This window comes from Callospermophilus lateralis, chromosome 11 (assembly GCF_048772815.1).
Source record: "Callospermophilus lateralis isolate mCalLat2 chromosome 11, mCalLat2.hap1, whole genome shotgun sequence".
Lineage (NCBI taxonomy): Eukaryota > Metazoa > Chordata > Mammalia > Rodentia > Sciuridae > Callospermophilus > Callospermophilus lateralis.
The window spans coordinates 50,448,836-50,520,924 of record NC_135315.1 but is presented as its reverse complement, the minus strand read 5'-3'; the positions used below and the strand labels follow the sequence as shown (position 1 = coordinate 50,520,924).

Genomic DNA, 72,089 nt, shown 5'->3' with positions numbered 1-72,089 from the left:
TATAGTGGAATGCATTACAATTTATAATTGGCTATTATTAGAAAAAACTATTCTCTCAACATATTTATTCTATATCTTGTCTTTTCTTAGTTCTAATAAACTTTGAGTCTCTTGAACTTTCTGGGTCTATAATTATCCTCTCAAATAATGATTATTTTGGTATTTCTCTAAACTTAAACAATCATTTTCCTTTTCTTTTGGACTTACTAGCCTCTCCCAAAGTCTATGGAATAATAGTGATGAATGTGGTGATCATTCTCTGAGTTTTGATTTTAAGTATAAATGGTTTTGGTTAACAAAACATTTTATATTCATTCATTTATTCATATATTATCATATTAAGGAAGATTTTTAAAAAAAATATTTATTTATTTTTTAGTTTTAGGTGGACACAATATCTTTATTTTACATTTATGGGGTGCTGAGGATTGAACCCAGTGCCCCACACATGCTAGGCGAGAGCTCTACCACTAAGCCACAACCCCAGCCCAAGGAAGATTTGCTTTAGTTCTATTTTAGTTAGCACATTTGGAATGAATTTCAGTCTCTCTGGTGACAGAATCATATATTCTGTTTTTTCCTATTACTTTGATAAGTTATTTGGCAGAATTCTGATATTAACCCTATGCAGGCCTCCAAACCTCTACTGGCCAATCTTACTCATGAAAACTGACATAAAATATACAAAGGCAAAAAAAAAAATGGAATTTACAATGTATAAAATGACTCAGTTAGATATATCTCTAGAAATGCAACTTGGTTTGAGATTAACATTTCATGTAGATGCAATGCAATTCCAGTCAATGTCATTTGTGAAACTTGACAAGCTAATTTTAATATATGTATATGTTTAAGAAAAGCCAAAGCACCTCTAAAGAAGAATTGGATAAATATGTTTTATTGAATAGTGGGTTGTATTAGGTATAACACCACTGTGACCTCAAAAGCTCAAGTGTTAAGACTTGGTCCTCAGTGCAGCAAAGTCCAGAGGTGGGGTTTTTGGAAAGTGATTGAATCATGAGGACTCTAACCTCATCAGTGAATTAATCCATTTGATGAATTATTAGTTTGAATGGATTACTGGGATGAGGTGGAAATGATGGGTGGGTGGGGCGTGGTTGGAGTAAGACAGTCACTTGGGGTGTATTCTTGAGGTTTGTATCTTGTCCCTGGCCTCTTCCCCCTCCCCTTCTTGGCAGCCATGAGCTGAACAACTTTCCTCTTCCACATGCTTCTGCCATGATATTCTGTCTCACCTCAGCCCCCAAACAAAGGAGCCAGCCAACCATGGACTGAAACCTACGAAACCATGAGCTGAAATAAATATTTCCTTCTCTTATTTGTTCTTGTCAGACATTTGGGTCACAGTGATAAAAAAGTGACTAACAAAATGGGGAAGGATGGGTTTTTCAATAAACAGTACTTGGATAACTGAGTATCTACATGAAAATAAAATCGATCTTTATATCATAGCTGAAAAATCAGCCCTCCAAATTATATAATATGTGGGTAAGGTAAATTTCTAGGGCCAAAAGAAAACGACAGGAGCAAGGGGTGGATTTCTCTAAAAACTTCAATTCTAACTTTAAAGGTATTTCCTATAGGGTACCTGGAATTGAGGACAGTGCCTCATTCAAGTGAAATACTTAGGTAAAGAACTCAGTAATAGAAGTACAAAAAACCATCTCAACTGAGACCCAAGAAAACAAACAAGCAAACAAACAAAAAACCAAAACAAAACTCAGGGACAAATTGTTAATCACAATGGTGGCATAAGATCTTAAAGAAAGAACAGATTTGGGCTCAGATAGCCATACTGTTCTCTGCACAGCTTGGCTCCAGGTATTCATAGGGGATGTCTAGTTGCTCATTCTGGGCCACAGATGCCCTTTCCACACTGTCCAAATTTGTTTGAAATTGCATTAGCACAGCCTTGGCTCAGGATTTGAGAAATATTCCTCTTCGTGATGCCCTAGGGCCACCTGAAACAAAAAGAAATAATGAATTTTTCTCCTAGTTCCAAGACACAGGGATGCAGAATGCAGCCCTTACTTTGATGTTTCTCCTCTAGTTTAAAATATCCCCAGGTGCAGAGGTCCCCACTCACCATGTTTGGCTGCCATCAACTCAGGAGCCATGTACTGGTCATTTGAAGATGGGTCTGCCAGATATCAGGTAGTGACCTCATCACTGTGGCCATTTTCACAACTTTCTTTGTTATGGATGGGGGCATCTGCATTGAGCATGGGGTATTGGAACCCAAGTGAGCCAGTTGAACTGGGGGTGGGGGGGAGACTCTGAATGCATCACAACTCTGATTTTAGGACACTAACTTTTTCCTAATTCTCCTTCAAGCATTCCCTGGCCAAGATACCTGCCCTCAGGGATCTTGGCTTCAGTTGTTCATACCTGGCCCTGGTTGATGGCTGAATGTTGGGCAAAGCATATGAAGGTACACATGGTAAGGAAATGACAAAGCTGATCTGGAGACTGGAAGGAGACAGGAAAACCTAGGAAAAGAAAGACTGATATTTATAAGTTGTCAGCCTCAGAGGTAAGAGGAAACTAAATGTTGATGTCTTAGGATATTGATCCCTTAGAATCACTGAATATTCATTTGGTTATGAAAAATGTATAGAACTACTATGTACCAGGCATTCTCTAGGCTTTGGGGATATGTTTATACACAAAATAGACAAAAATTTCTTCTTTTACTTTAGATTTTAGTAGGAAAGAGAGATAATAAACAGAATAATTACACATAATGTGTTAAGCAGGAAAAGGCAATATGAACAGTCAGGGAGAGGTAGATAATAATTTTAAGGGATCATGGGAAGTAATGCTAAACTCTGTGCAGCCCTGGGTATCAGTCCTGGCTCTGTTGCTGACTGATGGCATCACCTTGCACCAGTTACTTTACTTCTTCGAGCCTCAATATTTTTCTCTGAAAATGGGGATGATAGTTGCCTTAAAAAATGAGGTGACCTATGTAAAGTCCCTTAGTATATGTCATTATGGTACAATTTGGAGGGTGAGGAGGTGTAATAGGCTGTGTGGTAAATAGGTCAAATATCCTCGTTTAAAAAAGTATTTTAAAATCAAAGGATAAAGCAAACAGAGGGAAAATAGTAAACAACTTTAATAGGCATTTCCCAAGGAGACTATCCAAATGGGTATTAAACGAAAGAAAAGGTACTCAGTTCAACTAATCATTGGGGATACACTCATATCACACTCATGTGATAACATTACATATCTATCAAAGTGGAAAAGTAAAAAGAAAGATATTTTTCATGTATTTGAGAGGACATGACTATAACTTACACCCTGCTGGAAGGCGTGGAAATTGGTACAACCATTTTGGAACTTTCAGTAACTGCTAAGACTGAAGATGCACATACCCTATGATCCATTATTTTCACCTCTAGGATCTTTTGGAGCATGTGGAGACTAGAGACCAAACTGAGAAGTATTACAGAAATTTTGGTCCTGGAAAGGCTGATGGGGTGGTGTGGGTTTGGGGGGAGAAGGCACAGTTTTAGATCCTTCAAGGTAAGATTCTATTCCATGGTAAGGGTATTGACTATTCATCTGTGTAACTGGTATTGATTATTTATCTGTGTATCTGGTTAAAATAACTCCAAAAATTCTAATAGATGTCCCACAGAAGTAGAGAAGGGAATTCAAGGGATTGCTCTTAGGTATGAAGAGTCCAGTCTGGTCGATGGGTATTAGAAAAATGTGAATATGGGAAGAGGTCAAGAAAGGCTATTTGTTCTTCAGAGCCTAAAATATGGGATGAGGGTACTGAAGATAGTAGCCAGATCCCAGAGAGGAGGGTGGTTTGTCAGCCTCAAGGATCAGGGCACTAACTTCAGGTTTGAGCCAGAGTATATGTAGTACTGGGATTGCATCTAGAAATGACCTTGCACTCTGGAGAGTGTGCAGAATGCCTAGACCTTCTGTGCATGTTGGATGGTAGGCAGGAAAAGAGAGGAGCAGTCAGGATGGGTCATCATAGGCTTTGGTGGGAAACTTTTTCCATCTATATTTTCAGGCAGGAAAATAGGGAACCATGAGACAGACATGAGCTCCAGCACAGAATGGACAGAATCCCTCACTGGCTGTCATTGTGGCCTCATTGTGCCCCAGATCATGGCAGGTTACGGGCATCTGTGACTGGGGTGGGGTTAGGAGTAGGGTTGATGGCCAGGGTCTCTGAGGAAGACAATTCTTGAGATCTAGAATTGTCCTGAGTCTTAGCGGGTTGTAGATTTAGATGCTTTCATGTGTAGAGGGAGGGTTAGTGTACTGTCCCAGAGGAGCAGAGCTGGGAAGAGACAGGCATTATTGAGGATCTCCTGTCTATGGAATGGGACTTACCATTGTCTAGGGCCTGGCACAGCCCCACCTCAGTGATCTCCCAACACTAGGCCTGAAGTTCAGGGTCCCCTGCTCATGACATTATCCCTCTGGTGGAAGGAGTGGACAATCCTTTCTGCCCAGAGAAAGGAGCTGAGCTCTCTGATGGTAGGAAGCTCCAGCCTCACCTCTATACCTCTAATCTGGCATCTGCCCGGCTGATTCTCACTAGTACCTGGGTCAGATTCTACCAGACTGGCTCCTTGGAACATTCCCCAGAATTTTGACATGCTGACACAAAGGAAGGAGATGTAGGTCAATAGTTCCAGGAATTCCCTATACATGGTTGCTAGCCACTCTTCTTAACATAGTTCCTGCTTCCATCAGATCCATGGTTTACCCACTCACAGCTTTCCCAGCCTAGGCTCCCTTCTCTACCCCAGCCTCTTCCTTTTCACCCACCCAGTATCTCCTCACTTTTCTTCATCTCTCCCCTCGATGGAGATATTTGATCCTCCCCTCTGGATCTTGTTTTCATTTTGTATTTGCCCCATGCTGACCTCAATCCAGAACTCTTCCCTTCCTCTCCCACACCCACATTTCTCAGCTATACCTAAAGCTGAACTCCCATCTTTACCCCAACCTGGATTTTTCTCCTGACTTAATTATCTCTGACATTTTTTTCCTAGCTCATAATTTTGAATCATTTTGACCTCTTCTGCTATATCTAAAATGTCATATAGATTTTTGAAACCTTTTTTTAAAGAAAGCACAGTCTTATTTTGCCATTTTTTTCTGCAGAGCAGTATATAGTGGATTCACTGTTTATAAGATCATTGTATTTTTACATTAGTACGATAGCACCCAGTCTGTAAGCTCCGAGGGGTTGCAACAGCTTAGAACTCTGATCTTCCTCTTCAGTCTTGAACCCAGGCATGCTGCAGCTACCATTTCCTCCCAACCAATGTCTGTGTTTCCCCTTCCATTCTGTAACTACCACACTCACACAAATTCTTTATCTTCCTTTGTCTTGGGCACTTTCTCCTTGCCCTTCCCTTTGGTCTTCTACTTAAAGAATCCTCAGTTGGGGTGGAATATTCATCAGTACTGCAGTCTCAGTCTCTTTCTCTAATTCTGGAAATTATTCCCTGGTTTTGTACTTTCTTATGTATACCACCTGCCTTTCTATATAAATGGTATATATTCCTAAAGCAGAAGCAACATTTTTGTTTAACAAATTGTTTCTACTCTAATCTAGATCCATTGCTAGAGAATTTCAGAGGGCTGACTTAGAATACATACTGAATAAGTTGACCTACTAGGACAGATAGCATCTTTCTGTATTACTTTTTAAAACTGCATGTGATGACCCACATGGTTACTCTATTTTTTTTAATCTTTTGAGAAACCAATATAGTGTTTTCTTTAGCAGCTATACCATTTTATGTCCCCACCAGCACTGCATCAGGGTTCCAATTTCTCCACATTCTCACCAATACTTGTTATTTCTCTCTCTCCCTTCCTTCCTTCCTTCCTTTCCAGGGATTGAACTCAGGGGCACTTGATTCCACCATGAGCCACATCCCCAGTCCTAGTTTATATTTTATTTAGAGACATGGTCTCACTGAGTTGCTTAGTGCCTTGCTTTTTGTTGAGGCTGGCTTTGAACTTGCAATCCTCCTGTCTCAGTCTCCAGAGCTGCTGGGATTATAGGTGTGTGCCATTGTGGCGGCTCTGTTTTTTTTTTTTTTTTTAAATAATGTGAGGTGATATCTCATGCCCCAGTGGATGCCTGAAGGTGTGGATAATACTGAGCCTTATAAACACTATGTTTTTTCCTCTAACACACACCTATGAAAAAATTTTAATTTATAAGTTAGACACAGTAAGGGATTATCAACAATTATAAAACAGAACAATTATAAAAATGCTGTAATAAAAGTTTTGTGAATGTAATATCTTTTTCTTTATGTATTCTACTGTATTCATGCTTCTTTTTCTTGTGATGATGTGAGATTATACAATGCCTATGTGATGATATTAAGTTAGATGAATGACAGGTATTATGACATAGGCCTAAACTACTGTTCAAGGGTTACTTGAACAAATACAAGTATCTTGTGATACTGTGACAGTTAATCTGAAAATTGAGACAGCTAGTAATGGACTAATAAGTGGATAGTATATATTGTATGGATATACTGAACAAAGAGATGATTCACAGGTGAGAGGGAGCAGGACAGTTTAAGATTTTGTCATGATCCTCATAACGTGACTTAAATCTTATGGATTACTTCTTTAATTTCCCATTTAATATTCTTATACTATATGTGGCCATGATAACTGAAACTGCAGATAAGACTACCGTGTTGTGCTGTTGTTGGGCAGAATGTTCTGTATTAATAAGGTCAAATTGAGTGTTGTTCAACTTTTCTTTATTTCTACTGATTTCCTATCCTATTATTCTATCAGTTTTTTGAGAAAAGAACATTAAACCTATAACAATTGTGGATTTATCTATTTCTTTCCATCAGTTTTTAAATGTATTTTGGAACTCTTGTTTGAGGCATATATATTTAGGATTGTTTATCTTCCTGATTGATTTGTTCCACATTATGAAACGCCCCTCTTTACAACTAGTAATATTCTTTGTTCTTTGATACTAATAGAGCAACTACACATTCTGTTCTTTGGTGGTTGTCATATATTTTCCCAACTTTTAAAACACATTTTTATCTTTATATTCAGCATGGGCTTCTTGTAGACAGCATAGAGTTGGGTCTTATTTTTGAAAATTGATAAACTTCGTCTTTTTATTGAGGTAACAATTCACAAAATATAATTTAATAATTTTAAAGTATAGAATTCAGTATAGTCAGAATCTTGTGTAATTATCATGTTTATCTAATTCCTTAACATTTTCATCACCCTGAAAGGACATTAAGTAGTCAGGACACATTTTCTCTTTCTCTAAAACACTTGAGACCACTAATTTGCTTTCTATAGATTTAATTATTTTGGACATTACATATAAATAGAATAATACAATGTGCGACTTTTTGTCTGGATTTTTTTCATTTTACTTGAAGTTTTCAAGGTACATACATATTTAGTTTGTACCAATATTCACACTTTTTATTTCTTGCAATTTACTTGTTGATGATACTAGGTTGTTTACCCATTACTCTGTATTTTGTTGGTTATATCCATGTCACGTTTTTAACAAGAAATTTGTGTTTTATATTTCCTGTAAATTACTAACTGTATCTATAGACCTGATGAGAATCACAGGTGATTTTTTTTTTTTTTTTTTTGCCAACTGACTTTATAGGCGGTGCTAAACATTTCCATCAGGGCTAAAGTCTGGAAATTCTTCATTTTATGAATTTAGTTATCATAAATAATCATCTTTTACATTTATTATTTTTGGGAGGCTTTGCAAGATGCTGAGTATTTTAAGCTGAATTTATATCTCCTCCAATCAATGCATTGAAGATCAAACCTTGGTACTTTGTAATAGGAATATATATTTGGAGATAGGAAATTTAAGGAGATGAAGTCTGGATAGTGGGCCCTAATACAATACTTATGAGAAGAGAAAATTAGGACTCAGGAAAGGACATCAGGAGCACATGTGCACAGAGGGAAGACCATGTGAGGAGGCAGTAAGAGGGTAGCCATCTGCAAGCCAAGGACAGAGGCCTCACCAGAAACCAACCCTATTAGGATCTTTATTTTGGTCGTACACTCTCCAGAACTGTGGGAAAATAAATCTCTGTTCTTTAAGTCACCCAGTTTATAATATTTTGTTACAGCAGTCCTAGCAAACTAACACAAAAGTATTCTGATTTCATCACTCCTACTTTGCTTATTAGCTAGATTATATCTAGGAAGTGTAATCTTATATTTAAAATGCTGGATTGGAAACTGGAAAGGCCATTGATTTGGTTTTGATTTAAAGTTATTCACATCCTTAATTTATCACTGAGTCAGAAATAGAAGGATTAAAAAGGGGTACAAAAACCCCAGGCATATGTATTTGGCACAAAGTGAAGTATTGTGGTTTGATGAGTCCTTTTTCTTGTGGAGTCTTGCTGAATGTTCAGTGCTTAATGTCCTCATGTAGAATGAATAATCCATCAGCAGAGAAGCCTGGAATAATCATCTTTTTTTTTTTTTTTTTTTGCTTTGAGGGCTTTAGAGTGGTAGAATAGAATAGAAAATTCTCTTAATACTTGGGAATTTTCATTATTATCATGTAAATAAATTTTTGCTGTGCCCTGAGTATATACTTCTCTGTTCTATTTATTTCTTTACCACTAGTCCCAGAACAGGCTTGGACTTGTGATGCCACACCTTGACAAGGGACTTAGACATTAATTTATATTCAATAGAAAATTATAAGATTAGCCCACCTTCATTTTACATTAATTACTCTTTGAAATCCTTACCCTGAAATACAGTCGTGTTCTTACACAAAAGTTGGGTGGGGAATAATTCAGCTTATGTGTTCACCTTCCTCTTTTGTTTTCTACCCCCAAAACCTACCTCAAGAGATGTCATCATCTTCAATAGATTAGTGTGTCTCCTTACTTAGTGAAGTAAGAATTCTTTCTGTTTGAAGAAACATTTATACGCTGTTTTGGTGATTTCTTCCACAAAAAATTGAGGTTACACTACAATGTTTTTTTCTTGGAACTTGTTTTGAATAATACATAATACAATTAACAATATATAATGGGAATTAACTATATGATGAGAATATTGAGATCAGGTAGAGACATAATTATTCTTTTCCTTAACTTTAAATTTTTTCCTAAAAGTTTGTTGTTTATGTTGTTACAGTCACAACTCTGATGAGTGCATTAATGAGTACTTTTATATTTTTATGCAGAGTATTTTATGTATGGCATAGGTTTCCAGCAATGAAATATCTGAGTAAAATGGCATATATGCTTTTTTATTAATAGATATTATAATGGACTGATGAGCTTATAAGTAGGGTAAAATTTCAGATCCTTCCACCTATCCAGTTTTTTTATATGTTCACTCATCATATCAGCGAAAAGAAAAAAAAGAATAACTCCTTGTGAAGATACCGGAAAAAAATGTTCTGATACAGTGTTATAGCCTTTTTTCTGAGGAAATTATAAGAAGAGGAGATTAGGACACAGACACAGACAGAAAATAAAGACATGAATGCACAGGAAGAAGACCTTCATCAGATGAAGACCTTCTGATGAAGACACTGATCTTTTTTTTTTCTTCCTCAGAAAAAAAAACCAAGCCTGCTGACATCTTGCTCTTGGAGTTTAGGTACCAGAACTATGAAGAAATACATTTCTGTTGTTTAAGCCACCCAATCTACAGTATTTTTGTTATCCTAGTTATAGCAAACTATGTGCTATCTCATAGTTTCTGTGTTCACTCCACCCTTCTTTGTAGACCCTGATGCTAACTTGAACTCTGCTTCATAGGGACCAGGTACCACGATCCTAGAGCTGACCCAGAGAACAGGGCCCTCTTTGTTTATTCCTAGTCACAATCATCATGTTTTTAAACTCCACATTCTTATTTCACTTGCTATTGGAAGCTCACATTTTTTTCTCATTTTATTTTACAGGAAATCCAACTCTTTCAAACCATCCATTATTTTAGTAGCATAAAGTAAAGGCTCTGATAAATGTCCATTACAAAGATTGATTCTTTGCCATAACCTCTTCTCCAGCACTAGGAGGGGAAAGAAAGTAGAGGTTTATTTTTCCAGTGGTAGAATTCAAGCGCCCACCCCCCAACTCCCCTACCATTTTCAATGAATAAGTGGCTATCTTCAGTTTTCTGGTGGAAATTAAAAAAATCTTATTTAAAACTTAAAAAAAATCCTGTGAGGTATTATTATTATTATTATTTGTGAGGTAGCATTATTATTCTCCCTTTTGAATAAAACATTAAAGTTTAAGTAGGTGAAGGAAGATCCCCGAAGTTCACCCAACATGTATTTAGATGATCTCAGAAAGTGTCATAAACATCCACCATGTTCATAATATCCTTTTCACCCAGTCTTTGTTTAAACTATGAGTGTTGGTTTCTGCCCTACACTTCTCTACTGAAACTTCTAAAACTTTCTTATGACTTGTTGATTCTTAAATTTCTAGGTGATTTTAGTTGTCAAGTTCTTACTATTTTGACTTTTGTGTCTTTAACCTGGGATACCAAGAGATGTACCTGTTCAGATTCATTGACATCAGATATTCTCTTTAGTTTTTATTTAAGGCCCTGGTGTCCAGTGGGCAGAGACAGTTCTTTTCCACAAATTCACATCTGTTTCTCTATTCTTTCCAATCCTGGAATTCCTTATATTCTATGGTAGGATTAAACCAATTCCTAGAATAGTCAAATATACTATCCATATAAGCTTTAATCACAAAATAAAGGTCTGATGTTGGTATATTCTCCAAAGCCTGAGCTTATATCTTATTACATATTTTTAAATGAAACAATAACAGTAGAGTCCCCTTAATGTGATAAATATTAAACCCAGTTTACAATTCTAAAACTTGAATGTTTTCTGTACAGAAGTAATTATGACACTGATGTAGTTGTAATTACAACAAATCATATTGCATAGAACTTTGTTTCAGGGTTACCATAAATAAACTTTATTTTTGCTTTCTTGTTTTTCCTTAACTTTTAAAATTTGTCGGTTCTTTATAATTATAGATGATAGTAGAATCCATTTTGATGTAATTATATAAGCATGGAATATATTTTATTCTAGTTATGATCCTATTCTTGTGGATGTACACAATGGTGGGATTCACTGTTGTATTTTCATATACGTATATAGGAAAATTATGTCATATTCATTCCACAGTCTTTCTTTTTCCTATTCATTGTCCCTTCCTTCCATTCCCCATTATCTAATCTACTGAACTTCTATTCTTTCCCTCACCACTCCCCCACCCCTTATTGTGGGTTAGTTTCTACATATCAGAGAAAACATTCGACATTTGGCTTTTTGGGACCAGCTTATTTCACTTAGCACAATAGACTCCAGATCCATCCATTTTCTGGCAGATGTCATAAAATCATTCTTCTTTATGGCTGAATATATATATATATATATATATATATATATATATATCACATTTTCTTTATCCATTCATCTTGGTTTTTTTTAATAAAATGACATTCCTTTAGGTATTAGATCACTCTTATTTTCTATATCTCTTGTAACATCATTTGTTTCATCAATTCTAAGTCCACTCTCAGGAGGGATTTAAAGGTGTATTTTTTTTAAAGAGAGAGAGAATGAATCTTTTTTGTAAATGGACACAACACAATGCCTTTATTTTTATGTGGTGCTGAGAATCGAACCTGGGTCCCGCCCGTGCTAGGCGAGTGCTCTACTGCTGAGCCACAATCCCAGCCCTAAAGGCACATCTTTATATGAAAATCTATCTGAGGTCTTAAGAATATTTTTTATAACATCTCCCATTTGAATTATACTTTGTTGTATATACATTTTAAAAAATTGCCATATTAGCTGATCTAAATAATCTTGGGAAAATGGATTTTATAAAATAAAAGTCTAGAGAAGTATACATAAATGACTATATTTGAGTTAATTAGGTTTTTCCCATGGGGTTATAGGTTAACAGTTTGAAGTCATCACATATATATACAGGGATCAAACAATTAAATAAATGGAGGCGAGATGGCAGGAGCCATGCTTCTTACTTTTGGAGTAGGGGTTACATGTAAGCAAGAGGATGAGAACTGAATGATCCTGCAGTAATAAATTTTAATTAGAAATAATCAGTATGAACTCATACCACAGTATAGATACATAGAGAAATATATGTATATATACAAATGTCTATTTTATTGCTCTATCAGCTGAGAGGACTAGAATGAGTAGCATGCTGGTAGCAATGAGCTCACCCAGTGTCCAGATCTTGTTTTCTAAAACCAGTATTTGATAAAAGGAACTTGAGTTCTTTGGAGAAATAAATGAATCTTGGACTAGGGCAGAAAATGAATAAGATTATCTTCTAGTGCCAGAAATTAAGGAAGTTCCCCCAAATACCTTTAATGATAGGCTATGTCAAAGAGATGCAGGATCCAATCACAAAAACTTACCATGCCCAATGATGGAACAATTTGAGCAACAAAAATAAGTAAAGCCCCATTGGACTATAACCCAAACTATAAAGCAAATACCTTCAAGTCCAAACTAACTTAAATAAATGATTGAATAAATAAGTGGCAAGAGTAGATAATTTCCCACACAGAAAAATTCCAAATAATACATGCATAATTTTACCTTCAAGTAGATGGATAATTCCCACTTATTATATGTGAGCTACAAAAAGTGTTCCTTTCAAAGATTACCATAGGGAAAGGGTGGGAGAAAGTAATTTTAGAGAGGGGAAATCTGATAACCCTCTCTTGGCCAGTGTTAACAGTATCTGACATCAAGATTAGTAAGTCATGTTTAAAGTAAGTGTCCCTGATATGATATGATAAGAATAGCTTTTTACACCTATAACCTCCCCAAAACCCATAATCCCTGACTAATCAGGGAAACACTCAACAGGGCTGGGGTTGTGGCTCAGTGGTAGAGCGCTTGCCTAGCATGTGTGAGGCACTGGGTTCAAAGCCTCAGCCCTGCATATAAATAAATGAATAAAATAAAGGTTCATCAACATCTAAACATATATTAAAAAAGAAAAACACTCAACAAATTCCAATCATTAAATGTTCTATAAAATACTTAACAAACACTCCTCAAATTGTCAATCATCAAAACCTAGCCAGGGGAGGAGCATATGCCTGTATTCCCAGCGGCTCAAGAGGTTGAGACAGGAGGATCACAAATTCAAGTCTAGCCTCTCCAACTTGGCAAGGCCCTAACTTAGTGAGAACCTGTCTCAAAAAGTAAAAAAAAAAAAAAAAAAAAAAAAAAAAAAAAAAGAGTTGTGCTCCATTTTTGTATAATATGTCAAAATGCATTCTACTATTACGTATAACTAATTAGAACAAATTAAAAAAAAAAAAGAAAATAAAAGACCTGGGATGTAGCTCAGTGGTTAAGTGCCCCTGGGTTCAATCCCTGGTAACAAAAACAAATAGACAACAACGGGGAAAAAAACCATAGAAAGTCTGAGAAATCTTCACAGACAATAGAAGCCTAAGAATTCATAAAGACTAAATGTCTTTAAATATCACGGATAGGATCCTGGCAGTCAAAAAGAAATTAGATAACAGACAACAAAATCCTGAATAAAGAATAGACTTTAGTAATGATGTATCCACATATGTTGAATAATTTTAACAAATGTACCATACGAATATAAAATGTTCACAGTAGGATAAACTGGGTGTGGGTATATACTGGTTATGGGAATGCTCTCAGATATCTTAGTAATTCTGTATATAGTGTTCGATGTAGGTGCCAGACTTCACATTTCTTTATCAACTCATCTCTCAAGAAAGAGGTTTGTGTAGCACTGGGCAACTCAACAGCGATCTGCAATTTTGCTTCTAACTCTGGGACATGAGGATAATTAAGCTTGCCCAGATAATGTAGGGGAGAGACAAGATGAGAACAAATACCTTTCCTCTGTGAATCATAATATTCTAAAACAAATTTATTTTAAAAATGTACTCCACTACATTATAGTATTCAATGTAGGTGCCAAAAATTGGAAAACTCTAAATCTTCTCTATTTCTAGATCTTCGGCTCTACCTCTTTGGAAGCCTTTAGAATGTTCTCTTTGTGTATGATATTTTAAAATTTGCTTTAATATTTTCAGGTGTGGGTGATTCTATCTCTTTTTTGTCACTGGATAAGCCCTTTGGGTGGGATGTCTTCACCCTTATCTCATGCCTTCTTGAAGAGTTGTTCATTGCAAAACTCCACCAAGTGGATGGGTTCTTCAGTTCAATCCATCCTATTATATTCATCTAGTGCATTCTTTGGGTCAAATGTTTTATATTTTTCATGTAAAATGTTGTACGATCATTTCTTATGTTTGTTCATGATACTCTTTCCTTATCTTCTTAAGTAATTTATGATGCTCATTTTAAACTGTAATAATTCTGCTTCAGCAGAAAGTGTTGTTTGTTTTGTGTCTTTCTTTTACAGTATATCCTCAGATGTTTACTTTAACTTTTGAGCTTATGTTATTCCAAGTAGATTAGCTATGTTGCCTAGAAATACATATCAAGGAAGGGTTAAGACCAAGGGCTGATTTTCAGTTTCCCCAAGTTTAAGAAATGGAAAGATAAACAGTAATACAGGAAACCTCAGACACCACTTTAGCTAACGCATCACTACATAATTTCCCTTATAGAAATTTTACCATTAAACCCTTAGGAAGAAGAACATAGTGAAAAGGCAACTTCTCCAGTGTGTTATTCAACACCCTTGGTGTTTCAGTGGCATAGGGATAGAAATATTTCAGGAATCTTGTCAACTTTCACGTTTCTTTTTTAAAAAAATATTTATTTTTTAGTTGCAGTTGGACACAATACCTTTATTTTTATGTGGTACTGGGGATTGAACCCAGGGATTTACACGTGCCAGGTGAGCGCTCTACTGCTGAGCCACAACCCCTGCCCAAACTTCACATTTCTTTATCAACTCAAAAGCACTGGGCAACTCAATAGCAATCTGTAATTTTGCTTCTTATTCTGGGACATGAGGATAATTAAGCTTGCCCAGATAATGTAGGGGAGAGACAAGATGAGAACAAATACCTTTCCTCTGGCCCCTTCTTCCATTGCAGTCTCCTACTACTTCTCCATTCCCAGCCTTAACCACCTACCTCCCACTTCACATGAATTAAAGCTAAATTAAATATCGTAGAATTTCCCCTAGGTTTTGTTGTTTATTGTTATTTAAAAATTTTTTGTTCAGTCCTGAAATCCATGTTTTTTGTCTGTCTTCTGCAACCAAATTTAGTTTATAATCAAGACATTTTGGTATCTTATTTAAGAAAAACATCCTCATATAAACTATGAAACTATTTTCCTAATAATTCAAATTTTTGTTTTAAATATTAATGGCTTAATTCATCGCTTGTATATAAGATGTGGTTAGGATCCAAGAAATTTTCCATGTTGATATCATTTATTGATCTTTTCCTCCTTTCTCTCTTAATATTAATGTCACTTCTGTAATGTGTCAAAATTCCATACATATGTGGATTTGTGTCTTGGTTTTCTACTCTATTCTGGTGTTCAAGTTTTCTAATTCAGTGCTAATATCACTCTGTCTTCATCACTTGATCGTTAAATTGCTTGTAAATATTTTATGTTGATGGATTCTATTATTATTGGTACCATTCTGATTTTAATTTCTAAATTTTAATGATATTTATAGAAATAAGTGAGATTTCTTTTGATATTAAATCCTGCATCTTTCTGAATTCACTTATTTTTTCTAGGACTATTATTTTAGATTCTTTAGGATTGTCTACATTGGTGATTGTTTCAGAATTGAATAAAGTTTTTTAAATTTCAAGTTTATGTATCTCGTTTCTTTTTGTTTTCTTATTTCATTAGTTTTTTTTAAGAGAGAGAGACATAGATATTTAATACTTATTTTTTAGTTTTTCAGTGGACACAACACCTTTATTTTATTTTTATGTGGTGCTGAGGATCGAACCCAGTGCCGCACGCATGCTAGGCAAGCGCTCTATTGCTTGAGCCACATCCCCAGCCCCTCATTAGTTCTTTTTAGTTATACATGGTAGCATAATCCATTTGACATAATTGTACAAGCATGGAGTATATATTGTTCAAATTCAGACCCCAGTACCTCTCCTTCCCTTTCCTTCTCCCCACTCCCTGCTCCCTTCCCTCTACTGATCTTTCTGCCATTTACCTGTCTTTATTTTTAAAATTAATTTCTTGTGGATATACACGATGATGAGATTCACTGTGACATATTCGTATATGGAATTTCAAAATAATGTTGGATACAAGTGGTAAAAGTTGACATATTTTGTCTTGTTGCCAATATCAGAAGGAAAGCATTTAATTTTTTACACTATGATGTTAGCTGTGGGTTTTATAAATGCGCTTTATCATTATAAGTTTCCCTCTGTTCATTCCTCGTGCCACCACTCTCATTTTGTTAAGTGTTTCCTAGTTGCTTTGTGGATCATTTATTCCTTTCTTCCTTTCTGGCAGCTTTACTTTGTTATTTGGTAATTTTCATAATGTATGTTTGATTCCTCTCTCTTTATGTTTTTTTATGTACCATAGGACTTTTCTTTCTGGTTACCACAAGGCTTCTATAATATTGTAGTTATAACAGGCTATTTGAAGCTGATAACTTTACATATTGAAACTCTACACTTTGATTCCTCTTCCCACATTTTGTGCTTCTGATAATTTACATCTTTTAACTTTGTGTATCTCATAACAAGTAATGATAGCTATAGTTATTTTTTAATCAGTTTTTCCTTTAAACTTCATACTAGAGATAATAATGGTTTATATATCTCTAATAAAATATAAGAGTATTCTGAATTTAACTGTGCTTATTTTTACCAGCCAGTTTTATATTTTCATGTTTCTAATTAACATCCTTTTCTTTAAGCTTACAGATCTCCCTTTAGCAAATCTTGTAAGGCAGGTCTAGTGGTGACAAACTCCTCTAGCTTGTTTATCAAAGTCCCTATCTCTTCTCTATCTTTTCTTGTGTGTGTGTGGTGGCAGGAGTCGGGCGCATTGAACCCAGGGCTTCATGTATGCTAGGCAAGCACTCTACCACTGAGCTACATCCCCAGTGTGTGTGTGTGTGTGTGTGAACGCACATACACAGTTTTGCTGCATCAGGCATTCTTCATTGGAATTGCACACCCCTGTCTTCTTAGAACATTGAATATATCATCTCACTCTCTTTTGTCTGATAGCTTTATGGAAGTTCCTTTCTATGTAAGGATCTTTTTTTTTCTGCTTTAAAGAAAATCTTTAAATTGACTTCTGACAATTTGATTATAAAATGTATTGGCATATTCTTAGTTGAATTGAACCCAATTAGAGATCATTGAGTTTCCTGTACCAATATATTTATATCTTTCCTCAGATCTGGGGAATTTTCAACCATTATTTTCTTGAGTGATATTCATTTCTCTCTCTCTTCTCCATTTAAAGTTTTATAGTGTAAATGTTACCTCTCTTGATGTCATTCAATAGATCCAAACCCATCATTCCTTTTCTTTCTTTTTTTCTTTTCTGATTGTATATTTTTAAACAACCTACTGTCCAGTTAACATATCTTTCTTCTACTTGGTCAATTCTGTCATCAATGATCTGTGTTACATTTTTCATTTTATCCACTGATTACACAAATACAGAATTTCTGTTCCCCGCACCCCACCCTGACCTCATCAGACTCATCCAACTTTTCCCCTAGTCAAGACCAATTTAGAAAGAAATCAGGATTAAAAAAAAATCAAATGGTATAATTTACTTTTCTCTTGTCAAGGGAGAGTCCTGGAAAGCATGTGTTGGAATCATGGAAGCTTAGCTTAGACTCAGGAAATTCTGTTTGTAAATCTTATCTGCTGTTTATTAACTTTATGCTTGTGAATAACATAATTAATGCCCTACCCTTAATTTACTTCTCTTGAAATCAAGTTAGTACAGAGCATTATATAAGCATTAAATTAACATTATACTGTTAATTTGATTTCTTTACTACTCTGAGAAATAGAAAGTCTGGTAGTCCATTTTCAAAACACAATGTTTAGCTTTAAATGTAAAATTGTTGGGTGTGTAAAAAGAAAACACCCAAAGGAGAAATAGAACAATGGTTACTAGAAGTTTATACCTGAGTGTGACAAATGCACAGCTCCTCAACAAATAGGAGGTGAGAAAGAAAGGGCCCAGCTTGACCATCAGAAATAAACTAAATACTATACTTACCCCAAGAAGTCTTTCCCCACCACAAAAGGACAGAGGGAGGTGGGGTAAAATGTACAACTATAGGTACATTTCTTTAAATAATCTTGTAGGAGACCGTTAACCTAGATAACATTCGGGAAGACTGCACATATCATCATAGTACTTACCAATGAGAAACTGGGGAAGGGACATCGTATAACTAGAGAATAAAATGCTCTGGATATGATTGCTCACCCAGACACCTGATTTTGCAAGACCATTCACTAAAAGCCTTGCTTTTTGCTATACTTTACATCTCTTAGTCCATTCTTTGGTTTTCAGAAGTTGAGCTTGTTTCTCACACTACAGTATAGTATTTGTTTCTATCTCTCCAATTATTCCAACTGAGCTCTTAATCATTCTATACCAGAGTTTTCATGGCCACCATGACAAAAAATACAGATATTGCAAAAAATTAGTGTGAAAAACAATTAAATAAACCATCACCACCACAACAGTACACAGAAACACCAATGAACTTTGGAGAGAGCAGGGAATCTGATTTCCACAATTCCTACATTATACTATCTACTTGCCCAGCTTCAACAAATAGCTGTGAGTTGTGCAAAGAAATAAGAAAGAATGATACATATATAGAAAATAAAGCATTTAATAGAATGTTCCTCAGGAACCCAAGACAACAGGCTTACCTGCGGGGGGAAACCTTTAAATTTACAATTTTAAATATATTCAAAGAGCTAGAGAAAACTGACTAGTGACTAGAAGTATGAGAATACTATCTTATGAAATAAAAATATTAATGAAGAGATACAAATTATTTAAAATGACCACATAGAAATTGCATATTTGAAAAATGCCATAAACAAAATGGTGGGGGGATCACTATAGAAGCCCAACAGAAGACCCAAGGAGACAGGAGAAAGAATAAGTGGATTTAAAGAGAGATCAAATGAGCTTATCCAGTCTGTAGAATAAAAAGATAAAAGAATGAAGAAAATGCACAAAGCCTCAGAAATTTGTAGGAAACCATCAAGCCTACACATCTGTAATGAAAATTCCAGAAGGAGAAATAAATGATAAAATAGAATAGATAAAGAAATCAGTTCTGGATTTCATCAAGTTTGATGAAAATCATTGTTCTATACATTCAAGAACCTCAACAAATTCTACAAATGGTAAATTCAAAGAGATTACTCCTTGACATTCTAGAGGTCAGAAGCTGAGGGATGCCCTAATTCAAGTGCTGTAGGAAAAAGACTATCAACCTGGAATTCTGCATCCGGCAAAAAGTAAAATAAATTGTGACTTTCTCAGATTAAACAAAACAGAAAGGATTCATTGCCAGCACATGTGATATACAAGTAATATAAAAGGAATCTTTCAGCATGACATTAAAAGACACTACAACAACTTAAATCCCCAAGAATGAATAAGGGGTACTGGTAAAAGGAAGTACATAGATGAATATAAAGGTCAAAAAGATTTTTATATTAAAGTTATTTTTTTCCTTTATGATAATTGCATAAAATAATAACAATAAATTAGAGTAGGAATATAATGTATAAAGACATAATTTATATGACAATAATAGTACAAAACAGGGATGCAGAATGGAGCTATAGGAGAACAACATGTTTTGTATACTCTTGAAATTAAGGTAGATTAATTGAACTCACTTTTTAGGGACTCTAAGGTGCATGGGGCTTGACTATCACTTGTGGGATTAGGACAACAGAAACCTTCCAAACTCTACATTTATATACCAAATCAGGCAACATCAGCAGTCCACAAAAGAGTAAGTGGCAAGAGCAGTGAGAGAGAGAGAGAGAGACCCTTTCTGAGGAGTGAGCCACAGGAAATTACTAAAATTGAGGGTGGAGCAATGATGAGAAATATCCTCCTGCAAATCAGAACCCAACCTAAGCCCAGTGTAATGGTAGAGAAATTTAAAATTAGTGGTGCCTTGATAATGACCATCGCAATAATAAAACCTAAAACCATTAGCAAGTGAAATTCAGAATTTATTTAAAAAATCATATAACATGACAAAATAGGATTTTTTTCCTATGTTGCAAGACCAGTTCACTATTAAAAATTTAATCAATGTAATCCAACACATTAGCCAACTAAAGAAGAAAATCCAAGTATTGTATCAATTAATACAGAAAAGCACTTGACAAAATTAAAACCATTCATGTTTTTTTAAACTCCCAGAAAAATAGAAATAGAAGGGTCCTTCCTCAACTTTATAAAGCACATCAATAAAAAACCTGCAGCTAACATTTATGCTTTGTAATTAAAGACTCAGTGTTTTCCCCCATAAAAAGGAATAGAACTTCTGGAGTTCTAGCCAGTGTAATAAGACAAGAAAAGGAAATTAAAGACATACTTATTGGCAAGAAAAAATAAACCTATCCCTATTTGCAGATGACATGATTATATACATAGAAAACTCCAAAGCATCCACACACAAAAATATACTTGTAGGGATAATGAATTCATTGAGAAGGCAGAATAGAAAATGAACATATAAACTTCAGTTATATATCTCATACCTGCAATAAATACATAAGTGCCAAAACAAAATATAATATCATTCACAAGCCCTAAAAAATGAGTACTTAATTGTGAATCTAACAAAACATGTATGCTATCCTGATGAAAAAAATGAATGAAAGCATAAATAACTGAAGAGACACACTGGATCAATTTATTGGAATACTCAAGTAATAAAGACAACAATTCTTTGCAAATTCACATTCAGGTTTAATATAATTTCTTTCAAAATTCCAATAATATTATACATACAGATAAATTATTCTAAAATTTATATGCAAAAGCAACTATTTTAGAATAGCCAAAGCAATTTTGAGAAACAATAATGAAGTGGCAGGAATAAGTGTAGCTTGTGCACACCTGTAATCACAGCAATTCAGGAGGCTGAGGCAGGATGATCTCAAGTTCCAGGCCTGCCTCAGCAGCTTAGTGAGTTCTTGTCTCAAAATAAAAAATTAAAAGGGCTGGGGATGTAGCACAGTGGTAAAGCACCCCTAGATTCAATCCCCAGTACCAAGAAAAGGAAAAAAGATAAAAAAAAGGAATCAGCCTATCAGATTTCAGGACATTAATAACTATCATAATCAAGATTATGAATTTTACTCAGCAATAAAAGAGAATAAAATCATGGCATTTGCAGGTAAATGGATGGAGCTGGAGAAGATAATTCTAAGTGAAGTTAGCCAATCCCCTAAAACAAATGCCAAATGTTTTCTCTGATATAAGGAGGCTGACTCATAGTGGGGTGGGGAGGAGGAACGTGGGATGAATAGATGAATTTTAGATAGGGAAGAGGGGAGGATGGGAAAGGGAGGAGGCAGGGGATTAGCAAGGATGGTGGAATGTGATGGGCATCATTATCCAAAGTTCATGTATGAAGACATGAATTGGGTGTCAACCTATTTCATATACAAACAGAGATATGAAAAATTGTGGTATATATGTGTAATAATAGACACTATTATTGCTGTATGTATAAACGTGACTGTATGACCAATGTGATTCAGCAACCTATACACTCAGAAAAAGGAGTAATTATACCCCATTTGATTCAAATGTATGATATGTCAATACCACTGTACTGTCATGTGTAACTAATAAAAAAATTAAAAAAGAATTGTAATGCAAAAAAGTACATGTATAAAGACATGAATTGGCGTGAAAATACTTTATCCAAAATATGAAAAATTGTGCTCTATATGTGTAATAAGAATTGTAATACATTCCACTGTCGTGCACTTAAAAAAATAAAATCAATAAAAAAAGATTATGTAAAGGAGGAGGAAAAGACACATAGATCAATGGAACCCACAGTAAAACCTATACTAGTAAGCCAACTTATTTTTTTAATAATACAAACCAAGTCAATGGATGAAAGATAGCCTTCTCAGCAGAAAGTACTGCAAATTTTGATATTCATAGGCTAAAAAGAAAAAAAAATAACCTCAACCTAAGTGTCATAGCTTGGATAAAAATTAACCCAGAATGGATCATGGACTAACAGGTAACATAAAAAAAAAATATGAAACATTCAGAAAACACATAGAAAAACTTCAGTGCCTAAGGATAATCAGAGTTTTCAGACCTGAACCAAAAAGCAAGATTCATAAAAAGAAAAATCAATAAATTGGACTTCATAAAAGTGAATTTAAAAAATTTTATATTAGGGATTTAAACCAGGGGCACTTTATCACTGAATTACATTGTCAATCATTTTTATTTTTTAATTTTGAGACAGGATTTCCCTAAGCTGGGGAAAGCAGCCTTTAATTTGTGATCTTCCTGCCTCAGCCTCCCAAGCTCCTGGAATTACAGGCAAGTGGGTAAAAATTTTTGTTAAGTTTAAAAAAGTATACTAATTCTTTTTTTTTTTTTTTTTTAATGTGGTGCTGGGGATTGAACCCAGGGCCTTGCACATGCTAGGTAAGCACTCTACCACTAAGCCACACTCCCAATTGCATTTTGAGGCTCACTTTTTTTTTTTTTTTTTTTTAAGCCAAATGCCACCCATGGTTAAGTATTCACCTCCTCCTCCCCCAAACTAGACAAAAATTCAATTAAAGCACGTAAATAGGAAGAAGCCAAAATTGAGCACATAGAAAATGAGGAAACAATAAGAATGCACAGCATTTTGAAATAAAACAAATATTAAAACCTTGAAGAAAGCTCATTTTTTAAAACAAGGCATAAAAATGTTAAGAGAAAAAAAAAACAGAACTAAAGTATAATCGTTTTTGTTTTCTTATTTTTGTCTTTGTTTTTGTTTTCTGATAATTAAAAGTGCTACCTGTTGTCTTTGTAAATAATGGGAATTGTTGTGCGGTTTTCAGTCAAATTGTGAAAAGAAAAATATAATCCACCTGTTCTAGAAGTGAGACATTGAACAACCCCACCACGCTTAACAGCATTCAGTCCCACCAATTTAGTGTCCATTGTTTAGGTAGAGAGCCCTCTAGGGGCCAGCGGCAGAATAACATGACTTGCCGTTTGGCTGAAGTGAATCAAGGGAGAAATGAAAGGGTGATCTTGAGACTCCAGCTTCAAGCCACAAGAGGCTAGAATATGAATTTAAAGATTGTTTATCCATTTCTTGACCCTTTCTCTTGCCATTCATAGTGGCCGACGTGTCACATAACTGCAGAAGAAATCAGAGTGCTCACTCTTAGAGTTTTGCAACAGGGCAGCCCTAGCAGAGGCACAGATGGACTGAAAAAGATTTTATTAAAGTCAGCTCAAAGTAATCTAAGATTACTGATCTAAGATTACCGAAGTTGTCTTGAATCTGGTATAAAAGGAGTAGAGATATTAAAAAAGAAAAAAATAGAATTATCATATCATTGTTTTGGCAATTTTGTTAAAAGTATTGACCATAAATGTACAGGTTTATTACTGGGCTTTCTATCCTGTTCCATTGGTTGGTGAGTCTGTTTTTATGCCCACAACATGCTGTTTTGATTAGGATCACTTTAGGATATTTTGAAGTCAGACTGTATAATGTCTTCAGTTTTGTTCTTTTACACAAGATTGCTTTGGCTGGTTGAGATCTTTGGTGGTTTCATATGAATTTAAAGGTTGTTTATCCATTTCTGTGAAAAATGACTTTAGAATGTTGATAGAGATTGCCTTTTGGATCAGCAAATCAGTAAATTAATTTTAATAATCAATTGTTCTGATCCATAAACACAGGACACTTTCCTTTATTTGCAGTTTCTTCAATTTCTTTCATCAGTGTTTTATGATTTTCATTATGCAAGTCATTCACCTACTTAACTAAATGTTTACCTAAGATTTTATTTCATTTTTTGTTGCTATCATGAGTGGAATTGTTTTCTTTTTTAAAACTCGATGTACAAAAGTTATACATATCTCTGATGTTTTGATACATGTGTACATTATGTAATGTTCAAATCAGGGTAAGTATATCTGTCTCCTCAAGTATTTATCATTTCTTTGTAGTACAAACAATCAATATCCTTTCTTCTAGCTATTTTGAAATGCACAGTACATTATTGTTGTCTATAGGCACACTACCCTGCAATAGATGAGCAGAAACTTCTTTTATTTAACTGTAACTTAGTATTCATTAACCAGATTTCCCCTTCTTCCCCCTCAACATATACAACATCCCCAGCCTCTGGTAACCACTAGTATACTATCAACTAATACGAGATCAACTTGTTTTTATTTCACATATGAGTGAGATCATGTAAAATATTTTTCTTTCTGTGCCTTGCTTATTCCACGCCACATAATGTCTTCCAGTTACATTCATGTTGTCATAATTTAAAGGATTTCATCCCATTTATGATTTGATATTATTTAATTGTGAACATATGCTACTTTTTCTTTAAGTGTTAATCAGTTGATAGGCACTAGGGTTATTACCATTTCTTGGCTATTGCAAATTGTGCTTTAAAAAACATATAAGTGCAGATGTCTCTTCAACATACTGATCAATTCCTTTGGATATATATCCAGAAGTACAATTGGTGAATCATATGGTAGTTCTATTTTTAGTTTTTGAGAAACCTCTGTACTGGTTTCCTTGATGTTTATACTAATGTACATTCCTGCCAACTATGCAAAAACTATAACTATCTACACATCCTTCCCAGAACTTGTTTTATAAAAAACAAGTTATTATAAAATAGCCAGTCTGGAATCTTATCCTTCAAAATACTTGTCAGTTACAATGTCTTGAAGCATTTCCCTTATGTTTTGTTCTAGTAAATTTCATATCTTACATTTCAGTCCTTAATCCATTTTTAGTTTTTTTCCAAATGGTGAGAGAGAGAGAGAGAGAGAGAGTTCCCAACTCCATTTATTGAAGAGACTATTCTTTCCTCAATGTGCATTCTTAGCAGCTTTGTCAAAAATCAGTTGACTATACATGGCTGGGTTTACCTTAAGGCTCTCGATTCTGTTCCATTAGTCTGTTGGGTTTCATATTAATATCATGTTTTTTTTTAAAAATTACTTTAGTTTTGCTGTATATTTTGAAGCCAGACAGTATAATGCCTCTTACTTTGATCTTTTTGCTCAGGCTGTGGCTATTCAGATTTTTGTGGTTCCATATGAATTTTAGTAGCTTTTTTTCTATTTCTATGAAGAACTTAATTGGTATTTTGGTAGAGGTTGCACTGAATCTTTAAAATGCTTTGGGGTATTTGGACATTCTGACAATATTGATTTTTCCAATCCATGAACAATGGGATGTCTTTCCATTTGTGTATGTGTGTGTGTGTGTGTGTGTGTGTGTGTGTGTGTGCACTCACAGACACATATTTCATGTTTTTCATTACTGTTTTATAGTTTTATTGTAGAGATATTCACTTCTGTGCTTAAATTTACTCCTGAGCATTCTATGGGTAGAATATTTTCTCAAATACAAGAATAGGAAGTAGAGTAAAATTTTAAGCTCAATTTTGTTCTCTGAGTTATCTGTTTTGTAAGTCGTCATTTATTCCTCCCCCCTCCTCCTCTTCCTCTTCCTCTTCCTCCTCTTCCTCTTCCTCCTCCTCCTTCTTTCTCCTCCTCCTCCTCTTCCTCCTCCCCTCCTCCTCTTATTCTTCCTCCTCCTCCTCTTATTCTTCCTCCTCCTCCTCTTCCTCCTTCATCATCTTCTTCTTCTATTTTTTATCTTGGTCTTGCCTCTTTGTGGTGTAGTTTTCCTAACCACCTGGTGATCCTGATTGCCTATTCATATTTAACACTGAAGCTAAAATTTACAGACAGAACTTGTTGACTCGAGGGCTCTACTTTAGGGTTGTGACCTGTTACTCTTGTGTATTTGCTCATTTGCTGAAATAAGGATACAGTGGCTCAAACAGGTGGAAACTTATTTCTCTTGCATATAACACTGTAGAATAGGAGAGCTGCCCATAAAGTAAACAGCTCTGCTCTCTAGAGTCAATAGGGACCTAACTAGTTTACAAGTTTGATGTTAAAATCTCAGCCCACAGGAAAGGAGACAGAAAACAGAGAGGACAAGCAGCTCCTTTTAGAATTCATATCAACTTCTAATTATTTGCCATCAGTTAGATGTTAGCCCTTGTGGCCATACCAAGCGGGAGAACAGTAGGACATGTAGTCTCTCCTTTGGTGTGTGTGGACTTGATCCTCTACTCTGCTAGCATTACTTGTTGTTGTTTGTTTTAGTTTTTGCTTTTGTATGTTTGTTTTTTGTCTCTAGGGAAGAGGAGGAGATAGAGAGGTCAATTATATTCTTCATTTCAAGCTAGAAACTTGATCATTATGTTTCTACATTCTTAGACATAATGTCTTATCAACAGGAAATCGAGCTTTTTACTAAAAATCTTGACAAGAACAATTTTACAGGAGGAAAAGTTTATTTGGTACTCATGGTTTCAGAGGTCTTAGCCCATAGATGGCTGGCTCTGTTCCTGGGCCAAGATGAGCAGAAGATCATGGTGGAAGGGTATGGCAGTAGAAAGCAGCTCAGGATAGGATAATCAGAGACAGGAGGGGGCAGGGTGCTCCCCTTGATAAGGACAAATATACACCCCAAAGGCACTCCCCTGGGGACCCACCTTCTCCATCCAACACCCTACCTGCCTATAGTTGTTACCCAGTTAATCCCTATCAGGGAGTTAATTCACTGATTAGGTCAAAACTTTCAGAACCCAATCATTTCACCTCTAAACTTTCTTGCATTTTCTCACGTGAGTTTTTGAGGGATAATTCATACTTAAACCATAACACCCATCAAGACTTGTTTTGTGAAATAAGCTAAAAGAGGGAGTTATTTTATGTATGAGTAGCTAAAAAGTATGGGGTAATCCCCTGAAAAGAAAAAGCACTGGAAGGAATTGAGTGGGGTCCAGGGGATCTAGTACTAAAAGCCCGGTTTAAAGAATGTTCACAAATTCAGTTCAGCACTCTAGGAAGTACGGGATCAGTTGCCCCAGAAAATGTTCTCTGGGTATGATCAGAAGCAATTTCCAGCACTGAAATCTATGCAAGATTAGCCAGGATATGAGTCTGCCCAAGAAAAGGGCAATTTTGCCAGGTTTGAGCTTCAAGATGTCATATTCCTCTCCCAAATGGTGACTTCACTTTTCTGGTGCTCTTAAAATGTTACCTGCAACTCATTAGGATCAATGCCCTGCCTGTGCTTTGAGGTCTCAGATGCCCAATCACTTTTATGCCACCCAAAAATGCCTCCTAGTAGCATTGAAGGACACCCTCAGGCTCTCAGATAACCCCCTAGCAAGATGAAAGGAAAGTTCCCATACATGTGCCTTGTGGCCACACTGACTCTAAGACTAAAGAAAATAAATACAGTTCCCATGTGGGTTTTTGGTGAAAGTACATGGTAATTGGATTTGAATCCAAATATTCTGACTCCAGAGCCTATACTCTTAATCTCTTTTGGATAGTAATCCTTCTCATCTAGGAAGGTTTGTCCACTCATTAAAATCTTACACCTGTAATCCCAGTGGCTCAGGAGGCTGAGGCAGGAATATTGTAAGTTCAAAGCCAGCCTCAGCAACGTAGTGAGGTTCTAAGCTTAGGATCTCAGAATAAAAAATAAAACAGATTGGGGGTGGGGCTCAGTTGTTAAGCACTCCTGGGTTTAATCCCTGGTACCATCCCCCAAAAGTCTTATTTCATATTCTTCAAATAATTTTCTAGGTTTCCCCATAGATAAGTTTTTTTCTTTCTTTTTTAATTCAGAGGTCTTACTGAAACCTACTAGGCTCTACTAATTTATATTTATTTATTTCATAAACTGTCACCAAGGAACACAGAATAATTTTTCACTTCAATATCTAGCTGGCTATTAGTATAATGAAAACTATTCTTTATACTTACTTTGTGTCTTGTTCTAGGTACTTGTTTTATATTCTTTTATTAGTTCTAATAATCTTTGATTGAATTCTTTGAACTCTCTAGGAATATAATTATATTCTTTCAAATTATACTATTCTGTTATTTGTTTCCCTAACCTTAAGTACTTCTTTTTCTTTCCTTTTGCACCAATGGAACTCTCTAAAGAATGTAAAATGATGACAAGGATAATTGTAATCTCTTTCCAGTTTCTGATTTTTAGAGTAATGGTTTTGGTCAATGTAATATTTGCAGTTCTTATATATATTCTTTGTCAAATCAAAGGAGTTTTCCTTTATTTTCCTTCCCTTAGAGGTTTTTTGAAGATGAATATAAATTTCAAAAAGTTCATTTTTGGTGTCTAGTGACAAAATCATATATTTTGTCTTTTCTTTATAATTTAATACATCATTTTAGTAGAGTTCCTGATATTGCCTCTTGTAGGCCTCTCTGTTCCCATAAACCGTGGTAAGTGTGACTTGTAGTTTCTTTTGGCAGCAAACCAGAGTACTGGAAAGGTGGAGAAGAATTGTCATTTTGCCTCTATCTACAGGCTTAATGTGAGATCCCAGAAGTCTGTATTCTATTCCCCCCTGCCATAGCCTCATCATTCCTTATTTGTCTTGGAATCACTGGGACTTCTATCTCCGAGTCCTTTATCTCCTATTTACAGTTATTACAAGAAGCACAGGTCTCCATTCCATCTCTCACTCTTCCATGCTAACCTCCAGGAAGTCCTCTACATCTCCTTTCATGGCCCCCCCCTGTGTTATTTGGTGAAAGTACATGGTAATTGGATTTGAACCCAAATATCCTAACTCCAGAGCTTATACTCTTAATCTCTTTTGGATAGTGGCTTCCAATAGTAAGCCTTCTCATCTAGGAAACAAAGGTTTCCTGTGTTATTCAGCTTTTCATCACTGTGACTAAAATACCTGACAAGAACAACTTAGAGGAGAAAAAGTTTATTTTGGGCTCACAGTTTCAGAGGTCTATGATAGTTTCTGTCTATGGTCACCAACTCCATCTGGACCCAAGGCGAGGGAGAGCATCATGGCAGAAAGGTAGAATGGAGGAAAGCTGCTCAGTTCTGTGTTCAGGAAAGCTGCTCAGCTCATGGCATTGTGGAAGCAGAAGAAGAGGCAGGAAGGGGCCATAAGAGAAAGTTTCTGGGACACACCCACAGCGATCCAACTCTTCCAGCCATGCTCCACCTGCCTACAGTTAACTACCCATTCAGTCCCTTCAAACTGGGATGGACTGATTAGGTTACAACTCTCACATTCAATCATTTCGCCGTGAACATTCCTGCATTGACACAGGGACTTTTGGAGGATACCGTATCCAAACCATAACACCTCCCCAACCCTGAAATTCCACCATTGTGCCCTCTGGACTCATGGATTATCATCTTCCAAACCCCAAATATTATTAATCTTTTCTCTAAACATTCTTATGAATTCCTTACTCTAAATGAAACATGTCTCCCCTTTGAGCACACTGTTTCCTGTAGCTCTCAAAAAGGGCATAATTTCCCCCGCATCCCTTACACTAGTAACTCTGGAAGTGAATTAGGTGTCCTTATTCCTTACTGATATTTATAAATGTATCCTCCCCCCTTCCAAAAAACAACCACCTCTGAATGTCTTCACCAATTTCTGCCAAATACAATTTCTCCTTGTGATAAATTATGTATTTATCCTCCATATATTTACCATAGTTTCTCAAAGGTTTAGGTCTTAGGTCATAGTCATGATTCTTTAATATCACCACTCCTGGTAAGTCAAAAAATTGTGTCAATATATTCTTGTTACTGTAGAATAAATAACCACACTCCTAATAAAGCCTCTTCCTTTTACTTATGACTTAGTATCTCTATTTCTTGCCTACCAAAGACAAACAAATTATGATAGTAATTTTCCCTGGGCATCAACAATTTTTCTTCCCTGATGCATCTATCTCATCAGAACTCAAACATGCTGTTAATTCTTTTTATCTTAAGTGAAAAAATTGTTAAATATTAAAGAAACAAATTGATCAAATTATGTTATATGCATATATGAATATGCCACAATGAAACCCACTCTCCTGTATAGTTAATATGCACCAATAAAAGTTAAAAAGATAATTCTAATTATAGATAAGATACTCTTTTAAAAATAGCAATAAATAAATAAATAAATGAGGAACACTATCCAATTCACTACTGAGTAAAGCCACTCAAGAATAATATAAGAAAGGGTAATCATACAGATGAATACAAAGGCAAAATTTGCAAACTAAATCTTGGCACTTTTGGAATTCAGCAATGTATAAAATGATACTGTTGGAGTTATCTCAAAAATACAAAGTTTCCTTAAGATTATAATCTTTATATAACTGCAATGCAATTCTAATCAAAATCACAACAGATTTTATTTGTGGAACTTGGCAAGCTAAATCTAATATTTACATAGAAAGTCAAAAGTTCAAGAAAAGAGGACACCTTTAAAGGATAAATTGTATTAATATGTCTCATGAAATAGTAATCTGTGTTGATTATAAAGCTATAGTAATTAAGTCAGTGCAGTACAACATAAGACAATCATATGAGTGAAATAATATAGTCCCATTTGTATATGGCAGCTTGATTTATGTCAGCATTATAGATCAGTGAAAGAAGATGGACTTTTCAATGAAAAGTGTTGTGATAATATCTGGATATTAAAAATAAAATCAGACCTCTCTTTTATGCCACATTTAAGAATCCATCTAAAATTATTATATAGTCAATGGAGAAGGCAAATTTTTTAGAAACAGGAGAAAGCTACCTGATAGTTAATTTCTGTAAGGAATATGGTTTCAAGTTAAAGATCATTGACTTCGATTACCTGGAAATGAGGGCAAGGCCTCAGGCTAGAGACACATTCAGGTAGGGGACTCAGGAAAGAAACTCAGACGCAGGAAAACATAAAACTCAAGAGAAAATGATAACTATAATGGTGGCCCATGGTTTTCAAAGGGACAAATATTTGAGCACAATCAGGCTTAGATAGCGATACTGTTCTCTATGCAACTTGGTTTCAAGTATTCATAGGGAAGGTCTAGTTTCTCATTCCAGGCCACAGTTTCCCTTTCCAGTTTATCCAGATCTGTTTGGAATTGTCTTAGCACCACCTTGGGCTTAGGGCTTGAGAAATAGTCTTTTCTGTGATGTCTAGGGACACCTGTAGCAGAAAGAACAGATGCTTTAGCTCCTAGTTCCAATAAACAAGGACCCAGAGTCCAGCCCCTCACTGCAGTGTCTTTTCTTCAGTTTTGCATACCCCTGGAGTTCCAAAGAGCCCTCTCACCATGTCTGGCTGCCATTAGCCCAGTTGCCGCACAAAAAGCATCTGAAGACAGGACTGCTGGACATTGGGTAGTGACCCCATGTCTGTGGCCATTGTTACATCTTCCTTGGTAGCGGGTGGGGGCATCCGCATTGAGCATGGGCCATTAGGAACCCAGTAAAACCAGTCCAGCTTGAGGGGTGGTGGGGAGAAAAGAATCTGGAGTCACTCAAGGACTCTGAACTTCAGGACCCCAAGCTCCAGTTTTCCCCTTCAAGCATCCCACTAGTCTAGGCACTTGGTTGCACCCACCTAGACCTCAGGGACCGTTGCTGTCAGTGGTCCCTATCTAACTATTATTGATGGCTGCATGTTGGGCAGTGCATGTGAAGATGCACATGGTAAGGAAATGACAGAGTTGAAGCCAAGACTGAAAAGAGGCAGGGAAACCTAGGAGAAGAAAAAAAAATTTTTAGAAACAGAGCCCCAGAGGGGATAAAGAAATACAGACTTAATTATTAGTATGTGTTAACGCATTCATTTATGCATCAATTCAAAAACCCTGGAACTCTATGGACCAGGCACTGTCAAGCCATTGGGACTGCACTGGTAGGTACAACACATCAATATCCCTGTCCTCTTACAGTTAGATTCTAAAATGGAAGGAAAATAAAAATAACAAAATTATGTTAGATAGTGGTAAGATTAGAAATAAAACAGGGAAAGGGTACATGAAAACTCAGGAAGGGTTTTTCATAATTTGGTTAATATATATTTCATGGAAAGACTATCTGAAGATCACCTGTGACGTAGGGAATGCTGTGGTCCAGAGCACAGGCTGTGGCATAAGCCCTGGGTCCCAGTCCTGGCTCTGCTGCTGACCAGTTGCATCAGTTGGACCAATTGATTACCTTCCTTGTACCTTAATATTTTTCTCTGAATATGGCAATAATAATAATCAACAACAACAATAAGTACCTTATTAGTGAGATGATTACATAAATCCCCTCAGTACATGGTAGCTATTGCTCTTATAGTAAGATTTGGAGAGTAAGGAGGTAGAGGAGGTTCTTGGTCAAATATCTCCTTTTATAAAAATGGTTAAAAGTCAGTAGGATGAAGACAGATAAATCTTAGGAAAATGGGTAAATACTTGAAAAGGCTTTTCACAGAAGAGGATATCCATATAGTTACTAATTCTATGTAAAGGTACTCAGCTCCACTAGTCATTGGGGGTAATACAACTTAAATATAAAATGTAATAAGACTACCTACCCACTAATATGGCTAAAGAGGAAATAATAGAATTCTCTGTGGTACACTTAAGAGAAAATGAAATGGTTATAACTTGTCCTATTCGAGAAGGAATTAATATTGGTACAATTGCTTTCCCAAACTGTCATAAACTATTTAAAACCATTTCATTTTGTTGATATAAGTTTCCAGTTTTCCCAGCATTGTTTGTTGAAGAGGCTATCTTTTATCCAATATATGTTTTTGGTACCTTTGTTTAATATAAGATGACTATATTTATGTGGGTTTGCTTCTGTGTCCTCTATTCTATACCATTGGTCTACAAGTCTATTTTGGTGCCAATACTATGCCATTTTTGTTACTAGTTTAAGTTCTGGTAGAGTGATGCCACATGCTTCACTCTTCTTGCTAAGGATTGCTTTAGCTATTTTGGTCTGTTAATTTTTCCAGATGAATTTCATGACTGCTTTTTCTCACCATGCACAAAACTCAACTCAAAGTGGATCAAGGACCTAGGGATTAAACCAGAGACCCTTCACCTAATAGAAGAAAAAGTAGGCTCAAATCTCCATCATGTCAGATTAGGCCCCAAATTCCTTAATAAGACTCCTATAGCACAAGAATTAAAATCAAGAATCAATAAATAGGGTAGATTCAAACTAAGATGCTTCTTCTCAGCAAAAGAAACAATCAGTGAAGTGAATAGAGAGCCTACAGAGTAGGAGCAAATTTTTACCCCTCACACATCAGATAGAGCACTAATCTCTAGGATATATAAAGCACTCAAAAACTTTAACACACACACACACACACACACACACACACAAACAACACAACAACAAAAAACAAATGCCAATCAATAAATGGGCCAAAGAACTGAACAGGCACTTCTCAGAAGATAATATACAATCAATCAACAAATATATGAAAAAATGTTCAACATCTCTAGAAATCAGAGAAATGAAAATCAAAACTACTCTAAGAGTATATCTCATTCCATTCATAATGGCAGCTATTAATAATAAAAACAACAATAAGTGTTAGTTAGAATATGGGGGAAAAGGCACACTCATACATTGCTAGTGGGACTTCAAATTGGTGCAGCCAATATGGAAAGCAGTATGGAGATTCCTTGGAAATCTTGAAATGGAAACACCATTTGACCCAGCTATCCCTCTCCAAAGGACTTAAAAACAGCATACTACAGGGACACAGCCACATCAGTAGCAGCACAATTCATAATAGCTAAACTGGGGATCCAACCTAGACACACTTCAGTAGATGAATGAGTAAAGAAAATGTGGTATATATCCACAATAGACTATTACTCAGCAATAAAATAGAATAAAATAATGGCATTTGCAGGTAAATGGATGGAGAAGGAGAAGATAATGCTAAGTAAGCCAATCCCAAATCAAATGCAAATGTCTTCTCTGATATAAGGATGCTGATTCATAATGGGGCTGGGGGAGAGCATGGAAGCAATAGATGAATTTTAGTTTGGGCAAAGGGGAGGGAGGGGAAGGCAGAGGGTGTGAGGGTAGGAAAGACGGTGGAATGAGACAGACATCGTGACCCTAAGTACATGTATGAAAACAAACGGTGTGACTCTACTTTGTGTTCAACCTGAGACATGAAAAATTGTGCTCTATTTATGTAATATGAAATGAATTGTGTTCTGCTGTCATATATAACAAATTAGAATAAATAAAATAAAAAACTATTTAAAACAAAACATGCATGTACTCTATGATTCATTAATCTCTCTCCTAGGTATGTACAAAAAAAAAAACCTACTCCAAAAGTGTTCACAGCAACATTAAGATTAATAGCTACAAATTGGAAACAACAACCATAATTTCTATCAATAGCACAAATGAAAAATAAGTTGTACCATATTCACATAATAGAATATTATATAGGCGTGACAATGAAAGAAGTCCATCCTATATGCAACAGCATGTGTAATTCTCACATTGTTCAGAGAATGAAATAAGTGAGTTCAAGCTCATATTTCCATTTATATGAAGTTACAAAGAAATCAAACCAACCTGCATTGTGAAAAGTCAGGATGGTAATTGCCTCTGGATGGGTATGACAGGAGATTTTGAGAGAGCGGTAAAGTTCTGACTCTTGATCTAAGTGGTGATTATCCCCCTGGGCCACCTTAGTAAAAGTCCTTAAGTTGTATACCTATGACTTAGATATTTTTTTCCTCTTGGTCTATTTGATTTCAATAAAATTCCCATCCCCCTAAACAAACACAGAAGCATGCTTTCTTATTTCCAGGCAGTTCTTATAGATGACTGAATAATAATGCTAGGAAAAGAGAAGTTATTGTCTCATTTCAGACACAGGAAGTAGCTCAAATGTCAGCTTTCTCACTCCACTCAATTTACAGGTGAATATTTGAAATATAGTTTCATTACTTATTTTATTTTAGTTTTTAAGTATTGGGGATTGAACTAAGGGGCACTTTACCACTGAGCTCTGTCCTCAGCCCTTTTTCTTTTTTATTTGAGACAGGGTCTTACTAAGTTTCTGAGGCTAGTCTCAAACTTGTCATCCTCCTGCCTCAGCCTCCTAAATTGCTGGGATTACAGCTATGTGACACTATGCCCAGCTATTTTCATTACCATTCAGGTATGATGAGGCCAACAGACAAGAGATGAATGCCATTGAAAAGATGGTTTATTATACTTACAGGTTCCAAAAGAATGGTACTTGCTATACCTTAGGGGGCACACAAGGAAGCACAAGAGCTTGTCAGGGAACAGAGGGAGTAGAGGGCAACTGGAGCAAGAGCCTCTATTATGGTTTTCACAATAAGGAATGGGTAAGATAGAATAGGCAGGTTTAGGACTGGCTGCTTTGGATAATTCTGTCACATTTGAGGTGCAGTGGCTGTCCCCACCTGTCTAACAATCCTCTGGAATTCAGGCCTGGAGTGTGAGAGCTCCCTAGAGGAAGTGATTAGGGGTGTAGGCTCAGAATTTAGGCCTGGAGTGTGAGAGCTCCTAAGAGGAAGTAATTAGGGGTGTGGGCTCTGGGATGGTTGGTTAGCACAGGAAAGACATGCACACAGGGAGTTAGCTAGCCCTGGGAAAGACAGTACCTTCAGGGTCAGCAAATCCCCAAGATGTCAAAGCATCAAAATTACAGAATAAAAAGTTAAAATTAGTATGGTGAGTCAGGGTCAAAAAACTTAGTGATCAGCCCAAAGTCATCTACTGTCTGTCAGAGCCTGGATTCTCCTGTTCCATGCTGACCATATTGGGGAGGTATTTTTTGGTGGCGTGGAGCCTATGATTAAACAACTCACAATATGCAGTCGACACATTTCGGCATTGTCACACATTTCATTTGCATCACAAAAGTTCCGTCAGGTAAGTGGTGAGGAGGGAATGAAAACAGTATGTGCATTTTAGAGATAAATAAACCAAAAGTCAATGAGAAAAAAGAATAAGTAAATTGTTCAAGGTTGCATAACTAGGAAGAGGAAGAGACCGAAATTAGTACTTTAAAATTTGTTTAACACATAACCTTTAACTGATGAGATAAAGAGAACACAGAAAGATAAGGGAGAACAATGGGTGAATCAGAAGTTAAAAAATATATCTAAGTGTGTATTGTAAATCCTCTATATTTCATGGAAAGAAGAGAGCTATGGAAGGGAAGAAGGATCTCAATCCAAGAGGGGTGGACAAATTGTCCAAAGAAACCTGAGTCCCAAGGATAAGGGCATTGAGTCAGGTTTGAGCCAAAGCATGCATGGTACTGAGGTTGCATCTGGAAATGCCCTTGCACTCTGGCAAGTGTGCAGTACGCCTGGGCCTCTCTGCATGGTGGATAGTCACAGGCAGGAAGAGAAGAGAGGGGAAGCCAGAGGGGGTCCTTATAAGCTTTGGTGTGAAAATTTTCCTGTTTATATCTTCAGGCAGGAAAACAGGGGACCATGAAGATAGAAGGTGAGATCCAGCATGAACTGGACAGAATCCTTCACTGGCTTTGGTCTGGTTGAGTCCCAGGACATGGTAGGTTATGGGCATCTGTGAGTGGGATGGGGACAGGAGTAGGTTTGATGGCCAGGGTCTCTGAGGAGACAATCCTTGGGATCTAGACTTGTTCTGAGCCTTAGGGGGCTATGAATGGAATTCAGATGCTTTCAGGTATGGTGGGAGTGGTGTCAGGAGAGGTTGGGGTTCTGTCTCAGAGGAGCAGAGCTGGGAAGAGGTTCTGGCAGAGTCTCCAAAGAGCTCCTTTCTCTGAGATGGATCTTACCTCTGTCCTGGGCATGGCACAGCCCCACCTCCATGAACTCCCGACACCAGGCCTGCAGCTCAGGATCCCCGCTCACAACATTATCCCTCTGGTAGTAGAGGTGGACGATCCCCTCCACACACCTGCCCAGAGAAGGGAGCTGAAATGTGAGATCCCAGAAGGCTCCAGCCTCTGACCTCTACTACTCTAATCTGGCCACTAACCCTGGATCCTAGTAGACTTGCCTTTTGGAACATTCCCCAGGTTTATGACACAATTGTGTAAAGGAAGTTGTAAGTCAAGAGTTCCAGGAATTCCCTACACTGTACATGGTTGCCAGACACTCTTTTTTACATAATCCCTGATGCCACCAGATCTTATGATTTACTCACTCACAGCTCTCCTCACCTCCATTCCCTGCCTCCCTCCTACCCTCTTTGCTTTTGCCCCATACTGATCTCAAGCCAGAACCCCACCTTCCTTCTCCCACTCCCACCCCCCATTTCTTAGTTGCTTCTCACCCACTGGCCAATGATCTCCCAGAGTCGTAAGGCATCATGAGCATAGAAAGCATTTGGGATTTCCAGCAGACCCTGGTCAGCCAGGTCATCAGGAGGACAGAGGGAGTAATAGGTCGGCTGAGTCATTGCCCGACGGGCCAAATCTAGATGACCATCTCCACCTGTGCTCACTGCCTAGGATGAGAAAGTTAACAGGGCTTGAAGAACAGAATACTGGCCTATAATATAGGGATTCAGAAATGGGTTGTGATGGAACAGGGCTCACGAGTTTAAGGATCAGGCCATTCATGCAGGTTGATCTGGGGTCTTGAGGATGTCAAGAAGTTATAGAGAGGTGGATGATTAGGCAGACCCATGTTCAAGTTCCTCTTTGCCTTTGCAAATATTCCTTCATCTGAGTTAAACTGGATCCAGCCCTGGGTATTGATTTCCATAGTGTTGTGGACATGGGGCGCCAGGAGCTGGGGTGCAGGAGATTGGAGGGGTGGTTAATGGAGACCATGCTTGGGTCCTTTCTTGTAGGGTCTGGCACACAGCATGGTGTGCTGCTCTCCTTTTGATGCTTTTGTCCCCGCTGCTACTTTGACAGTCTGTTCTCCTGCTCCTCTAACCACTCACTCCCATATCCTCCAACTTCCATGACAGTTGGGCTTTGGAGCCACACAGAATGGGGTTTGAGTGCACATTTCACTACTCACCTTGATACCTGAGCAACATAATGAACCCTCTAAGTGTCGATCTCCTCATCAGTTACCAGGGACATGATGGGGTGTCTTATCTCAGGTGCTGCAGTACTGCTTCTGTGAGTGACTGAGCAGCAGGTTTGGAACACTACCTGGCACACAGAAGTTCTTGAGATCATTGCCTTTATTATATTCATCTTGAATACAGTTGTCTTTTAAAGAATCTTCCCCTTAACTTTTAATATAATTGTGTTCTTTCTCTATACTTAACATCATCATAACTTAAACAAGCCTGTGCTTATTTCAAAACCACACCTCTAACTACTTATCTTTCCCCCACCTTTTTTTTTTTTTTTTTTTTAGGTCTTAATCAGGATTAAAGACATCACATCAAACTACCTGTTTAAGCCATCAAATCTGTCCCCATTCCTAATTAGGCCCTATATGTCCCCTCATGAAGGCCACTTATCATTGACACATATTTATTTTTATGCTAAGTGGGGTTTCCCACATTATAACCTGATTGATATACAAGATTCACATAGTTTTTGGCATTTTAGTTGTTTGATACTGGGCCAAGGGCAAGATTGAGGTGATACTCCTGGTTTTAAGGCATTAAGGCCCCTCATACCAGACTTTTCAGAAAATTCATGGAAGGATATTGGCATCACAGAAAACATAAGACCTCCAAAATAAGGGAATAAAGAACCCAAATCAGAGTCCCTAACAATAATGAGGATGATGATGATAATTAATTATGATAACCCAAAGAATAAAACAAAACCAATACTTTTCTATGACACCACATTTTATCATTTAATGTGTCAACAACCCCATGATGGAGATCCTATTATCTCCATTCAGAGATGAGGACCTCAAAGCACACATCTGAGTAAGTACTGAGGCCAAGATTCATTATTCAGATGCTGGTAATCTGCAGGCAAAACCTGCCTATATGACCTTTAATGATACCTCTGGTGGGTCCTGATAACAATGCAGCTGTTTGCCATGTGATGAAATTGTTATATTGAGGTTAGGGACATATGGAGGGGGCCAAACTAGTAAGCAGGGATGTTAAGTACAAAAATGTGCTTAAATAATTCAAGTTAAGAACATGGTGATGCAAAAATATCTTAAGATCATCAAATATAAGTTCCCATGAACTATATTAATAATTACTTGCTTTTTTTACCCCCCCCAAACCAAAATGACTACAGCCCAGATTAGGATTGGGGTGGGAACTCCAAGCAGCAATACAATTCAGTTTTCTTTGTTTTTGTACTAGGGATTGAAACTAGGGGTGCTTTACCACTGAGTTATATCCCCAGTTCTTTTTATTTTCTATTTTGAGACAGAGTTTCATTAAGTGGCTGAGTCTGGCCTTGAATTTGTGATCCTCCTGCCCCAACCTCAGAGTTACTGGAATTACAGGCATGTCTCACTGCATCCACCTACAATTCCGTTGTTCTGCCTGCCAAGTACTCACTTGTATATCTGACCAATACTTCAAATTCCCTGTATCTAAAACTGAAAAGCTCATCTTGGTCTCCAAACTGGCTTCTTTACCTGACTTTGCAGTTTCTGATCATTGCTCTGATGCCTAAGCATGCACATGTTTGCTGCCTTATTGGCTATGTTCCCTGTATCAAAGTGACATTACTATTTCCCAAAATTTTTAAAGCAAGCACACATCTTTTTTTTTCTGCATTATGCTCAGCAATAGATAACCAGACCCACTTTTTAAAACATAAGGTCTGTATAACTCACCCATATTGAGGACTCCCAGATGTTTCAGAAGCACAGACCTCTGACCTTGCCTCTCCAATTTTCACTCAGGCATGCTGCAGTTACTGTTTCCCATGATCACCATTCATTGGTGTCCCTCCCTCCCTTCTTCCTTTCCTTCCTTACTTCCTCCCCCCCCTCTTGATACCACCATGCAAATGCAGCTCTTTATCCACCTCACTCTTGGGCAGGTTCAAGCCACCTGTCAGGCTTTGCTCTCTCTCTGCTCTCTTTGACTCCTTGTCCTTCGATCTTCTGCTTATCTGACTACCTCAGTTATGGTGAATCATCTCCACCAATACTATAGCACCTCTCTATGTCTCTATAATTCCAGAAATTGCTGTCTGCCTTTCCACACAAATGATAAATCTCCTAAGGCAGAACTAACATTTTGCTTTAACAAATTATATTCCTACTCTATTCCTGATCCATTGGCAGAGAATTTCAGAGACCTGACTTACAATGTGTACTTAATTAATCCCAGTATTTGACTTCATAGGACAGATGAGATCACTCTGTATTATTTTTTAACTCATGTATATCTACAATTATCTCAAAATAAAAAGAATGTAAGCATTAAAATAAAACAAAATCAAGGTCAAGGTCTTGCCATAGTTATCTGTCTCCTTTCTCTGCCTCTGTTCATAAGACACTATGAAGATTCTGTGCTGTGTCACCATACCTATGCTTGTTGAGTGCCAATCATCAATGTCATGGTCATATCTTGAAGACTTAGGCTTTTAAATCCCATACAGCTGATGATTTTTTCCTCTCTCTGAGGTACAAGATGGGTCCTGGAGGGTGGAGCCTCTACCTTGAAGACAGGGTGCAGTCCTGGGAGGCACCTCATGGTGGCAACAGCAATGACCTCACCTAGAAGGTGAGTGTTCAGCAAATGATACTGGAGCTCATGCAGTTGGAAATCTGAATTTCAGACCCAGGACTTGGCCAGGAGCCAGGCAAGTGGAGGATCAGAGGGCAGGAACAGTGTTGGGGTAGGAGAATTGGAGGTGGGAAGTTGGAGCTAAAAGAAAGAGGAATCAAACATTCATTGACCTCTTGCCACATGCAAGACACTTTGCTCAGTATTTTGAGGGAAATGGAAATGAGTGAAATCAAGTAATTGCTTCTGAGAAAGTGAAAATCAAGTAGGAGGAACTAGGACACTTCTACATTGCCTGTCACTAGCTATGGTTCCATGTAAGTGTCATGATAGTTTGTGTGAATGCAGGTGAAATGGAAAGAAGGGATCAGTATGGCGGCTCTAACAGTGGTTTGGGGAACACAGGATGGGCGTCTGAGCTTTGGTGGTAGAATGGGAAAAAGAAGGTGAGAATGAGAAATTGACAGTCTGTATCAATGACTGTACAAACAGCAATGAAGACATTAAAATTAAGGAAGAAAAGATGTCTAAAAAAAAGGGATATTCACCGCATTGAAAGATCAAAAGAGATTGAGTAACTTCAGCATGAAAACCGAGAGAGGCCATTGTGATTCTCAGGTATGCCCAGATAAATAGTGACCAATCTGAAAACTAGAAGGGAGCCATCAGAAAGATATGTAGATAGTTCTCATTGAGTGAGGTCAGGGGTAGAGATGGAAAGAGAGAAAGAGCCAGGTTTCTCTGTCCTTGGGCAGCAGGTAAGATGAACAGAGAATAGTGTTAGGAGTACTTCAGGGTACCTCACCTGGATGACCGACCATAGGTAGCAGCTTCCCATTGGGTTCCATCTTCAGCATGACTAGGGGAGCAGCCGGGTACTGCTTCTCTCTTTGGATCACATTGGTTGGAATTTCATCCAGCAAGATAAAGACGGCCTCAAACAGTGAACCATTCTGGGGAAAGGAGAAATGTATGCATGGTTAAGATTGGAAGACTGGGGCTGGGGTTGGGCTCAGTGACAGAGTGCTTGCCTAGCATGTGTGAGGCTCTGGGTTCAGTCCTCAGCATCACATAACAATAAAATCAATAAAATAAAGGTATTGTGTCCAACTGCAACTAAAAAAAAATTGGAAGAATGCCCCCACAGCATCAGAGCAAAGGAAAAGAAATGTAAAGATGTTCAATTTATCTTCATGCCATTATCTTACAACACTATTGAAACCTTAGTAGCAGAACCAGAGAAAGTATCAAGAATATCTAGTCCAAATCATCTCACTTAACTGTGAAGAAAGAGGCCCAGTGAGGGAAGGCTCCCCAGGAACAGACCCTTCATTGTGCAGAGGTAGTTTGGGACCATACCTGTCCAATCTACTGTGAACCACAGGCACACTAAGTTCTCCCTTTGTCCAAATATCCAGGGTCCGTTTCCCATCATATCCTAAACACCTGCTACCTGTATTTGGCTCTCACCAGTGTCAAATGTTTTTTTCCTACATATTTTATTCTCTCCAGATTTTTCCAGCACAGTGCTCTACACAAGGACAGCAGGTTAAGACAATATTCCTCCCTCTGACATGCATTTGGTCTCTTAACTTCACTACATCCCTGGGCCACACTGCCAAGGATAGATCAACTGAGTATGGAAGGAAGAACCTGGAGTTCTTTTTTTCAACTGGGCCCCCAGTTCCTCTGTCCCTGGGGGAAGCACCATCCTAGAGGGCAGAGAAGTAGAGCATCTCAACAGCATGGGGTTAGCACCATTGAGGAACTGGTAGTCAAACAGTTCATCCTCTTGCCAGTGCTGATGAACCTTCTCTGTGGGGTGGGGATGGAGAATGGGAGGAAAATAGTTACCTGGATATTCTTCTCTTGCAGGTTCCATCCAAGAATTCAGGCATATGATCATACCCTACCCAGCCCTCATGTTTTCATCCTCAGGCCTTTCTGAGACGGCCAGTTATAATTATTTCTCATCTGGCAAGAAGATATGGGAGACTCTCAAGTGCAATGGATGACTTTGGAGAAAAAAAAAGACCTCAAGGGGTCATGGAGGCCTGGGGGAACCACTGACCAGCCAGGGCGCTCTTCTGGCCCCAAAATATCTGATCAAATTCTTCCAGATAGGTCCAGGATGTCAGCAGAGTGTAAATACGTTTGAAAACCACCTCCAGAGCCCTAGGACAGCATCAGAGGAAACAATCAACTAACCAAATCCCTCCTGATTTGGGATCCACTAGCCCCCACTCCATTCTGACCTTCTCCTTACCCTGTCTTTGCTGTCCATTCATAGTCCAGCCTCTTGCCCTCATGGAATCTCATGTCTGGGGGCAGATCATTCTCTGTGTCTGCAGCTATTTTCAGGGGTATCCCTTCCTTCCAGATGCCCCAACTAGCAGATGGGAAAGAGCTGAGGAAGAAATAGGGTCAGGAATGGAGCAGGAGATAGGAAGATGTGGAAAAATTGGGAGGTATAAGGGTGGGTGTTCACCGGTAGGTCTGTTTCTTTCCTCCAGTTCTTTCTTTCTATGCTTCTGGAAGATGTTCAAGACATTGTCTCCTGCCAGGTGAGCTAGGGAGATGATAGATCACAGCTTTGTCCAAGTTGGTGCCATTCTGGTTTGTTCTTATCTCTATTCTTGATTGTATTACAGTATACTGTCCCCTTTTTCTTTGGCTCCTCCTCCTCTGATTTGTCTGTGACATCATTTATCTATTTTTGTTCACACCTTATTCCTGATTTCCACCAATCTCAGTGAAAATTTCCCTAAAGCAAATATCCCATGTTTACTATACTTTCTTGTTCTTTAATTCACATTCATCTACCGGTCCCTACTCATCATTATCTCTGAATCCTCTGCTTAATCTCCTGTCATGTCCATACCTAGCCTACATAATCGCATATTAGTTTGGTATATTTAGCCAGTCCTGGCCTTTCCCTGTCCTCATCTTCCCCTGTCTTCTAAATGACATATTTCATGTTAGCTCTACTTATATACACTACCCTTCTCCACCTCCACCCTCACCTGTTCCTGATTACAAGAATTTCTGTGCATGTTACTTTCAGCCTCTTATCCTACCTGTGAGAACAAAAGGTTCCAAGAGTCTATGGGTCTCACCATCCCATAATTTATATAAACCTAACTTGTTTCTGTTCTCACCTGTACTTAACTTCCCTTGTTCCTCAAAAGCACATATTCCATGTTTCTATTCTTACCATGTCCATATCCCTAATTGTGTCACGATGTTTTTCTCCTTTTTTTCCCCATGGTAACAATTTCAGCATTTGCTGTCCTCATTCATCCCCATCTTCTGCCATGTCACTGCTCCTCACGGTTGAATTCCCTGTTATTCCACCCAAACCAGCTCTCCAACATCGTTGTCATTTGTTTCCATAGTTGTGTCCTGTTCTTAAAGTACTGACCACCTTTATTCCATGGGCCCCTTACCTGCTGCTGCCCTAACAGAAGTATTCTTTCTACTTTGCTTCTCTGTTTTCCTTCATTGCTGCATCTCTCACTCCCTATCCTCACCTTTTTGGAAGACAGAATCTCCAGGTCACTTATCCCTCTCCAGCCTCACTCGCGCCATCATTTACTCTGGATAAAACTTTGGGACTTAACTTCTTCCCTTTCCTGTCGTGCATCCTGGAATCCCTGCACTCCACGTGCCTTGGGGTCCATCCTTTCTCTAAGCACCACCGATCTTACTCAGTCCTATTCTGCTCCTCTGCCCCCAGCACTTCCTGAGGAGGCCTTGCTCCCACTTCCCCAACGCTGCCAGCTCACCAATGCCCTAGGGCAGGCTCAGGACGCCCTTGCCTTGCACCCAGCGGTAGCGAGGGAACGCGGTCTCTGCGGTCTCCGCGGAGGTTCCCAGACCTTGCACCGTGATGCGATGGATCTCAGAACCACGCGTCGTCCACCAGTGAGTGCTGTTTGCGCAGCTTCACGAACTGCAGCGGCCCCAGATCCTCTGGAGTGTCCAGAACAAACGCCTCCTCCTGTGGGGGGCCAGTCTCGCCAGACTTAGCTGAAGGACCTGGAGAAGCCGTTATGAGGGCAGAACGGGCCCTTGGTGGAACTTCAGTTTATCAGGGCCTCGGAAGACAGCATCACCTCCCTTCCTCCTCCGCATGACCTGTCCCAGGGGTCTCTGTTAGGCTCCATTTCAGCGCGAGCAAGCGGGGCCCGCAGTGCGTTGCAAGTAGTGACTTGCATCATCCTTCACTGAGCTGTCCCCGGGATCGTGCTTGCGGGAGCTTCAAGGCTAACCACTGGTGGCATAGTTACCTGACTCTGGGGTCATTTGGAGAAGGAGTTGGAAGCCGCCAGGACCAGGGTCGGAGAAATGAAGAAGGGGGTTGAGCCTAATCCGGAATTATGACTCCGAACACTACCCGCTTCGCCGCGAACCCCCTTTCTCCCTACGCTGCCAAAGTACCACCCCGGGGGGCTGTCACGCTGGAACTCTCCCCCAGTCTCCTACTGCTCGCCCACATCGCTCTGCAATCCTAGCCTGGCTGATGGCAGGTATCCCGGCTCCCACCCACTGACCTCGCCCCTCCTAGGTCGCAGCTGCAGCTCCAGCTCTGCCTCCCGGTGAGCCCCCACCAGCCACAGCTGCACGCGGTTATGCGACCCTGAGAAAAACCAGACCCCAGTGGCCACCAGGATGCGCTAGCGGCCCATGGCGCCCCCGACCTGCTGCCTCTGTAATAGCTGTCCGTTAATAAACCTTAGGAAAGGTCTAGGGGACCTGCTTTTGATGCCTTGCCTGAAGGACCAGTCCCCAGCTTAATAAAGCAGGGTTTTGTGTATCCGCCCACTGAAGGATTGGGGCGTTTCAGACAGGCCTGAACCTGCAATTATACCCATGTGAGGGTGGAGATGGTTGCTCCTCTCAGTGGAGAAGAGCGACTTTGAGGAAGGTGAGGTGCCAAGCGAGGGGGCACGAAGAAGGGGAGTGGGGACAGGCTGAGTCCATCAGAGTTTCTCTCCAGGCCTCTCTTCTTCCCCTCCTGTTTTGATACTGAGTAGCACAGGGTGAGCATTTCCTGAGAGATCTTGGATGCCAATGTTCGTTCTTTACAGCCTTACCTCGTGCCCATGTCAACGGAACCTACCTTCCTTTCTTCTACCAGATCTTGCCTCCTGAAGGGCATTGGGATTGTCCTTTTTGGTCACAGAAGGCTCCTTTTGAGGGACAATCAAGAGTTCAGGGGGAAATTATAGTCTTCACTGTAATATGATTTTATATGTTGATCCACTTAGAGAGTAGCTGATTTTAAAATTTTCTTTTATTTTCTATCCCTTCATACCCATCCCAAGAGAAGTCATTTTTTTCAGTAGTCCATTTTGATTCCTTATTTCCACTCTTTCCTGTTCATAGAATTATTTGTATGTTGTTTTGTATGTAAACATGAGGTAATATTAATTTTTTTCTTGGAACTTTCTTTTCACAGTACACTATACAAATAACAATGCGTGATGGGAGAGAACTCCATGATGGAAATATTCAGATCATTAGGTAGAGATCTAATTATTGTTTTCACTAACTTTTAGGATTCTCCTTTTGGTGAATTTTTATGGTGTTATTAGTAGTTACAACCATGATGAATGCTTTAAAGCATTCATACATATGTGTGTGTGTGCACACACACATATTTACATATATATATTCTGAATACATACAGCTTTTATATTATAGGCTTTCAAAAATGGGATTACTGAGTAATATAGTATCCACATATTTTATGCTCATATTGTAAATTTGTTTTCCAAAAAGGCATCATGGTATCAAAATGTTCTGAGGGGGTATGGGGGGGGGGTAGGAAAGATGGTGGAATGAGATAGACATCATTATCCTAAGTACATGTATGAAGACATTAATGGTGTGACTCTATGTCAAAATTGAAAAATATGAATTGTAGTGTATTCTTCTGTTACATATAAAAAATTAAATTTTTAAAAAAATGCCAAAAAATGTTCTTTCTTAGCATCTTCACCAACACAAGGGGTTATCAATTTTTAATTTTTACTTGGTAAAAAGTAAAAAATCGGGTGGGTGGAAAGGTCTGGAATTTTACCATATTTATAAGCTAATGAGTTCATTAATGGGTTAGCCCATTACCAGTTGGAAGAGGCTGACAAAAGACACAAGACCCCTGGTTCAGAGAAAAAGGATTGAATTATTCATCGCTTTATGTTCACATCAGCTCCCCCTGCGCACAATTCCATGGGGTGACACAGATGGGCCTAGATGGTCTGTGTTATAGGAGAGGACCACTGAGTTTGAGGGACTTACTACTTTTGTAGAAAATAGAAGTAAGTCTGTTCTGTGTCTGGGAGAAATCACCTCATCCTCAAGGTTTCTTCCTGCAAACACAACTCTTAGACACATCATGAATAAAGTGGACATAGGACATTGCATTCCTGGCACAATCAAAAAATTTGCTGATTTGAAACTTGGGAAAAGGTGCCACTACCCACACAGAATCAACAAAGGATCTTGAGTAGGGGTGATGGGAGATGGAGAAAAACACAAAGAAAACACAGAGACATTTATAAGTAAAGCTGGGGCCAGGTGGGATTTTGTCCTCTGATGTTAGAATAGTGACACAGCATATTCTAAGGATTGAAACCATTTAGGTCATTTAATAGCTGTTTTGCAAAACTGGCAGGAGATGACATAGGAATCTTACTTTTTTTTACTATGTGTGACTTGGATTTAGTGGTGCAGTTGTAAGAGATTTAAACTGTCACATTTCTCACAACTAAACACTCAGGGTCACTCCAGGTGAACTGGGCTGGCACAGAATAACCACACAAGAGACAGAGATACCTTTTTCTTTGGGGGTCCTCTGACGGCTTCTCTGACTTTAAGGGTCTGCAGAAAGAGAGAGAGGAGCACACGCTGATTCCTTTTATTGAGGAGAAGCCATTCAAATAAGGCAAGGGGTCAGGTTTCAGAGGGTTGAGTCTAGCCTCCTGATGTCTGCTGTCTGCAGGTTGACTGACATCTAGGAAGGCCACACCCAAAGGCAGAGCAAGAGAAGGGGTCACACAAAGGGCATTTCCATGGAATATTCTATCCCAATCAGGGCAAAGAGGTAGCATTAGAAAGGAATAGGTGAGTGTTGCTCCTGAAGACACGCCTTCTACTTCCTGGGCTGGGACAATGCCCAAGTCAACACAAAATGTAGTGATAGGTCAGAGCCTCTTACTTCAGGATGAAAGGTGTGGGTCATTCTGAGTGGCTCCCCACACTAAACTAACATTGTTATGATTCTAAATTCCTAATAGATGTATCTTTGTGTTTTTACAATCCCATTGGGAGCTATTGTATAAATAGGTGATACACAAATAAATTTATAAGAAACATGGCATTATAATTGTTGTCTGACCTTAAGACTCTGTATCTGATTACATAAATGTATTACAATAACTTCTAAAGCATTTAACTTAGCCTCAAGTTTACTATCAATAGCCTCCTGATCTTGAAAGTCTCTTGACGTAGAACCTAACTGATGATCGCTTTTAAAAATATTTTTCCCTTTAATTTTTTTTTTATAATCAGCGATCTGTCCTTTGTCCTTTTCTCATTGCCCTGAACAGGGAACCCTTACTGTTATAAGGGGAAATGGGGGATGATGGCTCTGGCTGCTTCAGGTTGAGAGGGGGTGACATGGGGCAAGCAGTTTGGATTTTTCTTTCAGGAATTTTTTGGATCAGTGGCAAAATTTTAGTTCAAAGTGAACAGGTTGTAAAGTCATTGTAGAGATGGGTGCTTCTACGAGAGAAACAAAGAAGACATGAGTATTGGAATAAGATTAATACAAAATAAATGTCACAGCATTTGGAACATGTCAATAAATACCATGATGATGATAGAAACCAGTAATTTTTTTTTTTTTTTAACCAGGAGGTGCAAGAGCTAAGAAGTTGTTCCCATGACAGGAACAATGTTGACATGGCCTCTATTTGGGAATATAAATTTTTAAGAATATTAGTTACATTGTCAGAGTTATCCAAAATGTAAACACAACCCTTGATTTTTATAATGTCACAGATGTCCCCATAAGATGTAGTTAAGATATTTAATCTCACCTGATTTTTTTTTTTTAAATTTTTTTATTGGTTGTTCAAAACCCTACAAAGCTCTTGACATATCATATTTCATACATTAGCATACATTAGCTTCAAGTGAGTTATGAACTCCCTTTTTTACCCCAAGTATAGATTGCAGAATCACATGGGTTACACATCCACATTTTTACATAATACCATAATAGTAACTGTTGTATTCTGCTACCTTTCCTATCCTCTACTATCCCCCCTCCCCTCCCCTCCCATCTTCTCTCTCTACCCCCTATACTGTAATTCATTTCTCACCTTGTTTATTTTCCTATTCCACTTACAACCTCTTATATGTAATTTAGTATAACAATGAGGGTCTCCCTCCGTTTCCATGCAATTCCCCTTTTCTCTCCCTTTCCCTCCCACCTCATGTCTCTGTTTAATGTTAATCTTTTCTTCCTGCTCTTCCTCCCTGTTTTATTCTTAGTTGCTCTCATTATATCAAAGATGACATTTGGTATTTGTTTTTTAGGGATTGGCTAGCTTCACTAAGCATAATCTGCTCTAGTGCCATCCATTTCCCTGCAAATTCCAAGATTTTGTCATTTTTTAGTGCTGCGTAATACTCCATGGTGTATAGATGCCACATTTTTTTAATCCATTCATCCATTGAAGGGCATCTGGGTTGGTTCCACAATCTAGCTATTGTAAATTGTGCTGCTATGAACATCGATGTGGCAGTATCCCTGTAATACGCTCTTTTAAGGTCTTCAGGGAATAGTCCGAGAAGGGCAATAGCTGGGTCAAATGGTGGTTCCATTCCCAGCTTTCCCAGGAATCTCCATACTGCTTTCCAAATTGGCCGCACCAATTTGCAGCCCCACCAGCAATGTACAAGAGAACCCTTTTCCCCACATCCTCGCCAGCACTTGTTGTTGTTTGATTTCATAATGGCTGCCAATCTTACTGGAGTGAGATGGTATCTTAGGGTGGTTTTGATTTGCATTTCTCTGACTGCTAGCGATGATGAGCACTTTTTCATGTACTTGTTGATTGATTGTATGTCCTCCTCTGAGAAGTTTCTGTTCAGGTCCTTGGCCCATTTGTTGACTGGGTTATTTGTTATCTTATTGTCTAATTTTTTGAGTTCTTTGTATATTCTGGATATTAGGGCTCTATCTGATGTGTGAGGAGTAAATATTTGTTCCCATGATGTAGGCTCCCTATTTACTTCTCTTATTGTTTCTCTTGCTGTGAAAAAACTTTTTAGTTTAAGTAAGTCCCATTTATTGATTCTTGCTATTAACTCTTGTGCTATGGGTGTCCTATTAAGGAATTTGGAGCCCGACCCCACTATATGTAGATCGTAGCCAACTCTTTCTTCTATCAGACGCAGAGTCTCTGATTTGATATCAAGGTCTTTGATCCATTTTGAGTTAACTTTTGTGCATGGTGAGAGGAGGGGGTTCAGTTTCATTTTGTTGCATATGGATTTCCAGTTTTCCCAACACCATTTGTTGAAGATGCTATCCTTCCTCCATTGCATGTTTTTAGCCCCTTTATCAAATATAAGATAGTTGTAACTTTGTGGATTGGTCTCTGTGTCCTCTATTCTGTACCATTGGTCCACCCGCCTGTTTTGGTACCAGTACCATGCTGTCTTTGTTACTATTGCTCTGTAGTACAGTTTGAAATCTGGTATCGCTATACCGCCTGATTCGCACTTCCTGCTTAGAATTGCTTTTGCTATTCTGGGTCTTTTATTTTTCCATATGAATTTCATGATTGCTTTATCTATTTCTACAAGCAATGCCTTTGGGATTTTGATTGGCATTGCATTAAACCTATATAGAACTTTTGGTAATATCGCCATTTTGATGATGTTAGTTCTGCCTATCCATGAACAGGGTATATTTTTCCATCTTCTAAGATCTTCTTCTACTTCTCTCTTTAGGGTTCTGTAGTTTTCATTGTATAAATCTTTCACCTCTTTTGTTAGGTTGATTCCCAAGTATTTTATTTTTTTTGAGGATATTGTGAATGGAGTGGTTTTCCTCATTTCCATTTCAGAAGTTTTGTTGCTGATATACAGGAATACCTTTGATTTATGTGTGTTGATTTTATAACCTGCTACTTTGCTGAATTCATTTATTAGTTCTAGTAGTTTTTTTGTAGACCCTTTTGGGTCTTCTAGGTATAAAATCATGTCATCCGCAAATAATGATAATTTAAGTTCTTCTTTTCCAATTTTTATGCCTTTAATTTCTTTTGTCTGTCTAATTGCTCTGGCCAGTGTTTCGAGAACTATATTGAATAGAAGTGGTGATAGAGGGCATCCCTGTCTTGTTCCAGATTTTAGAGGGAATGCCTTCAATTTTTCTCCATTCAGAATGATGCTAGCCTGAGGCTTAGCATAGATAGCTTTTACAATGTCAAGGTAATTTCCTGTTATCCCTAGTTTTTCTAATGTTTTGAACATAAAGGGATGCTGTATTTTGTCGAATGCTTTTTCTGCGTCTATCGAGATGATCATATGGTTCTTATCTTTAAGTCTATTGATGTGGTGAATAACGTTTATTGATTTCCGTATATTGAACCAGCCTTGCATCCCAGGGATGAATCCTACTTGATCATGGTGCACAATTTTTTTGATGTGCCTTTGTATCCGATTCGCCAGAATTTTATTGAGGATTTTTGCATCTAGGTTCATCAGGGATATTGGTCTGTAATTTTCTTTCTTTGAGGTGTCTTTGTCTGGTTTCGGAATCAACGTGATGTTGGCCTCATAGAATGAATTTGGAAGAGCTCCCTCTTTTTCTATTTCCTGAAATAACTTGAAAAGTATTGGTATTAATTCTTCTTTAAAAGTTTTGTAAAACTCCTCTGTATACCCATCTGGTCCTGGGCTTTTCTTGGTGGGTAGTCTCTTGATTGCTTCTTCAATTTCCTCCATTGATATTGGTCTGTTCAAATTGTGTGTATCCTCCTGACTCAGTCTGGGCAAATCATATGTCTTAAGAAATTTATCGATGTCTTCACTATCTTCTATTTTATTGGAATATAGATTTTCAAAATAATTTCTAATTGTCTTCTGTATTTCTGTAGCATCTGTTGTGATATTGCCTTTTTCATCCCGTATGTTAGTAATTTGAGTTCTCTCTCTTCTTCTCTTCGTTAGCATGGCTAAGGGTCTGTCAATCTTGTTTATTTTTTCGAAGAACCAACTTTTAGTTTTGTTGATTTTTTCAATAGTTTCTTTTGTTTCAATTTCGTTGATTTCCGCTCTGATTTTAATTATTTCTTGCCTTCTGCTGCATTTGCTGTTGTTTTGTTCTTCCTTTTCCAGGGCTTTGAGATGAAGTGTGAGCTCATTTATTTGTTGGTTTTTCTTTTTTTTGAGGAATGACCTCCAGGCGATGAATTTCCCTCTTAAAACTGCTTTCATTGTGTCCCATAGATTCCGATAAGTTGTGGCCTCACCTGATTTTTGTAAAATACCTTTTTGTTGGTATAACCTCTGTGTTTAGTAGAGATCCATTTATTCATGTCATGTAGGGCTAGATAATCATACTAGCTAACACAGATTAAGTCTGTCTATGTAGGAGGTTAGGAAAATTTGTAGGCCTTAAATTGACCAAAATAAACTTTTGACCCTGATAATCTTTGTTGATAGTTATTATTTCCTGTCTAGAAATCCTTTTTTTTTTTTTTAAGTCTCCAGCTTTATTTACTCTTGGTGGGGCTGACCCAACTGTAAATATTAAATTACATTAAAAGAAGTATTGCCTCTCCTTTTAAATGTTCAGGTGTGGCTGTAGTTTGGTTATGACTAGTTTTTTGGGTGTTTAAGACCAACTGATCAAATTGACCTTGTTCCTATCTATAGTTAAGAGTCAGTTGAGTTTTCTTAGGGGATTGTTCTTGGGAACCTGTAATCCCCAGCGATTTAGGAGGCTGAAATGGGGATTGCAAGTTCAAAGCCAGACTGAACAAATGAGCAAGATCCTGTCTCAAAATAAAAAAAATTAAAAGGATTGGGGATGTAGCTCAGTTGTACAGTGTCCCTGGATTCAATCCCTAGTATGAAAGAAAAGAAGAAGAGAAGAAGGGAAAGAAGGAAAAGAAAGAAAGAAAAAGAGAAAGAGAAAGAGAAGGAGGAGGAAAGAGAAAAAGAAGGGAGAAAGGAAGAAATGAACAAAAAAATAAACATGGGAAAGGCAAAAAAAAAAAAAAAAGGTAATGCATCAACATCTGTGTGACAAAATCAAATGGTTTAAGATATTTGTAATTAGAATCCTACAGGAAAACAGAGAAAATAGAGCAGAAAAAAAAAACATTTTGGCTGAGAATTTCCCAAGAAGTTTAGAGATCCCCAAGCAGAATACATATCAAAGAACCCACACCAAGACACATTGTAATTAAATTTCAGGAAACCAAAGATAAATCATATTGCAGAGGAAAAATTAGAACTGATAATTGTATACCAGCAAGTGGAGGTTCTGGAATGATACTAGAAACTGAGATCTCCAAACATATTAGATTAAAATTAGCTCAGGACAAATTATTTACTTGTCAGTGGAAGAAAGCAGCTGCTTCAATCATACTTTCTGTTCCAGTCTGCAATTCTAAGAATCATAGAAAAGTCAGGTCAAGAGCTGATTATAGTAAACAGGACCTTGATATGTAACAGCTGCTGGTGCTCTTACTACCTGCAAGAGTTAGAAATCCAAGCTCATAGTTGGTTATATTACTCAGAAATAAACCCTCTTTCAACCCAAATTCACAATGCAAACTGCAAACAAAGAAGATACTTTTGTTCCTTTTGTGCAACATGTGACTGTTTTGGAGATGTGCATTTTGAGGTGAAAATTATTAATGAAATGCTTACAATTGGTAAGGTTTTGAAATATCGGTCAGGATTTGTAAACAATATCTTCACAATTGTCCATGCTTTGGAATACACATTTCTACAGACATAGATGTGACAAAACAGCAATGACTGGTGCTTGTTTTCACTTTGATTTTATGTTCTTTGAACATTCACTAACTGGATTATAATAAGTAAGATGGTGAAAACAATAAAATATGCAGAATATATTTCAATATACCTTGAATCCTTTATTTCAGATCTGAATTGCTTGAGATTTTTCTTTTTTTTATAAAAAATGTTAATTATTATATTTACTGAAACAATTTAATGAGGCAAAAAAGAAAGTCTTTCTAATAGAGGAGACAAATGCTGAAGACAGAATCTCAGAGCTGGAGGACAAAGTGGCCTTGAACATTCAGATGGTATTAAAGAAAAGAAAATAAGTAACCATGACCAGACCATTCAAGAACTCTGGGACAACAGTAAGAGACCAAATTCAGAATCACTGGAATTGAAGAGGTTTATGAGATGCAGGCTAATAGATGACTTCTTCAGGGAAATAATAATACAAAATTTCCCAAGATGTTGTGGAAAAGGGACAGTAGCAGAGGGATGCAGGGTTGGGGAAGTCACACAGAAAATGTTATTGCAGATGGCCCAAGGGACATGTGATTGAGGATTTAGAGAAACCTCAAGCTAAACATCACTGTTAAAAGCCAGATTCCCTCAGCCCCATGGGGCTCAGTCAGCCAGAACTTTTGTCATTCTGCTACTTTCATATTCAATAAAGAAGACTTCAAGCCAAAATTAATCAGCAGAGACAAAGAAGTCACTTCATACTGGTAAAGGGAAGAATCTAACAGAAGATATAATGATAGTAAATATTTATGCACCAAATGCTGGTGCACCTAATTCCATAAAACAGACACTACTTGAATTAAAGACTCAGAACCCAGTACAATAATATTGAGTGATTCTAACACACAGCTCTCAACAACAGATAGGTCATCCAGACATAAACTCAATGGGGGAGTACTGGGGATTGAACTCAGGGGCATTTGACCACTGAGCCACATCCCCAGCCCTATTTGTATTTTATTCAGAGACAGAGTCTCACTGAGTTGCTTAGTGCCTTGCCATGACTGAGGCTGGCTTTGAACTAGCAATCCTCCTGCCTCAGTCTCCCAAGCCACTGGGATTACAGGAGTGTGTCACTATGCCGACTCAGTAAAGACTCATTGTACCTAAAAAATATTATAAATAGAACTTTACAGTCATCTATAGAATATTTCATCTAACAATAGCAGAATACCCCTTCTTGTCAGCAGTTTTTGAAACATTCTTCAAAACATAGCATATTTTATTCCATAAGGAAACTCTTAGTAAATACAAAAAAAAATGCAATTCCTTGCATCTTGTCTGGTCATAGTAGAATAAAATTAGAAACCAACACCAAAAACACTATATAAACACACATAGATTGAACAATATGCTTTTGAATGATGAATGGGTGATAGAAGAAATCAGGGGAGAAATTTTAAAATTCTTAGACTGAAACTTGAGTAATAATATAACATACCAGAACCTCTGGGACATGTGATTGAGGATTTAAAGAAACCTCAAGCTAAACATAACTGTTAAAAGCCAGATCCCTCAGCCCCATGGAGCTCAGTCAGCCAGAACTTTTGTCATTTAGCTACTTTCATATTCAATAAAGAAGACTTCAAGCCAAAATTAATCAGAAGAGACAAAGAAGTCAGTAGGAAGGTGGTTCTAAGAGGAAAGTTCATAGTTATGAGTGTCCCATGTGAAAATCTGAAAGATCCCAAATAAACAACCAAATGATGCATCTCAAGACCCTTAAAAAACATGAAAAAAACCCTATAAAACCAGTAGAAGAAAGGAAATAATATCAGAGTCAAAACCAAAATTCAGAATTAAAACAAATAATAATACAAAGGATCAATAAAACAAAGTTTGTTCTTTGAATTGATAAACAAGATTGATAGATCCTTAGCCCAACTAATGAAAAGAAATAGAAGATACAAATTAATAAAATTCAAAGTGAAAAAAGAGAAATCACCATAAATATCACTTAAATCCAGAAGATCACTAGGAACTCTTTTGAAAACTTCTACTCCAATAAATTGAAAAACCTAGGAGGAATGGATATATTTTTAAGACATAAATGACCTACCAAAATTGAATCTAGAGGACATAGAAAACCTAAACAAACCAGTAACTAGCAATGAGATAGAAGCAGTAATAGGAAGCCTTCCAACAAAGAAAAGCCCAGGACCAGATGGATTCTCAGCTGAATTCTATCAGATACTTATTCTTTTTGGATTCTGCTTTTTAAGATTTTTTTGTGTGATTTCAATGGAGAAATACATAATCAACTTAAAAATAGCTTTTGAAAAGTATAAGGTGTCCAGATACCAGAAAACAGAGGAAATTCCAGCAACAATACACATCACACAGAAGCAAAAATTTGATCTCCAGTTTGTGAAAATTAGAATTAAAAAGTCACTATACAAAAAAGGTTCAAGTTGTCAGACAGGAAAACTTGGATGCAGTTACATAAAATATTTAATAAACTGAATTTCCCCCCAATATGTAAATAAAATGATGAGACTAAATTTGTGTCTGGAAATTTCAATCTAACTCTGACGCTGCACAAGACACACCGACTCCTTGTGCACTTCACTTGTTAGTTGACCACCATTTTTTTCTTAGGTGGTGGGAGGAAGGGCAAGGTAACTGTATGGAACAAAAATGTGAAAGGTAGAAATATTATATATTAGACATTATAAAGTCATGGTGAGAAGAAAGCCTCAATTAATGCATAGCTTAAAGGTGGAAAGACTATACTCCAACTTTGGAAAGTTAATTTAGAAGGATATGGGAAGAGTTTAAGTATTTGCAGTTTAGCATGAAAAATGCCCTTAGGATAGAATGGAACACAATAGAGGATTCATAAAACATGCTCAGCAGAAACACCTACCAAGTTTGCTTTGTCCAAATTAAGAAACGGTAAGCTTGTGAAACATCTGACATCCCTTATATTTCATAAAAATGAATGTTTTGCTGCTCAATTATGAGAAATTATTTTCTTTAAAGGAAGTTTCTAATCTTTTGTTTCTTTTTCTTACTGTTTCATAATAGAATACATAACATTAGGATTTATTGACATAAAAATTATAAATGCATGGAGTATAGTTTGCTCCAATTTAGTAGCCAGTGTTTACTCTTCCCCTCCTCCTTCTCCCTCCCCATTCCTCTTTCTCCACTCTATTGATCTTTCTATTTATTTACATTTTAAAAAATTAGTGTTCTGTGGATATACATATGGTGAGGTTCACTGTAGTATATTCATAAATGTACATCGGAAATTTAGTTCAGATTCATTACAGTGTTTCTCCTTTATCGGGTCTCTCCCCCTCCCCCTCAGTCCCCTTCTTATACTCTACTTATCTTTCTTTTATTTTGATAGAATTCCTCCATCTCTTTTCTCTTTTTATCCCCTAATTTTAGACTATCTTCCCTGTATCAGATAAAACATTCACCTCTTGACTTTCTGAGTCTGACTTATTTCACTTATTATGGTCTCCATTTCCATCCATTTGCCAGCAAATAACATAATTTCATTATTTTCATGGTTGAATAATACTCAGTCTGTTGTGTATATATGCCACATTTTCTTTATCCATTCATCTATTAAAGGGAACCTTGCTTGGTTCTATAGTCTGGCTATTGTGAATTGTGCTGCTATAAACATTGATGTGACTGTGTCCCTATAGTATGCTGATTTTAGTTCTTTTGGATATATATCAAGTTCCCAATCTTTTGATAGAACAAAACAACATAAAAAAGGGTAGAGAGCTGACTGACCAGATGTCAAATGCTTACTAAAAATGATTTTCAAAATGTTTCTGTATGTAAAATTTTCTGACAAATGGTAAACCAGCTAAAATAAAAATTAATAATTAAAAATCTTTAAAAAATACCTTTTTACGCACATGTTTAAATTGAAAAATCAATTTACTGTCAATAAGAATAGGAAAGTTCTTTGGAGTGTACAAAATTCCTCTTATTTAGAGATCAAATGGTCATCCAAGATAGATGTCATATGTCACAGGCATTCCTTCTGGTCACCTTAAAATTTTAGCATGGGACCAAAGTTTAATGTTCTATGCCACATAGTCACAGGGTTATTGGTTTCACATTATGGCTTAAGAAAATATGGGCATTTTGTTTTGTTGTGAAATAAGCCCCACTTTGTGCATGCAAGCAAAAGGAAAAAAAGAGGAGAAACTCAAAAAGCTTTTAAAATTTATTTTGAAGACAACAGATTGAATGCAAAAGAATACAGAGCTTCAGTAAGCTCAAAGAAATCTATTTGCTGGCTGATTGGAAAATCAGAAACAAAGGAACAAGTTGATACAGAGACAAGTACAACTCAATGCAGAACTATTCAGACAGGCACTTTTCTCTTGGCTTTGAAGAAAACATCCCATACAGACCTTTCTGATATCCCACTTTGCAAATCCTGTTCCTGTTATCAAGAATTCAATAAAACAGATTGAACTGGTAAAAACAACCTTGGAGATCCATAAACAATATTTGTCAACTCAACTTGTCTTAAAAATACTAACAAAGGAGAATAAAGTGTTCAAGATTAGACATGACTGAAAATGGATTTAGGTTTTTTGGGTGATCTCCCTTACTGGGCTAATCAGCATTTGATCATAAGCCTAGGATAGTATGTACAGCTAGGAGTATGATGATGATGATGATGATGATGATTATGATGTTAGCAACAGTTGCATTAACTACCCCCCCCCCACAAAATTACTGCTTATATATATGAAAAACCCTCAAGCTATATTTGTATCCATAATTGACATCTGGATTAGATTTATGTTTTATGTATTATTTGGAAAATTTGTAGTACAAAATATTTTTTTATTAGAAAGTAGAACTATTAGATTTTCAGCTTTATCTAATTCAGTGCCCAGTACTTTCTCCTCCCTTCTATCCTCCCCATTCCCTTCCCTCTATTCTACTGATCTGTTTACTTACAGTTTTTAAAATTAGTGTCTTTTGGATATACATGATCTACATGATGGTGAGATTCACTATGGTATATTCATATATGTACATAGATGAGTGAGGTCAGATTAATTCCACTGACTTTCCCTATCTCATTGGCTTGAAGTCCACCCATCTGGATAAGGTGGGACTCTTCTTTCTGAGGTGATGATGTCCTCCTGGCTCCCAAAATAGGGTTAGGTATTTTTGTTGTCGTATTTCCTAAAGGTCTAGATAGTGGGTTTATCAGAAGTGTTGAGGAAATAGCTCTGGAAACTGTAGGCTTTGGTGGTGGAGAAATGACTGGTGTGTGGCTGTTGGAGGAATGCTTTCCCTCAGTGTACCCCCGATCTTTCACTGGAATTTACTTGAGGCATAGAAAATTCAGTAGCTGAATGTTGGTCACAAATGCTGGCATCATAGCTGAAGCAGGACTGTTTCTGGCCTGAGAACTGGCAGAACTTTTCAATGGAATGATCTTCATAGCATTAGGAGGTGAAGGTACAGACATGTGGTTATCACTGTCCATAAACAAGTCAAGGCAGCTGTCATTTCGATCATTTAATCTGACTCCTTCTGTTGTTTTTTTTTTCCTGAAGCACATGATTAGGTAGTAGTTGATGGAATTGTTTTCTTTTTACATGAATTGCAGCAATTCTCAAACACCTTGCTGTTTATTGCTTGCCTATGAACTGTATCTGTGAAAGACTGAATATCGCAGTAAGACCAACATTAAGGTTTTCAGGTTTTTAAAAAATGAATACAGTCACCTACATTGTGCTAAATTCTTTCTTCTCAGTATTTTCTTTGGGTGCTAGAAATGACTAGGGATTCTCACGAGCCAGTGAAATAGAATGAGAAGAGGCCCTTATCTCCCACCCTGCACAAAAGTCAACTCAAAAAGAATTAAAGACCTGGGAATTAGACCAGAAACTATGCAACTCCTAGAAGAAAAAGTAGGATCAGCATTCCGACATTTAGGCAATGACTTCCTCAATAGGACCACTGCACTTCAGGAAAGAATGCAGAGTCAATAAATGTTGATGGCATCAAATTAAAAAACTTCTTCACAGCAAAGAAAACAATTAAGAATGTGAAGAGAGAACCTACAGAATGGGAGGAAATCTTTACTAGCTACTCTTCTGACAAAAACCAAATATCCAGTATATATAAAGAACCAAAAAATATTAACACCATAAAACAAATAGCCCAATTAACAAATTTGAAAATGAATTAAACAAGGCAATTTTGAAAAGAAATACAAATGACAAACAAATATATGGAAAAAATATTCAACATCATTCACAATCAGGGAAATGCAAATCAAAACCACACTGAAATTTCATCTCACTCCAATTAGAATAGCATCTATCAAAAATACAAATAATAACAAATGCTGGAGAGGATGGGGAGAAAAAAAACACTTTCACACTGTTGGTGGGATTGCAAATTAGTCTAACCACTATGGAAATCAGTGTGGAAGTTCCTCAAAAGACTAGGAATGGAAACACAATATGACCCAGCTATCCCACCTCTCTGTATTTGTCCTAAAGAGCTAGAGTCATTATTCTATAGCAATACATGCATATTCATGTTTGTGGTAACACAATTTGCAATAGCCAAACTATGGAACCACTCTAGGTGCATACCAATGGATGAATGGATAAACACCACGGAGTTTTGTTCAGTCATGAAGAAGAATAAAATTGTGTCATTTAGAGAAGTGGATGGAACTTGAGAACATTATGTGAGTCAAAATAAGCCAAATTCAGAAAGTCAAGGGTCATAAGTTTTCTCTCATATGTGTAAGCTAAAGAGGAAAAAGGAAAAGAAAGATGGAGAGGGGAATCTCATGAAAAGCGAAGGGAGATCAGGTGGAGATGGAGCAGGGAAGTACTGGGGAATAATATTGGCCAAATTATATTGTTGTATTGTGTGCATATATGAATATGTAACAATAAATCCCACTGTTGTGTACAACCATAATGCATCAATAACGTTGGAAAAAATAAATTAAAATGAAATAAAAACCAAGAGGAGGAGGAGGAGGAGGAGAAGGAGGGGAGGAGGAGGAGGAAGTGGAGGAGGAGGAGGAGGAGGAGGAGAGGGGAGAGGAGAAGGAGGAGAAGGGAGGAAGGAGAGGAGGAGGAGGGAGGAAGGAGAGGGGGAGAAGGAGGAGGAGGAAGAGAGGGAGAAGGGGGAGGAGGAGGAGGAAGGGGGAGAAGGAGGAGAAAAAATTCAATGCACATGGAAGAGGGGATTTGTTATAAAAAGTCCTTCTCCTGCCCCTCCTTCCTGGCCATCATGAGGGGAGCAGCTTTGCTCTGCCATGCATTACCCACCATGATGTTCTAGCTCACCACAGTCCCCAAATGGTGGGGTCAAGTGACTGTAGACTACAACCTCCAAAACTGTGGGCCTAAATAAATCTTTCAACCTTTTAAGTTGTTTATTTCTGGTATATTATCGTAGCTACAGGAAGCTAACACAGCCCCTAATGTGCTCAGTTGCCTGGGAAGACTGTCTCAGTTAGAGTGGTTGCATCAGCATCTCCTGGAAAAAAATTGAAGGCCAGACAAAGGACTTCTCCACTGTGCTATGCCAAAGACATGGGGATACCTGCTGAGAAGATTTGGGGAGACGATGGGGTATATTCTGGAGGGAAATGGGAAAGAGGTAATGTGCAGGAAATGGTAGAGCTAGGAGAGAGTACTGAGAGGGTATGGAATGATGTCTGGGGATGGGGGAAGACACAGTTGGCAGCCCCTTCCTTAATCCCTGAACATTTTCTCCCTTGACTTCTGTGATCCACATTGTCTGGCTTTTCTTCTTACCTCCCAAATTAGGTTCATTCTCATGTCCTCGCTTCACTTTTCCCATTTAGACCCCCAACTATGAGTATATCCCAAGCTGTTTTTGGTGTCTACTCATCTAATTTTCCCCCTTGTTCATAAATTCAACTCATATGATTAACACCGCAGACCTTACCTCCCGTTCTTCTTCAACTTGGTCTGTCCGATTCCCTGATAATTATTTTCAATAAGAGTTCCACCATTACCTCAACTTAACTTGCCTTCCATTCTATATTTCTAGCCAGTCATGCCCAGACTGAAATTTTCTGTTTGATCTTTAACTTTCCTCTATACCTCCTTCCTCTCCACTGATAGTGGGATAATAGGACTTACGGACTAACAAAACCTCTAGGCAGACAAGTCAAAGATTGAGTCAATGATCTTTGTGGCTACCTGAAAATTCTATTATCATCTACCAAGTTATAGAACTTGTAGACATTAAGATAGGCAAGTACAGAAGGTCCCAGGTTTCAATGTGCAATGGGAACAAACATTGTTTATTCCCCAAATTGTGTGATGGCAGCTTCAGGAACCTTGACTACACAGCTCTTTATTTTGTGATGCCTAGACTGGGATATTAGAAAGTTGGAGGCATTAGCAGGTAAATTTGGATGGAACACACTCTTCTGCTTCTGGCTTTCTAACTATACTGTATACATGTATGCATATGCATCGATGGCATAAATAAATCGAATGTGCAAGATTCCTTAAAATAGTCAAAGTCTCTTTATATGTCCCTTCTTTCCCATTTCATTAGACCTTCACTGGTGCTGGGGATTGAACCCTGGGGTACTCTACCACTGAGCTACATTCCCAATCCTTTTTATTTTGAGACAGGGTCTTGCTAAGTTTCTCTGGCTGGCCTCCCACTTGAAATCTTCCCACCTGTCAGCATCCTAAGCAGCTGCAATAACAGGTGTGTCCTCTGGCACCCAGGCCTCAATTTTTATCATCGGATTTTTATACCATTGCTTTTGCTGTGGCCACAGTTCTGGGTTTTCCTCCTTATCAACTGGAATTTTACCCCATTGTGTTTTGGTTAAAAGTCATTTATGTATTAATTCCCCAGCCCTTATTCTCCTTATTTATTAGATGGGGATCATGATACCAACCACACAAAGATATTGTGACAATAAATTGAGACCATATATTTAAAACTCGTAACACAGTGGCTGGCTTACTGTTCCCTCAATTATCCATCCATCTTGAATATGTAGGAATGTGGGCTAGATTCTATTATATAGGGATGAAATGAAGGATAAGATTTGTTAAGAGTCCTGGGAAAGGGCTGAAAGGAAGAGTGAGATGCCATGGAAAGGGACAGTGGCAGAGGGATACAGGGTTGGGGAAGTCACACAGAAAATGTTACTGTAGGTGGCCCAAGGGTCATGTGATAGAGGATTTAGAGAAACCTCAAGCTAAACACCACTGTTAAAAGCCAGATCCCTCAGCCCCATGGGGGCTCAGTGGGCCAGAACTTCTGTCATTTAGCTTAGGGAGGCTTAAGGAAAGGTTAAAAGTAAGTGTTGATTCCTGGAAGAATTTTTTTGTTTCAGGAAAATGCCTTTCTTTTATCCCTTGGAAACTGAATAAGAAGAAGGCAAGAAACAAAGTAAGGTATTTTCTCTCACCTTCACTTACCACATAATCAACATGACAATTTAATCAGGTCTTTTATTTATATAGAGACCAGCTCTTTTGGGAAAGGGAAAGAGGTAAGAGGGATCAAAGGTTAAGGAAGCATAGAACTTGTAGACATTAAGGTAGGCAAGAACAGAAGGTCCCAGGTTTCAATGTGCAATGGGAACAAACATTGTTTATTCCCCAAATTGTGTTATGGGCAGCTCCAGGCACCTTGACGACACAGCTTTTGGGGGCAGCTGTTTAGCAGAGAACATGGGCATGGAGAACAAGAGTACTTGAGGGTATGTGAGGACAGTGAGCTTTGGGACTGAGTGGGCAAGACCTTTCAGATGGTCACACTGTTTTCCACCATGCTGGGTTGAAGGTATTCATAGGGAAGGTCCAAGCCTGCATTCCGGACCTTAATCTCCCTGTCCATGACAGCCAGCTCCTCCTGGAATTGCTGCAGCACAGCCTGGGGCCCAGGGCCTGAGAAATATTTCTCCTTATGCTGCCCCAGGGCCACCTGGGGAGAGAGAGGAGAACAAGATGGCTCAGCTCTTTGGGCCTCTCAGTCAAGACTACTGCCCCTCCCTCTAGCTATCACCTCCCCCAGAACCCAGGCATCTGTTTCTAACCATGACTGGCTGACGTCTGCCAAGGAACTTGATGAACGTCTTCTGCATACGGGCCTGGTGGAGATCAGGCAGTGAGTCTACTATATCCTTCTCTGTCACAGCCTTGGAGATGGGTGGAGGCTTCCTCATGGTGCATGGGCCATTAGGGATCCAGGAGTACCAGTCTAGCTACGGGTAGAAGAGCCACTCAGAAACCCAGGTTAATGGCCCAGGCATTTAACTCCCCTCATATTCTAATCCCAGGAGTCCCTGGGGGATGATCACACAGGTTACCTGTCCCAGGTGGGCCGAAGCATGCTGACCAGTGCATGTGAAGATACACATAGTAACAATGTGGCAGAGTTGATCCAGGGACTCCAAGGAGAGGGGGAACCTGGGTGAATTGAGAATGAGAGGATTTGAAACCAGGACAAGATTCAGATATTTGGACATGAGGGAAAGATATTCAGAGATACATTAAAGAATTTCCTATGGACCTGGGCTCTGAATTCTATGTTTCACATAAAATGTGAACTCAAATAGGATATACCTGGGATAAACCTTAGAGCTATGGGGGAAAGAGTAGAAACAAGTAAGGAAAAATATCTAAGAGAAGTCATGTATCTGATTCTGGAGAAAGTTCTTCGTGCATGAGGAGTAAAAGAGTATATGAGAGGATGATAAAGGAAAGGAACTGGGAAAATCAGGAGAGATCATTAAGATTTCTGGATACTGTGGAAAAGTCCAGGGAATTCTCAGGGTCCTCAAAGAAGGGTATCTTATGATGCTGTGAGGCAGGGAAAGTTGACAGGTGGGTGGGTGTTGACACAGGTTACTGGGGAGGATCCAGGCCTTACCCCCGGTCCTGGGCACCCTGCAGTCCAGTTTCAGTGATCTCTCTGCACCAGGCCTGCAGCTCTGAATCTTGCTTCACGGCTTTATCACTCTTATAGAAGAGTCCCACCATCCCATGCACATACCTGTTCCCCAGGGAAAAGGTTGTTGTGACTCAGCCAGCCAATGTAGGACCTTCTGTACCTGTGGTCCTCCTCGTTCTATCACTCTCTGTATCACCCTCACCTACTGATGATTTCCCACAGCCTGAGGGCATCTTGGCCATAGAGAGAAGATTTCACATCCAGGAGCCCACGGTCAGCCAGGTCATCAGGAGGGCAGAAAGAACGATAAGTCAAACAAGCTGTGGCTCTCTGGAGAATGTCCACATGGCCTCCACTACCTGTACTCACCACCTGAGGACAAACCTAGGATTAGCCAAGCCAGGGGAGAAAGCAAGGGAGATTTAGGACCCGAAGACTCTTCAGGTATGAGACAGATTAGGGAGAGGCCTTTGGTAGAGAAAGCAGATCATGGGGGAACAATGAAAGAGGGATACAAACCTTGGGATTCTTCCAACATCGAACCCTCCTCCCTCTTCATCCATCCCTTTCCATACCAGATCAAAAATTCCATATTCAGAGACAAGATTATTCCGGGCCAGGATGTTGATCTCCATGGTATAGCGAAAGTGGGGGATCAGGAGCTAATGGTAGAGAAAAGAAACGGAACGCAATCAAATAGAGCTCCCAGGGTCCATGTCTTCTGAAGAGTCATGTGTTGTCTCTACTTTCTCACCTCACAGTTTCCGTTCAGCCCACACCAATCAGGTTTCTTGCACCTCTGCTTCCCTGAATAGCATTTTTCAGTGTATTAACCACTGACTTCTGTGTTGACAAACCCAGATATTCCTTCTCTTTAACCATGCGGGCCTCTCAACAGCATCAGAAACATATAATCTGCTGTGGCTACAAACCACAGAGAATATTCCCTAGTATGATGGCTTTAGAGACTTCTGTTTCCTAATAACTTCAAAATTTATATCTTCAATTTTTCCAGGAATTCCAGGCTCACATATCACCCTGATATTTTCAAATGGATGGCTACCGGGAAACCTTGCAGGGTCAAAACAGAGCCCTTGCTTCTTCTCCCCACCAAGTAACACGGCTTCCTTGCTTATTTTTTCTCACTTACTTGTTCTATTATACAACACTCCAATCATTTGCACCCTAAACTTCATTCACACTTAACATCCACAATTATCCATGCTCCTTTCGTTCCTCTCCTTTACAGATGGACTTGATTGTCTCCATCCCTTTCTACCCTTGACTACCTCCTCAGTCCAAATGTAAACTCCTTTGTAAAAGTTATTCTTAACCCTCCCCACCTTATAGCAAGTGTGTGTCCTGGGTATTTCCATAGCAGACTGTGTGTGTGTGTGTGTGTGTGTGCGCGCCGCATGAGCACACACCCATAAACTAAGATTGCTTCTAATATAATATGCTACAAGGTTAAACCCTGGGCCTCAAAGGCTAGGATTATGAACTATGAACAACGATCAAATGCAGAATGACACAGATGCTAAAATACCTTGTAGATAGGATGCAGACTGGGCAGGCTTCTCATTGTGGCCACAGAAATAACCTCAGCCATCAGATGTCCCCTTAACAGATGTGACTGTAACTGGTGCAGCTGGAAATCAGAGCTACGGACCCATATCTTGGCTAGGAGCCAGGCCATGGGAGGATCCGAAGGCAGGAAGAGCAGAGGTGGGGGGCATCCATGTCGAGGTGGCTGGAGCTAGAGAAGGAGGGAGAATGGGAGCTAAGAACTATGTATCTAAGTCCCTAAATGGATCAATTCTGGATCAATGTCTAGGAGAAAGACACCTGGGTCCTCTTACCTGGATAACCATGGGTAAGAGTCTTCCATCAGCTTGTAGCTTCAGCATAACCAAAGGGGCTGCCACATATTGTTGCTTAAAAATGATGATGTTAGGCTTGACCCCATCCAGCAGGGTATAATCAGCTTCAAACAGAGATCCAGCCTGTAGGGTCAATGTCAAGGTCACAGAGAGGGGTTGGAGTCATTCTGAACCTGCCCTTCTCTCATTTCCCAAGGTCGATCCTTCCTCTATCCATCCAGGCTTTTGCTTTAAGCACCAATCACTTTATCCAGAACCAAAGGCCCGAATGAAAGTTTTCATGACCAGTGTCTTCCACCAGACTCCACATCCCCTGAATTGACTCTCCACCATGTGCCACACTCTCAACTATTGTCTTCCTGCTTGCTGGCTTTAGTCAAATGTGGCACAAAATATTTCCTTTATCCCCTCTTTTAAAATGTAAGTCTACTTCTTCAAGGCTTTGGTCAGCCTTTTTACTGTTTCTCTTTAGAAGCTCAAGCTCCTCCCCTCCCTGAGACTGAGGCTCAGGTCCTTCTAATGAAGTAGGAAACCAGGAAGGTGGAGATGGAAGAGAGGAAAGAAAAGGAGACACAGGAGGAGATTATACAGATCGTGGTTCTCAAGCAGGAGTGATGCCCCCTTCCCCTCAGAACATTTAATAATGTCTAGGGATGCTTTCAGTTGTCATAACTACCAGGGCAGAGGATGCTTCTGGCTTCTAGAAGGTAAAAGTCAAGGGTTTCTACTAGAATCCAAAACTGCACAGGACAGCCCTCTACAGCAAAGAATTATCTGGTTTACAATGTTAATCGTGTCAAAGTTGAGAAATTCTAAGTGTACATGAAAGAGGGTACAGATAATGGAGGTGAACATGAAAGAGATAAGGGGAGGAAGAGATGGGAGGAATGGGAGGCAAAATGGTAGGGGGATGGCTGGGGTGGTGAAAAGCACCGTACCTGGAGCTCTTTGTTCAGTTGAGTTCGTAACTCTTCCATTCCTGGAGGCAGCACCAGCCGGGCTGGGAGACTCGTAGAACGCCTCAGGAGCATGGGGTTTGCACCATTGAGGAACTGGTATCCAAAGAGGTCATCATCCTTCCAGGAATCACAGACCCGCACTGAGGATGTCAGTTGGGGACATGTTGTGAGCTCCTCATTGCACTGACATCAGTTTTCTACCCTCTATCACCCCTCTTTTGTCAGATCCCTGAGCTGGAAATATATATATGTGATAGGTTTTAGCAGGTTGTGGTAACTGACCCGCCAGGGCAGTCTTTCCACGTGGGAATATTTTTTTGTAATCTTCCAGTCTATGTACGCAATTTGCAAGATCCAATATCCCCTTAATGGCCAAGTTCTTCAACCTGTGTAAAGAATGACATGCAAGAAGAATAAGAAAAATCTCATCTTACAGCCTGGGAAGAAAGTGCCCAACCTCAATCCAGCACTCTCTTTTGAGATACTGGGGGATTGAATTCATGGTGCTTTACCACTGAGCTGCATCCCAAACCTTTTTATTTTTTTGAGACAGGGTCTTGCTCAGTTGCTGAGGCTGGCCTCCAACTTGTGATTTCTCCTGCCTCAATCTTTGGAGTAACTGGATTACAGGTGTGGGCCACCACCCAGACCTGGCACTCACTCTTTTGTTAGAGAGAGGGTGAAATCCAAATCCTTATCCTCTAGAAATCGTTCATTTCTGGGAAGGTCCCTCTGTGTCTTCCCTGCTACAGGCAGGATTAACCCATCCTTCCAGGAGCCCCACCTAGAGGAAGAAGAGAGTCGGGAGTAGGTGGAGCAAGGGGTGTTCCAAACTATAGTAGGGATCAGAAGCTTTCTGGGACTCACCGATAAGCCTTCCTTCTGTCCTCCAGCTCCTGTTCCCTATATTTCTTAAACAGGTTCTGGGGGTCATCACTCACGGACCGGGCTGGGTAAGGGGGAAACAAAAGACAGGCGTCCTCCCTGGAACCCCCCTCACACTCAGCACCATGGCAGGGCCTTTCCATCAGTTCTCTTCCTGAATCCCATTCTTGCATTTCTTACCTCTGCATCTGTCTCCTCTTTCCCTTTTATATCATAGCATCCCCTATCCCGACCCCCTCTTCCTGGAGGACTCACACCCTTTACCCAGAGCCCTCACCCGTGCCTTCGGGTAGACAGAGAATCCTGTCGTCCTGGATCCAGCTGTAGCAAGGGAAAAGGACCTCTCCTTGGGTCCCCGGGCCCTGCGCCGTGATCCACTTGCAGAACCAGTCAAAATTCAACAGGCTTTTGTGCTTGCGCAGCTTCACCAGCAGGAGGCGCCCCAGGTGAACGGGGACATCGATCTCCAACTCCGTTTTCTGTGGAACAGAACATTCCGCAGAGGCAGGTATGAGGTCCTTAGCGAGGACAGTGGAGTCTGGATGCTTTCCAAGAAACTTGGCTCTGTTTGTCTCTCGGGGGACACCCAGGGAGAGACCTGAAGCTGGCACCCGTGAGGAGGAACAGCTAGCTCTGCGGGGCTCCAGCCTCCAGCCTCCAATAGCATCTTCCCTACTCTTTCCACCCAAGCAGAGAGATACTACTCCATTCTCTTGTCACTTTCCTTTTTCTCTATCAGGCACCCAACCCTCGCACCATCTCAGCTTCCCCTCGCTTCTGGCCTAGAGGCTCCAGAACGTGCGGGCTGCTCCTCCTCGCCCTGGCTCCCAGGCTCTGCACTCACCTTCTCCCGCAATGGCCGTAGCAGCTTCCCCAGGTCCGCCTCCCCGTGCTCGCCAACTAGCCACAGCTGCACCAGGTTGGTGGAGCCCGCCAAGAGCGAGTTCCCGGTGGCGACGCGGATCACGTACTTGCCCATCTTGCCTGAACCAGGACAGGAACCTGGAAGAAAGTCAGCACTTAAGAGGATCTGAGATCCAGCTCCCAAGGCACCACACCCAGAGGAAAGCCCCTATTGTGTGTGGGTTGAAAGGGCTCCTCCTCTCACCTCTCTCACTCAGACGCAGGTATCTGGTTCACTATGGTTTCTGCACCCAGGGTTTCTTCCAGCTATCTTAGAAGGTACAGTGTTACCTTCATTCACTTTGCAAGCATCCCTAACGCCCAGCCATGCAGAAGATGACAGCTAAATAGTAAAATCACCCCCAACCTAATTTTGATGTGAAAAATCAATGAGAAAGCAATAGATCATACAGAAGAGAGAGAGAGAGAGAGAATATCTTGAAGTGTGGGGATGTTTTTCAGTGGAAAGTGAGTAAGCCATCTTGGCAAAGATGCAGAGCTTTGTGTTGAGGTCGAATACAGGTAATGTTGCACAGGTGAAATAGATAAGTTTGTTGTCCAGAGTCAGGAGCCAAGAGGGGGAGTTTGGAATTCCCCTTCAGGTTGAATCATAAAGTTTCCATTGGGTTATCCTGAAACAGGGTTTTTTTTGAAGCCTGCACCACAGGCTGAGCACCCTTAATGTGCCCCATGGGTATGCTCCCTTCAGAACTAATTCTTTCCCAGCCTGGGTCCCAGGCTTTGGCCCTCCTCATTCTCATCCTGGCAAGTGCTGCCCAGGTATACATCTCAACTATTCCATCTTTGCATGTCCATGCCTACTCTCCCAGCCCTGAACAATCCTACTCATCTGGGCTTACTATTCCCTGAACTTCCTGCCCTATAGTGAGCAAAACTCCTTGAATCTATACCTTTTTGCATAAATGTTCCATCTCTGCATATTGAAATGGTCATTCAAAATAGGTGACGAAAGTGGGAATCTGAAAGTATTCAGATTACCTTAATTATTTGTTTTAACTCTGACATCCAAAATGTAGAGTCATTCATGAATTCTTTTCTACAGGGCCAAAGTGTTTTCTTTGAGTATGGGTCCATAACAAGCTCCCTTAGTTCTTCCCTACATAAACCACAACCAGGTGTGTTTACATTTATTTAAAATGGAGTTAAAACCTAAAGGTTGTTGTGGGGAAAAACACCAAAGGCAGCATCTGTCTAGACCTTTTGCAGTTTTCCCCAAACCTTTTAACGGTTATCTTGCATTCTGCTAGTCCATAATTTGACAGCGATTTTTTTAATGGTTGCTGTTTATATGGTCATAAAGTATTCAATTTGACTTTAATAAAAAGAATTCCTGTAAGTTTATACTGCTATTCCACCATTATTTCCTCTATAAATTGCATGATAACAATAACCAATTTAACTGATGTAAAGAGTTTTGAAAGCTCACACGACAATTCTTGATAAACACAAACTTTCAACTTGTGGAGTTCAAAGTGCTGAGGTCGTCATAAATTACCCTCCTTGTTATCTACATTTGGCATGCTGTGAGCATGCCAGGCTTTCTGGAGGGCATGTACCGTGTCAGTCACCTGGTAAGTTGGCTAAGTGCAGCTAAGATTTTGAAACTTCTACTGTAAAGTCTAGTTTTTCTCTGATGCCTCTCTGTTCACGCCCACATCTCCCAATACTCAAGAATCCTGGGAACATAAGTGGTCACAACCCTTCCTGCTCCCCCAGCAGCCATCTGTCAGTGACTCTCTTGTGAAGTTCACACCATTCACCACAAAACCCTCTTTCCTTCCTCCTCACAATGAGAAACTCTCCTATGCTCCCCACGGACCCCAATCTCTCACAACCTTTGACCTGCCACCGTCTTCCAAAGCCTCCATTTCTATTTGAAAAAGACCCATCTTATACTATGGCAACATATTCCCTCCACTGATTCTGCCTGTGAAGACCCATTTTTCACATTTCAGATGCTCACAGTCCAATCACAACTCAGAAATCATCTATTATCACTTAAAATGTACCTGTAGTATATTGTACATACTGTGATTTATCTACTCAACCCATGAGCCATTTTCCCTTTCCTGAAGGTTGTGACTAGAAAGAGAAACTGAGTTCCTGAGGATTTTCCAGGTCCTATGAGACCCAGTTCACTTCTTCTCCTTGGGTTCTATGAGACACCCAAGTGTCCTTCCAATACCGTTCCCTTATTGCTTAAGTTAGCTTGAAATGGGTTTCTAGAACAATCAATTCTGCCATATATAAGACCAAAATTATCCTATTGGGGGTAGACTATTAGTAGAAGTATCTCAATTCAATTTATAAGATTATTTCTCTTAAAACTCCCATCTCAGGACCAGCGGAACAGCCAGGCGAAATTGAGCACTATGGAGTTCTGGCAGCATAGAGAAGCAGAGTTTCAGATCCTGTGGAGATCTGCCACCTGTGCCTCCATAGAGCACTGGACCTAGAACTGAAGTGGGGACTTAGTGGAGAAAGGGCTCAGGTACATCATCCTCACTGGATACCCGGGTGGGGAAAGGGGCGGTCACCATCTTGGA

The 72,089-nt window shown here is 38.8% G+C and overlaps 1 protein-coding gene and 2 pseudogenes across 1 annotated transcript; 1 reads left to right on the top strand and 2 right to left on the bottom strand.

Moving 5' to 3' along the window:
• Window positions 1-31,219: 31,219 nt before the first annotated feature.
• On the bottom strand, window positions 31,220-45,577 carry LOC143411009 (polyunsaturated fatty acid lipoxygenase ALOX12-like; annotated as a pseudogene).
• A 1,101-nt stretch (window positions 45,578-46,678) lies between these two features.
• Window positions 46,679-54,022, top strand: LOC143410526 (phospholipid scramblase family member 5 pseudogene; annotated as a pseudogene).
• Window positions 54,023-63,746: 9,724 nt separating this feature from the next.
• On the bottom strand, window positions 63,747-69,598 carry LOC143409915 (polyunsaturated fatty acid (12S)/(13S)-lipoxygenase, epidermal-type-like). The gene is made up of 14 exons (XM_076870496.1): window positions 69,464-69,598; window positions 68,897-69,098; window positions 68,602-68,683; window positions 68,396-68,518; window positions 68,017-68,120; window positions 67,714-67,874; window positions 66,755-66,898; window positions 66,442-66,651; window positions 65,471-65,557; window positions 65,098-65,267; window positions 64,875-64,997; window positions 64,312-64,411; window positions 64,039-64,206; window positions 63,747-63,926 (listed from the first exon to the last, which is right to left on the bottom strand). The coding sequence occupies exons 1-14, from the start codon at window positions 69,596-69,598 to the stop codon at window positions 63,747-63,749; spliced, it is 1,989 nt and encodes a 662-aa protein (XP_076726611.1).
• Between the last annotated feature and the right edge of the window lie 2,491 nt (window positions 69,599-72,089).

Coding starts and splice junctions, on each gene's coding strand:
- LOC143409915 (XM_076870496.1), bottom strand. CDS start 69,598: ATGGGCAAGTACGTGATCCGCGTCGCCACCGGGAACTCGCTCTTGGCG. Junction 68,684..68,896: donor CTGTCTACCCGAAGGCACGG/GTGAGGGCTCTG, acceptor CCCCTTACCCAG/CCCGGTCCGTGAGTGATGAC. Junction 65,558..66,441: donor GTCTGCATCCTATCTACAAG/GTATTTTAGCAT, acceptor CTCTACCATTAG/CTCCTGATCCCCCACTTTCG.